The sequence below is a fragment of the Anastrepha obliqua genome, chromosome 1, assembly GCF_027943255.1.
Source record: "Anastrepha obliqua isolate idAnaObli1 chromosome 1, idAnaObli1_1.0, whole genome shotgun sequence".
NCBI lineage: Eukaryota > Metazoa > Arthropoda > Insecta > Diptera > Tephritidae > Anastrepha > Anastrepha obliqua.
Genome location: NC_072892.1, coordinates 12,260,287 through 12,332,375, shown reverse-complemented (window position 1 = coordinate 12,332,375; position 72,089 = coordinate 12,260,287). Strand labels below are relative to the sequence as shown.

Sequence of the window (72,089 nt, the reverse complement as noted above, 5' to 3'; positions counted from 1 at the left end):
GTTTTAACTTTAATAATTTTAAAAATTGCGTTGAACTTGACCTCCTGAAAAATTTGATCTGGACGTTGTTGTCCATTTTGGCTCTTTGATTTATCTGAAACACAAAAACTAAAATAAATAGTAATTAGTATGACTGTAGCAATGCTCCGTGCTAGAATAAAACAAAAAAAAATTCACAAAATGGCGCGGTTTTGAATTCGATACTCTAAAACTCGGGGTTTTTCAGTTTTTTAATAAAAAAAAAACGAAATAATTGAAATAATAATACGATTCTAGTACGGGCGATAGCCATTGATGGCGTGCCATATTAAAATCTCAGACAACTCGGTTCTATAGTTTTTTTTTGTTTTGACAACACCAGGCCGAAAAAAATCGTTTCGAGATAATTGAGTTTAAAGTTTTGAGAGTGGATATTTTTCATTGATGCCGCCGCGTGACGAATCTGACTATACTTACTAAAACGGCTGTTGAATCGAAAATACTGGGAATATCCAAAAATTTTACAGTATACTCTCAAAAGCCTATACTTTCGAAATATAAAAAACTCTATTTTCTTTGAAAATTCGAGACCGCCGGGACCCCTTAATTACATCATGACTCAATAATGCGCAACAAACAGTTTTCGCAATCACAAAAACGCCAAGTATTTTTTTGTTACGAATTTCTGTTAATTAAGACTAAGCGCTTATATTGACAGCCTTTTGGGCGTCAATAAACCCACTAAAGTTTTTTGAGAAATATTTTTTAAAACATTTGAGCTTTCAATTGTGTTATTTAAAGGCACTTTTTTGACTTTTTAAAACAAGAGGCCGATTAGCTGCGTAAAAAGAGAAGATAATGAGTTAACATATAATATTTTACAAAAATTATCCCCATAAAATTCTATCTGTACTTAACTTACCTCGCGCCATCGGCCTGTGACAATTAAAGCAATAATAAAAAATTAGCCCGAGCTTGAAGTACCCTGTATATGCATGCAATAGAGCCCACTTCATATTCTACTCACTTCTTGGTATTACTTCTCAGCTTTCGACTTGAACTTGGCATTTATAGGAGTATGCCCTTGTGCGGACAAGTTGATACATACGTTTGTATTTGTATTTGTATATATAAATGTATGTATGTAAGTACATGCATATGTGTGCAGTGGTCCTACTATTCCTATTTTTTGTCTGTTAATTTCGTAGTCTCAGTGAATTTTAAACTAACCGCAACTGGTCTGCCTCCACCAATTTCGCGAACCTATATGGATGTATATGTATATAAATAGACCCATGCAAGTACAGTATTGGACAAAATAGTAGCTCATACCATTTTTCGGAGCTTAAGTGTATTTTTGTACCGGCCAAATTCCATTTCATTAGCGAAACTTATTTAATGTCAGAAAAAAATAGTGACCAAAAATAGTAAAAAGAACTGATCAATCAAAAAATTGACTGAACCTTTGTTTGCAAAAAAAGTTTTTGTTTTATTTTTTTAAGAGTGATTGTTTCGTTTAAATTTGTGTAAGGAAAATAACTATAGTTTTGAGCCTTATGGAAACTAATAACCATAAATACTGCAGATGCACACTTTTTAATATTTTGTTTTCTTGTTCGTGTAAGAAGTTGCTAAAGTTTTGTACTAAATTGCACAGTACTGTACTAGGTTGTTCAATAAGTTTTCCAATTCGATGTGAAAAACACAATTTTGTGGTGTTTGAAATACACTTCATTATAAGTATAGTCTCCCTGAACATCAACAACTTTGTTCAAACGAGATTCCAATTTATGAGTTCTACGGTTTTTTAACGAATGTTTCTTTCAGCTGGTCTAAAAGTTACACTAATATTCAGAATTTTTTTGTTTTACCAGTTTGCAAGTAATCCACAGACAAAATTTCTTTCGCATCCCAAAAAACTGAAGCCCTTTTCTGGACTCTTGGCCGATTTCTGAACACGAACTCGTTTCAGAGCCGAAGAACCAGGTTCACACCACTCTTTAGCCACTTCTTTTAATAAAGGATCATTATAATAGATCCAAGCCTCATGCATTGTAATGAATCAATGCACAAAATCTATTTTATGCTTTCGAGAACGCTCTAAATGTGGCTGAGAAAGTCGCTTTCGAATGTGTTTTATTCGGCGCGCAAATGTAGGGATAAAAATCATATTGAGATTTTCCGTAATGGATATGCGAGTGAGTGGATCTGCTTAATTTTATTAAAACTGGAGTTTAAGGCTCCTTATACTACGGATCATTACCGCTTGGGTTGTCCTGAAATTCACGCAACGCCTGCTGAGCTCACCTGAAAAATGTATGTGCCATCCACTTCACTCAAGTTGGCTAAAGGAATTACAACACAATTTGTTTTCAGAGATCCCGCTATCTGGATCAAGCAAATGTGTTCAAAGGAAAATGTTCATGAGTAAACGGAAGTCTGGTACCATCTGACTAACTACGTGCGCACTCTTAATGAATCAATCGACTACAAGAAAAACTACTTCAAAAAGCATTCGACTATTGATGAATGACCAGTCGACTGCTTTTTACTGTCGGCATTCACTGCTGCATCACACCACAATGATCTGATAGCCAGAACTAAGGCTCTATAGAGGCATACTTTGTGAAGTCGTTTCGCTTAAAAATGTCATATCTTCGGAGTATACCAACTCAGGCACTTCACTCGCAAGCGAACAGTTAATCTTCGTTCATGACCGGCATATTGTGTGCTGCTTTCACGGCGTGAGCTGTGTACTACTTTGCCGTGAGCTACACATGAAGTTGCATGCATATTTTACGGCAATGTAATTTGCATGGATTTTGACAGGCATTTCACGTGAAACTCAAACTTTGTACTATGTAAGTATGCTTAACTTTGAACCATTTGAGAAAAAATTTATTAGATTTTCATTTCAAATATCACATTTCGACAAATGCGGTTTTCAAGGTAAGAGTGTATATGAGTAATCATTATCATTTCTGCCGAATTACTAAATTTCTGTTTGTCAATAACTTAAGGGACCCGGTGGTCTAGAAATTTCAAAAGCTCAATTTGCTGTTTTTTCGATATTTTGAAAGTATAGTATCTTAAGAATATACTGTGAAATTTTCATGTGGAAATTCCCAATATTACAGCTTCTACAGCCCATTAACTAGGTAGAGAGCGGTCCGCGCGATCCCGTACCTCAAACTTTAAACTAATTTCTCTCGAAACTACTTTTTTCGGCCTAGTATTGTCAAAAAAAAAAAAATTATTCAACCGAATCGTCTGAAATTTTATTGGTGCGCAACTAAGTTCTTGCTGTTTGGCAATAGATACAACCAGCAGTGTGTGCTAGTCGATTCTAACATAACCTAAACGCCACAAACCAACCTTAGACATATGGTAAACAAACTGCTTCGACACATTAGTAATTTTGTTTTGGTATCATATACTTTTGGTTTTGTGAAATTGTCTGATTTTGTGCCGAATAATCGACATTTGCGGGAAGTGTTGATCTTACTCTTTCATTCGAAAAAAAAAAACGGCGGATGAAACGCATCGAGAGCTACAAAAAGTTTATGGAGATGCTGCTTTAAGTGAAACAACGTGCCGAGATTGGTTCCATCGCTTGAAAGACGGTGATTTTAATGTTGACGGCTGTCCGCGTGAAGGAAGGCCAAAAACCTTCGAAGACGCTGAATTGGAGGCATTGCTCAATGAGGATCCGTGTCTAACGCAAGAAGAGCTTGATTCAGTATTAAGAGTTACTCGTCAATCCATTTCTAATCAATTTCAAGCTTTGGGAATGATTCAGAAACAGGTGACTTGGGACTTGGGTTCCTTATGAGTTAAAACCAAGGGATGTTGAACGTCGTTTTTTCGTCTGTGAACAACTGCTCCAGCGGCAAAAAAGCAAAAAAGGAAGGGTTTTCTTCATCGCATCATGACGGGTGATGAAAAATGGATTCATTGCAGCAATCCAAAAAAAAAAATGCTTCTACGTCGTCGCCTCGGCCGAATATTCACGCTGCGGAGGTTATGCTATGTATTTGGTTGGGCGAAGTTGGTGTTATTTATTATGAACTAGTAAAACCAAGCGAAATCATTACTGGGGATCCGTATCGACTTGAATTGATGCGATTGAGCCGAGCACTGAGCGAGAAGCGGCCGCCATACGCGGAGAGGCATGAAAAAGTGATTCTACAGCATGACAACGCTCGGCCTCACGTTGCCAAACTCGTTAAAACCTACTGAAATGGCAAATCCTGCCGGGCCCCACCCACCATATTCTCCAGATATTGCGCCGTCCGATTATCACCCGTTCCGATCGATGGCACATGGTCTAGATGACCTGACCAGCAGTTCCATTCATTTGAAGACATCAAAAAATAGCTTGTTCCTTGGATAGCCTCAAAAAGAAAAAGAATTTTTCCGCGACGGTACCGAAGATATGCCGCCAACGATGGGCAATACTTTCAATGATTCACTTGTAACCATTTTTTTCAGAATAAAGTTGTATTTTCATAAAAAAAAAACAGCGAGAATATGTAATTTACAACATCAGTGGCTAACGCCCGTACTAGAATCATATTATATTATTATTGGAATTATTTTGTATATTTTTTATTAAAAATTTGCAAAAACCCTGATTTTTAGAGTGTCAAATTCAAAACCGCGCCAATTTGTCAATTTTTTTTTTATTCTTCTACGGGAGGGTCAATTTTCATTTTTTAAAATTAAAATTTTTTTGTTTCATTTTTGTATGTAAAAGAAGTTAAATAAAATGCTTAAAAAATTTAAAAATCGTTTCTAATTTTTTTAATGTAAAAAAAAATCCTGAAAATACTCTAATTTTCGAGCTCTAGACCACCGGAATCCCTTAAGAAGATCTTCATCGTCTCTGCACTCGAAAAAAAATATCTGAACTGTGAGGTCAAAATTAATTCACCAAGTTCTGCTTAATTAGTCTTGAATATTTAGCACAAAACCGTGAATTAGTTTCACCAACAACGACTTCCTTTGAAATCATCTTTGAAATTTCGAACTTAATTTGTTTAATATATTGCACATAAACCCGCCTTTTCCGGTATTTTGCGTAAGGTGAAAATATATATTCTTTTTTTTTTTTTGTTTTTTGTGGTCTAAACAAACTAGTTCATCGATTGGGCAATTAAATCTGCTACATTGATTCAACATTACGTGAATTAACACAAACTTTAATTAAGTGAAATTTTCAACGCTTAATCTATACTTTATGTCTTCCAATTTCTTAAATGGTTTGGCTTTATTTTCTTCCACCTATGCCCCTAGATATACACGTTCGCCCTCTACATGCCCCACCACTAGTCTATGAGTCGTAATTCACGCCACAACCAAACTAGTAAATCTTTCTCACGCTCGCTTAAATCTCTCCACCGCAACTACGAAACAATTTCGGTCCCTTTTCACCCGTTTTCCCCATTCATCGCAATCTACACACTTACACAACGAGCATTTTGTATGGCTCCAACAATTTTCTCACTCATAAACTTTGGGTTTGAATTGATTTTGATTTGGTGGCAATTGCCGACGACATTCTCGTTGTGCTCGCCTTCGGCGCTTCGCACACACTCCTTCACCTTCACTCCATGTAGTGTTCGGGCACTGGTGTTTACTGACTGGAAAGAAGTCGCATGCAAAAGCGGCAACGTGATCGTGGCCACAAACAACAATAAGTACAGAACGACTACAATTGACGCGATATGTATGTATAGTATGTGTTAGGATTACCACTCCCGGAATTGTTAGTAAATAGTACCGACATATTCGGGATTTGTAATTTCTTACAAAGCATATGAAATGGAGACTGGAATGGAGTTCGAAAACTACTTTGCTACTTTGAACGCGTGTGGATGATAATTGAAATCTGCTTTGGATTTAACTTCTTAAGGAAATTTTTTCATGCTACATATTTTTCGTAAATTTTCTATAAATTTAATTTAAAATCCACAAAATTGATACTGAATCTTCGAAGACGGGATATGAGAAATATATTAGGGGTACTAACAGGGCATTGTCGAATTGGAAGGCGTGCAAATAGACTGGGGGTACCATATAATGACTTTTGTCGACGCTGTCAAGATATTGAAGAAGAAGAGGCTGAGGAACACCTCCTGTGTTGATGCATTGCTCTTTGCATTGCAGGATTTCTACGTTCGTATTCGCCTTTCTTAGGAGTATTGAAAAGGTATCTAAGATAGGGTTGCCGAAACTAATAAAATTCCCTGGGGCGAATGACAGCCACTCAACCTAACCTAACCTAATCAGAATGCTTAGAAAACTTCTGAGTACATAGTTTTATAGTCGATTTGATTCTAGTCCAATACAAAGTAACTTTGAAGTCTCTCAAACATCTTCAAAAGTCATTCAGATTCCCAAATTACTGTAGTATATTTCAAGCTTAAATCTATGCTGCAGCAAACGGAGCTGAATTAGCTCCTCCTCCTGAATTAACTCCTCTTAATACTCTATAGTCAACCGGCTATTAAAGCAATTATGACTCTTTGCACTAATTCGGAATGTGTTCACCAATGCAGATCCAAAACAAATGAAATCTGCGGAAACGGGAAGGTCACTATTTACTGGATACCAGGGCACAAAGGAATAGAATGAAATGAAGGAGCCGATGAGCTCGCTAAGGCAGGTATTCGCTTGCCGAGCTTGAGCACGTCAGAAAGTGTCTATCACTCGCCTTTCTGAAAATGGAATTAAATGGGGAACTAGCTCTGAAAACACAGCCCCATATCGACACTCAATCTCGTACAAAATTGCCAAAATTATGCTAAGGACTTGGTATACCAAAACTACAAAGTTTATTTTATCATTGCCTAGGAAAGACTGCAATATATTGGTTGAAGTATTGACCGGACACTGTCGCACATCACGCAGCCAAAATGGGATTAATCCAGAGCGATACGTGTAACGCAAGCAGCGAAGCGACTGCTAGGAGTACTTTGGAACACCTACTTTGCCACTGCCCTGGTCTTTGTAGGACTCTGCAAATGTGCTTAGGATCAACATAATTTTCATCCTTGAAGGCCCACTTGTATAAATATTCAAAACTCGTTCGTTGTGATACCATACAGGGGAAGGAGAAAGGAGAAAGGAGGGAAAACGAGGCCTTGGGATTAGGGAATGATGACCATGCACTTACGGTGACGCCGACGGTGGCTAAATCTTTGCCAGGCGAGAGTAGGGCAGCTGAGAAGAAGGTGTTAAGATGATTTCACCTCCTCCACAAGACAGCTTCTGCAGAACAAACTTGAGGCAATCCCACGTCTCACCGCATGGCCACATAACAGAAAATGTCCGGTTAGGGTACCCAACAAATTCGAAAGCTGTGGCTTTGTTAGCCTTAGGAGTTCCCTTGAGCCTCCCCGATCAACCCGTGGCCAGAAGGATCTCGTGACTTTGCACGTTTGCGCACTATCTCAGCGCTCGCTGAGTTGACTCGAGGTCCATCTTTCCAGAAGCAGACCACAGGTGCTAAATTCCTGGTCTTAAACCGGGATCCCGAAGTGGTAATAATGGGATCCTAAAAATCCCGCTATCGTAAAAATCGAATAAATTGTCATATCAGAATATATGTATGTACTCGTGTACTCCTGCATTTAAGATATTGCTGCAAAGCGCATTTGTGGCAGTTATTGTTGATGGATTTTTCCAACTCACTCTTTCGTTTAACCATAAAGGTGCAGAGTTGAAACATTGCAGCTAATGAAGATTTACATAGTTATTTGCTATGGATGCCACACTCTACTTAATGATTCCTGTACAATTTAGCCTAATGGAAATATACATATTTATGCACACACACACAAACACACTCCGCATTTCTTTAAATTATAAAATTTATTATTTTTTAAGAGGAATATAAAGTTTGCAATATACGAGCATGCAGACAACTATGCATACAACAACTGCTGTGGCGCAAAAGTTCGTTAACCGGATGGAATTCCAGGAATAGTCATTCTAAAAATAGCGCGCAAATTTCACATTAGGCGTTTTAAAGCGGGAAGCTTGCTTTGTTTTTTTGGATATTAATAAATTTAGTGGCGCAATGTTAATGACCGTTCCAGGGCAAAGCTAACAACAAGTTCATTTACTACTTATAATGGAAACACTTTTGCCAGATATTGGTTTATTCATTAAACGTTTAAAAAGCTTGGATTGTAAACATAAAACTTTCCGCTTTCTGTGTTCTCTGTTCTCTGTTCTGTGTTCTGTTGTGCAGCTGCTTAACGTGAGATAAAAGTTAAGTTCATGGGCTGACCATGCGCCACAGCGATCAGCAACAATACAAAAGTACTCGTACATCATACATATATCACATACAAAATTAAGTTGGGCGTGAAAATAGTACGAATAAACTATACAAAATAATTCGTGTTGAACATAAAGCAGCGAAAACGACAAATAGCAAGTCATAAGCGAGTGCAAAGAGTAAACGGAGAAGAAGAGGGGGAGGGTGAGGGAGAGGAAGTCGAGAAAGGCGAGGAAGAAGTGAATGATCTTATTCACTTATCCTCTAAACTTCGCCAATGATCTCTTTTCATCGTTTATGATCTACAACATTTATGCCCCTACAATGCACGCAAGTTGCTGATCATCGTCACTAGCAGTATTATTTTTTTTGGTTTGATCGTCTTTCTCCGATCACAGAATATTCTTGGAATTTTAATAATAAGCTACTGCTGCCGCTTTTTGTCGCCGAAGCTAACACAGGTGAGCAAAGCCGCACTTTTTATGCTGTAGGAGGTTTGTTTTAACGGGTTCTTGCGGGTTTGAGTGTTAAAGGGCAATAAAAAAATAAAAAAAACTCATCATTCTTGCAAGCTATATTGAGACATTCCATACGAAAGTTTAGGAAAAATTGTAGATATTTCTAAAGTAAGTCTTCAAGTTTATAGTCTATAAAGCGTAATTTTGATACGATTTGCCCTGAAAACTCTGATATTTCGTGTTGACACGATTCGCTTTTATCTGCAAATCATTTGGACTTTTCAATGAATCTAGATTAGGTTAGTCAATGAGCCCTTGGAGCACTCAATAAGATTTTGATTTGTGCAACATTCTAGTGTTTGGTGTCCCCCGGGCTGAATACTCGCAGAGTTATTAAGGGGATCCGGAGGTCTAGCGCACGAAAATTTCATCTATTTTCATTTATCATAGGTGTGATAGTTTGCACCAACAAACAAGCACCAAAAAGCAGGCCGTCTTATTTCTCACTAGAAATTAGCAACCACAAGAAAAAACTCAGGAGCAATAGCCTAAAGTGTTTCTAAGATATATATAAGGTATAGCTCTCTCTCTCCTTTACCCCTCCGTTAAATCATTTTTCTCTCTCGCGTAACGAAAATGCCCAAAACGTTGCATGGCCTTGAAATTTTACTCTCCGATCTCGCTCGTCCATTGACGGCTAAGAAGTTTCACTTCAAACGTCGATTTTTTGAAAATTCTGGACGTATATAACTCCTAAAGCGATAACACAAAAACAAGACAAAATGGACAGGAGTGCAGCAAAATGAAGATAACGAAAAAAAATTTGGGTGTAAAACCCCCTTTGACAATTTTATCCCGATTTTGATGTAATATCCTCATTAGGTCTTCCACCTCTTGTATACGTATTTATTTGAGAAAAATTTGCATGTGCAACGGATTTGAAATTTAGTTGCTTGGAGTAGTATTAGCAGGTAATTAGAATTGTCAAACAAAAATTAAGTAATAAAAAGAAAACATATGATGCGCTCGTTGGGAAAGCAAGTGCATGACATGTCTCAGAAGGCAAGTTCACCAAAGGGGTAATAGAATAAAAACCATCTGTATCATTTTTATTAAAAGGAGGAACGGAAAGAACCTCTAAAGGTAACAACTCCATTATTTTGATATAATTTAGTAGTCTGGCCTTTACTTTTTCACTTTCAACTTAAAACTTCATGCAACAAAACCTTTGTTGACTAGTGTAATGACTGAACTGAAAACAAAGTTAAAAAGAATAAGCAAAAAAAATATGTTTTGCGCTCGCATTTTTCACTCTATCTTCATTCTCGCCTTATTCCACTCTCTTTACGCGAGAGTCTGCTATTTATTTGGGAACCTTTAGCGAATTTAGAAACAATGTTTTGTTGTCGTTGTGGTGGCTTGGAATGCGGCCGGATCACTACCACCACTGCCACCGAGACTACCAACACCACGACCGACCAGCAGCAGCAGCAGCATCACCAATAAACACAATACCTACAGTCGCATCAGTCGATCATTAGTACAACCAACCATTGATCACAAACAAGTAATATAACAACAACAACACGCATAACAAACATAGAATCTGGCTAAGTAAGTAACTGGGCGAAATACTAGTTTGGCCCCTTTGGGCTGCGGTTTTGACTATGAAACGGGCTTAACTATGATGCTGTTTTTGATTTACTGCTGGATTCGATTGCTCGAGTGCCATGGACAATGAATAGGCACTTCGTCATAGGAAGGCAGTGGTTTGGTTTAGTTAATGGCTGTTGTTATAAATACACACTGGTGGAGGGTCGAGTACGAGTAACTGGTTAGTGGCGGAGGTGATGGTCTTGGCTTGAAGCAAAGAATACTGAAAGTGTTGTAAGCAATTCTGAAAAATTATTTATTTTTAGAAAAATATGCATTTATTAGACGAAGAATTTTAGAATATTAGAATTCACATCTCACTGGTTATGAATATGGTATATGGCTCGTATCCGCTAGTAGATAATTGCACCAAAGAAATTTAAAAATTTTAAATTTTTAATATTTATCCTTAGTGAATTATTCGCAAAATATTAACCTATATATCTTTATTAATATATAAAAAAAGTTATTAATTGCAAGAAGAGAAAAAACATAAACGAAAAAAAAATATAATGAGTTTTGAAAATCGCGTTTGTTGGAGTTGGGTTGATGAAAGGCATGAGATGGAAATTTCCATTAGGCATTTCTGACTTAGCACAGACTCTGTCGTAAAAAGTTGCCAGCTCAAACCTAGCCTACGACTACGCAAATTTCTCTATAACTGAATCCAGTTGAAGTCGCAAACAACGTCACTAAACCCAAATGTGATATTTCGACGAAGGCGCTAAGTAAAAAACACAAAAACAACAAATTCAAGCTTAAAAAATGACTTCTTCAGTGTTCCAATTCAATTTCCTTGCGTATTAAAAGTATTTTATTGAAAGTGCGATAAAATTATTTTTGCATGAAAAAGAGAGCTAAATTTACGAAGGTCGGTGCAAAACTAAAAACTACTTAATTGTTTGGGAAAAACCTTTTTTTTATTTCTCGACATAGTCTTCCTCTAGGCTCGCTCACTTCGTCTAACGCTGCCCAGGTTTGTTGATTTCTTCCGCATAATAGGATTTTTCCAATTCTGAAAAATAACCATTCGTTTCTGCAATCACCTCCTCTTGTGAATAAAATCTTTTTCCCGCATGCCATTTCTTCAAACTGAGGACCAAATATTACTACGAGGGATCCGAGATAGTTCGAGAGAATAGGGTGGGTGTGCAATGAGTTGGAACACTCTTTGGATTAATTTTGTGAACACAACTGCTGAGGCCAGGGCTGGTGCGAGAAGGAAAATCACTCGACTTACTCGTTTCAAACGAATGCCAAACACGAAGAAATAAACTGATCTGACTGAAACCTGGTGTTTTTTCTTGCAAGAGATGCTACTATCTAAACATAGCCGCTTAGCCAAACATAGCCATCTAGTATATGACCTTGCACGGAGTTTTCAAACGACCCTCATAAGAGTACTTCTAATGCAGTGGGAAACATTGAAATATCTCTTGAATCCTTTGAAAATGGATGGCAGGTAGGTAGGTGAAATGGTTGAAGTACCACTCTGGCACTCCCAAATAGCACTAAAGCGCCGTTTTCATACCATTATGAGACCTCCAACAGGCAGAGATCTACAGCCAGTCAGAGCTGTTGATATAATGGAGCAGATTGATGGGATTTAGGTTGGCGCACTACCCCAGACTGTCGAAGAAAGGAGCGCCCAGTAACCTTAGTCCTCTAGCTGCCGAATCCGGACATTTACAGAGCATATGCTCTACAGTCTCCTTCTCTGAAAGGTCCCCACAGCTTTTGCAATGGGCGTTAAATGGTGACCCTAGCTTTTCCGTGTGTGTGCCGATCATCCAGTGACCAAACATAGCTACGAGTTTGGAAATTCAATGGCGAGGAGTCCAAAGTACTTTCTGAGTTATCCGTATATTGTACTGGGCCAAAAGGTTTTCGAAATACCACATGAAGAAATTGAGCTCCATCTTTTCTGCGCTTTCCTGATATATATTTTGTGCAGTTCGCCTTTAACAACTGTCAGGGAGATACCGATGCCCAGGTAGGAGGTCTCTAAGGCCAATTCAGTTCCCTTACTGGATGGGATGGATGGCACTTTGCAAGGAAAATTTTGGGCTGTTCCACTACAATACTTTTCCAAAATCTGTGGTGTAGGCACTTATTTTTTGAGTATTTTATGTAACCCTGCGCAAATTCTGGATTTCCTAGTAATAATTTGGCTGAGTTCTCTCTCCTGTTTGTGGTGCGCGTCTTGATCTGCAAGACAGTACATATCTGCAGTACTATGGTACAGTACAGTAATTGTAATTCCGCCGGTCTACTTTGTGCCAGAACCAACTTTGTGAATCGATTAGTTTTAAGCTTATCGCGAACATGATCTTTCACAAACTTGATGAGAAATGTAGAGAAAATGACAGTGAATGAAATTTGAAACCACGAAGAGGCTATTTTTCTACAATTTAACTATTAAAGTAGGCATCATTATTCGTGGACTATGATGCAAAAGCCTATTTAAATATATTATATGATAATAGCAATGCATGGCATATGCCTCCATTTCAGATCCGGTTCTTCACACACATACATACATATGTACCTATATTCATTGTTGTTGTGATGGCTTCAAATTTAAGTCATTTATATTTGTTGTCGCCATTCCAATATATTTAATTTAATACGTTTTTAAATTTTTTCCGTTTATTTATTAAATCATCTTCATCTACAAAAGCACCGCCTTATTGAATATTTTTGTTTGCTACATACATACAAACAAACATTAGTTTTTTTCCTATTTTTTTCTTATTTAATTTATTGACCACGTGTGATAATGTGACAAGCTCAGATACGAGTACTGTTGTTGTAAATATGGCATCAAACTGTGAGACAGGTTATAATTGCAGCCATAGAGTCTGGCCTCACCACTGGCATTGTGCCCTGTTGGTGCGAGCAATCTATGAATGCTTTTTATTCATTTGCCGTCTCTATTAAAGTACGTAAAACGAAGTTGTGTTAGGTCGACAGTGAGCCATTGGAAATTCAAAAAGTATGTAGTTGTACATACAAACTGAATGTAGCCTACTTGGCTAGTTGGTAGTTCCGGAATGAAACATGCATGTTAAACTTGTCAATAGATTAGATGGTTGGGTGTTAGTGATTATAATGATTTGGATATACAGGTCACTTTGAGTTCATAACTTCATCAGAATATGTCGCTTTGAACTCTACTAAAGTCACTTCTTCTGGATACTTTCGTATGATTGAACCAACCTTGAAAAGAGGATGTCAGTTCAGCTCGCCCTCTTACATGAGGTCCATAACTTCATCAGAATATGTCACCTTGAACTTTGCTAAGGTAACTTCTTCTGGATCTTCTTGTTTGAATAAAAAACTTTCAAAAGCGGATGTCAGTTCAGCTCGCCCTCTTACGTTCACCTTGAGTCAGTATCTTTATCAGATCATGATGTCTTGAACTCTGCTAAGGTCACTTCTTCTGGATCTTGTGGATCTCGATTAAATCATCCATTGTACCATTCCTAAATATAATCCGCTCGTTTCTTCAGTAAACAGTCTTAGAAATCGCGCATGGATCTCGAGTGGTCCCTTCTTCGTTTCTTCAGGAAACCATCTTACAAATCAGGCACGAACTCTGAATGGAAACTGTCTTACAAATCAGGCTTGAACTCCGCTAAGGTCACTTCTTCTGGATCTTGTCTCTTCTAGATCTCGATTAAACCATCCATTTCTTAAGTAATATTTGTGATTGTACCAAATATAAACCACTCAATTCTTCAGTAAACTTTCTTAGAAATCGCGCATGGATCTCGAATGGTCCCTCCTTAGATAGTCAACATTATCCTGATTCCATGCTTCCAGCAACACATCGTCCGAGCTTAGGTTAATTAGCTTCATTCCGCGGATTTTCTAGATCACTTTAATCAATAATTTCCTCCATTTCCTTAATCCACTTATTCCTTAAAGTAATCTGTTAACACTTCCTAATACTTTGAAAGACTCTCATCATGCCCGTCCTTTCACATGGCGCAGCAGCTTTTCCGTTGACAACATCTGATGAAGCGTCCCTTATAGTGGTTGAAAGAAAGATTCTGCGCAAGATTCTGGACCTTTGCACATTTGCAACAGCGAGTATCGTAGGCGCTGCAACAGTGGACTGTGTGAGCTTTACGACGACATAGACATAGCGCAGCGAATAAATATCCAGCGGTTTCGTTGGCTGGATCATGTCGTCCGAATGGATACAAACGCTCCGGCTCTGAAAGTACTCGATGCGGTACCAGCTGGTGATAGCAGAGGAAGAGGAAGGCATCCCCTGCGTTGGAAAGATCAGGTGGAGAAGAACTTGGCTTCCATATCGGGTCCTTTAGGCTAAGCGTATATCGATGAATTTCATTCCTCAGATCTTTTCGCGTTAGGGCAATAAACCACAAGTATCGTCTGGTAATCTGTTCCATTTCTATAATTCATAATATATATTCCTTCAGGTAATCTGTTTTGAGGATATTTATCCTTCTGGATTGCATACCTTCATCATCACCTCGAGTTGCTTAAGTCTATTAATCTCTTTTCTCGGATCTCTCGTTCAATTTAGCCCTCAATTAAGTCCTTAAGGGGTAACACCACTGTACACGCGTAAAATAAACACGATTTTTAAAGAATTTTTTGTAGAGAAGGAAAGGGGAAACAATCACTCTGATTCGGGAAGTTATTACTTATATACTAAAATACAAAACTACAAAGTTTGATCGAAAAATTTTACAAAATGGCGGCATTGGAGACATTTTTGTAATGTGGTTTCTCTTGAAGGAGCTCCGCGGCACGCAGCACAGAGGGTGCAAATTTTAATCTGGAACAAAGAAACATTTTTTTCCTAATCTAGATAAGAATAGCTAGAGAAAAACGTAGGGAATTTAAAAAATATTTATTTTTGTGGAATTAGCAAGCATTTGAAGGAAAAAACTCTATTTTGGACAAAAAAAACGGCACTTAAATAATTATAACAATAGTTTAAATTAATCTATCAAAAATCCCCTACGCTCTTCTCTTAAGAAGGTTATTATACAGACGTAGTGAAAAACCTGATTAAAAATATTTAAAATTGTTTGAGTTATGCTGCGTGCCAATTTCAGAAAACGTGTTTTGAGAAAAACGCGTTTAAAGTTTGGAAATTTGGAGAAGTCGTTAGGTAGCAGTCACTAACGCTTGGTTAAAACCTTAAAATATTTATGAAATAGACTTCGGTAACGTATAAAACTTTTTGTTCTGTATTTTAAAAGGTTCAAAGAATTTTTTAAGCTTATAAAAAAAAAATCAATTTTTTGAAATTTCTACAGTGGTGTTACCCCTTAAGTCGATTAACTTCATTCTTCGGATCTTCTCGTTCAATTTAGCCCTCAATTTTTCAGGCAATCACGAGTTTAAGTCGATTCATCTCATTCTTCACATCTTCTCGTTCAATTTGGCCCTCAATTTTTCAGGCAATCAACTCGAGTTCCTTAAGTCTATTAATCTCATTCTTCACATCTTCTCGTTCAATTTAACTATACAATTTTCAAACAATCTGATTTAAAGATCATGAGCGGATCTCAGATATGCTCTCCTGGATTCAATACCTTCATCAGCACATAATACCCATAAAAGGTGCGCAGTATCTTACCTTTATTCCTCAAATCGGGAAGCCTCATTAAACGACTAATTTCATTTCGTAATCTGTTCCGCTTTCTTAATACTTTTATTCGTACCCTTAAACCCCCCTTAAACCCCACTCAGCTCCTTACATCATTTTTTTCGTCCCACTTTATCTTCCAAATATCTTAGAATTATGATTTTTATGTTATTTTGCAGACCTTTTCAACTTTCTTTCAATATATTTCCTTCGTTTATTATTTGCTGGTAAAAACCTCGAAAATATTAAAGGCGGCCGTAGCCCTAAATGCTTAGTAAACACTACTTCCTATCCCATCTCATCAAAATGCCAGCACTCAATGACATTTGAAGCCATTAGAGACAAATATACCCAATAAACATAGGGCGGGAAAGTGCCAGAAGCGAAACTCCAAAGTATGTAAAATCAATAGGAAGCTCAGACAGATGCTCGCAAAGGTAAATAAAAAATCTGCAAAGTCAAAATAAAACCAAGCAACAGTCGAAAAAATCAAGCAAACAAACAAAAACGCAAACGAGAAGACATCGTGAACAAAAGTAACAAAAACACTGTGGACGACAGAAAGTAGCGTTGCCACATTCCAATGCAGATGAAGAAACTGAATCGAACCAAAGCGAAACAAAACGAGACCAAAGCTAAATATACGCGCACACATACACTGGTATGGCGGCGCAACGAAACGGAACGTAATAAATGCGGCAAACGCCGATCAGCAATCAACCAAAACAAAACAACATAACACCAGCAACTAAGGAACAATAACAAAAACATTAACGATAGGAACCACAACCGCAACCGCAATAGTAGCCACAACCAACTGTTTGGTTAGTCGCTGAGCAGCCAACAGACGGACAGGAAGAAAACAATGCAATAACAATAACAATCACTAAAACACAATTGTTGGCAGCAACTTCAGATGAGTGTGAGAGTGAACAAAAAACTAAAACCACATTTAAATAAATGTGCAACCGCGAAGAAAATACCATAAGCAACAAAAACATCCGAAAAGTGGTGGTAAACAAGCCACAAAGATGATAAACAGCTTTTACGTATGTGACGGTTGGCGGACGATGTTACAACCAACAAAACAATAGCTGCTAAGCTGTGAGGCGCATGCGCAGCGGCGCGCATTCTGTGCTCTCTTTTATGTTGCGTGCGCTTACTAACATACATAAGTACCTATGAGGCCGCAACGAGAATACATATCGGCTCCGTACAAAAGAAAAAAGCGGCAATATCGGCAGCCGAGGCTTCTTGCTTATGTTACTGCCATTCATGCTTGTCGTTGGTGGAGCAACAATGTCGGCGATGTGACAAGGCTGCATTCAACGACTTTGCTCACGAGTGGCTCAATTTGCTGGTTGGTGCCTGTACTACCTTAAATCCGCAAATAGTTAAAGGTAGTGTTATTTTATGGCTCGCGTATTGCGAGACTCGTATTTGGATTGGCAAGGTTAAGGTTAAGGACCTTCAAACAACGGCAGTCTGATAGCCAGTAAAATTAAAACGAAACTCGATGCGAATTTAGTGATTATTAGATGTACTATCGAATAACAGACTGTAATTTAAGGGGTTAAGGGTAGTCCTACGCATTAAGAAATTAGTATTATGATAATTTTTTTAGAGGGATTTAATTTATTTTTACATAGTTTTTCACAAGACCAAAAAAATTATAAACTAAGTTGTCACTCCCTTCTGCAACCATCAAATCCACGGTTAGCAAACGGGTTACTCTAACCCACAAGCGAGCTTGGCAGGCTGAGAGAGGCTGCAGATAGACAAAACTGATGTTACCTGTCATGTCCGACCGACTGTCGGAGTTCCTCCTGTCACTAAGCAGAGGGGACTGTAGGAGGCTGGTTGAACTGATGACGGGCTACTTTCTATGAACAAAGCACATGGAAAAGGTGGCCATCTCAGAAAGTGCACTCTGTCTAACATGTGGAGAGGAGGATGAGACGGCGGACCACTCTCTGTGCGTCTGTCCCGCCTTCGCTCGAATCAGGCTTGAGATCTTTGGCACTCATGTGTTAAGAAGGGACCATCTTGGCTCCTTGGCAACACAAGATCTACTCAGATTTCTTCGGAGGTGGAGTAGATTTGAAGAAAATTAAAAAGGGAATCCGAGTGTAGTACAGTGGATTTCATTATGTCTGAGTGCTGCACTTGCTAGTCTGTCCCGACAAAAAAGAACCCATTACGATAGCATGGTTGGTTGGTTTGAGTGATGATTCTTCCAGAATCCAACTACCGCTTCCGCACCATTTTGTTGGCACATCCTCGTTAGCATAGCTTTGCAATATCTGCGAAATTAGAACAGTTTTTCCAAAAGTAACCTTCAAGAAAAATTAAAAAACATTGCCCGCGTCTGAACGGCAAATGAATTTTTCTAAGCAGCTTTTTCATGGCAGAAATACGATCGGCTCATTTACTCCCGAGGGGCGACCGCTATTAGAGAGATTCGAGCCCACATACATTCGAATGATAGTCTCGCACTAACTCATTCGACTACTGCGGCCGCCGTATAGTATATCCGCTATTTCCTACTCCCACTACTCTAATTTATATTCGAACAATTTGGATTTGTCGATGAGAGTACATACATATGTTAGGTTAAGTTGTAATGGTTGTCCGCAATGGGACACACTCAGGCTCATAGCCGATTTTGATACTACATAGGAAGTTGGTTTTTATCTCTTCTAAAACCAATGTGAATCGTTTAGGAACTTTAGAACATCACGGATTTCCCCCGTGTTGAGGCCTTCCAACTCATCGAAATACTGTCTACATAAAATGGTGAATCTGCGTTTGGATAGAGCAGGAAAGTGGCACATATAGTGCAATATCGTCTCTTCCTTTTTTTTATCTAGCCAGTTTCTGCAGGTCGTGTGTTCTCACGCCCATCCTTGGGGCCTGTCTGCTTATTAGACAATAGCCCATTATAACGAAAATCTGTCGCCTGAGTAAGATTATAATTATTTTGTCTCCGCAGGGATTGCGTTTCGTATCGAAAGTCAGAATTGTCAGACGATTGTGCAGATGGGTACTTTACGCCATCTTTCGTTCGCTGTTCTCACAAATTAAGTGGCTTTCGTGCCTGTAAAGGTGTGGCTTAGACTGGCAGATGGCACTTATCGCATTACGCACAATGCCGAACTGGAAGACATAGTTAAGAAAAGAACTATAATAAGATTTATTAAGTCTCAACGACTTAGATGGCTGGGACATTTGGCTAGAATGCCAAGGGAACGATCAACGCGAAGTCCACTAGATCTTCGCCAATTGGTGAAAGTAAAAGGAGCGCCCGAGGAAAAGGTGGCTAGAAGATGTGGAAGCTGATCTTAGGAAAATGCTTGAGCACTACAATTAAAATATAAGTCGACGCCGACTGCTGAATTTTGGAAATTTGGACCAGAACCGAAGTATTCTGAAAGAAATTTGTAAAAAATAAATAAAAAAAAAAAAAATCGTAAAAAAATGTGTTTAAACCTTTTGGGCAAGTCTTTTAAATACGTATTTAATTGTGGCTCGCGAAAATGTTGATACAATTAAACTATCAAGGAGCTTAACCACCGCTGCCCTATAAGTTCTGCATTTAGTGGCAACCAAACGCCTTGTATCTGTTGCGCCCAACATCAAGTGTCCCGATATACGAGTAAATCCACTTAAATATAGAGAAGATTAGTTTCCTCACTAGCTTCGAATTTACAGCTCTGGCAATGCCTTTGATTACATAAGACCTATTTAAGTTCACAAAAATATCAGTGCCACTTAAATGAATGAAGTGAATTTCGCACTGGTTTGATTAGTCTACTAATTTTCATGGTTAGGAAAAGTCAGTCAAGTAATTGCATTTCATTTTTTTTTTGTTGTGTTTTTTATTTCCGTTATAAATTACGATCTGTTACTATTAACAATAAGTAATTGGTGCTAGGGCTTGGAATTAAAATGTCCCTTCCCTTTGAAAGAGAACATTATTGTCTTTGGTTGTATTTAGTTATATTACAATTTTACTAATACTTAGTCTTCTATAATTTTATATTATTATATTTTATTTTATATTACAGTACGAGCAAGATCTGTGGGTGTTTTGCGCTTTAGTCTTCTTGGTTTAAGTTCCATTTCCGGTATCAGTCTCATCTCATGGTTTTTGTGCTCTAATAGTCGCAAGATGTGCTTACTGCTGCTTCTTTTTACTGCTTCAGTGACAGTGTCTATGCCGAGGTCGCGGTGAATGTCGTCATTTTTTATGTACCAATTTGCGTTTGTGATTGTCCTTAATTGTAATCGCCAGTACTCCTATTTAGAAAACGCCAGCTGAGTTGTTAGTCGGAGCAAGAGAGGGAGACATTGTATTTATTTATATCCATTTTATATCTTCTTTCCATTTTGGGTTGACTGCTTTGTCTAGGCGACAGCTACCTGAATCTCTGAATCGGCTCTAACTCTGTGGGCGTCTGATTCAACATCACGTCAATGCATCACTTGCAAATGACGTTAGTTCCGCTGCAGATGCTTACCTAGTGCGCAATAAGCATTCGCGACAAGTTTTGTTTTCGTCCATAGTAGTCCAGAGTCAGCGACTGTGATTGGTAATTATTTGCCGTACTTTTTCTCTACTTTGAGTTATACATTCCAATATTTTTCAAAACAAAAACAAAAAAAATTGTATCCACAGTTTAAGCTTTTTTCGTCGCCTCTGCATTCAGCTATTTCGTTTTTACCCCAATGAAAGCCATTACCTTAAAGCATATTTCTGTAATTTCCGTTAAAGTCCTAAACCGCAGGCAATCATATTTCCTCCACTTCGATTGCGTTTATACGCAATATGCGCCCTCACTCAACCGAAAAATTCCAAAAGAAAAAAATTCGAAATTCTCAACAAAAGGCCACCAGATTGTAAGGGTAAAATGTGTGTGCTCAGCTGGAAAAATGTAGCGAACTGGAGGTAAAAGTGCCTGACAGTATACCACAGCAACAATTGGGCTACAATCACATAGAATTTTGGTTTTAATATGCATGCAAAAGCAAAGCTGCCAATCAGCCAAGAAATACAAATAAAGGACAGAATATTGGCGTGATATCGTCACCACAAATATGACAACTTGGATACTTTTCCGCAACTCTCAAAATATCATCCTAAGTCCATTCCAATTAACTTAATCTAAAGTGTGAGTGTTGCCACACCTTCAATTTCTACACATGTCGAAATTCTCTAGGATAAATCGCAAAAAATATGTTCGTTTTATTGTCACACACCTACGAGTACAAACATCATCATCGTCTCCTTTGAGCTTTAATATTTGCCGGATAACTGCGCACCACCTCCCGCCTCTTTTGCTTTGCACAAGCGGTGATGCGTGCATTTCTCATATATTAGTACGCACGTTTGTATATCTAAGCAATGCGGTCCACTTGTTGAATGCTTCACATCACATTATAATTCTTTAGGGGCTGTTTGCTTTGAACCCCTTTCGGTTCGCTTAAGTCAAAAGGCAGAGGTTAAAGGTTGAAGCAACACGATGTGCGTGAAAAGATGTAGAGCACAAAGTTGGTGTAATGTGAATAGCCAGCGTTGGTGTAATGGGTATTTGTTTGTCTACATGTAACAGGCTTCTCAAATAGATTGTTATAAACTCGTCAAGTTGTCCACTGATTTTACCCTCAGAGAGGAAGCATTTTTTCATCATTAGTAGATCTGGCTAGTAGCGGATCAGCGGTTAACCTATAGGAACCACTGTTTGTGTATGCAATTTACATAAAGAGCGATGGTCCAGTCGAGAACGCTGCAGAACAGTGTTTTATGACAAGCTCGAAGAGAAAATTTTCGAACTTTCTTCTAAAACTTGGTAGAAAAGACGTTCGATTGATGGTCGGTATTATTACTGAACATAACCCATGGGGTCAGCATATGACCACCACAGAAATCGTTGAAGACCCGATTTGCCTATCTTGCTGAGAGGAGCTGGTTAGCACTGAGCATTTTCTCTGTGGGTGTCCTGCCTTTGCTAGATCAAGGCTACGTCTTTTGGGTAAAATTCCTCCTCTCAAACTGGAGAATAATTTCAGATTTGCCAAATAATCTGGAACATTTTCAAAGGACTAGCTTACTTCTCTGTAAAGGAATATTTTAAGCCCAAAAAAGCACTGGCTGAAGTCTTAGCCAAATACTCTCCGATGGGAATCTGTGTGTTCAGACTTTATCCTTAGCGCAGTCTAATCGTTTGGATCACCACAGCATCTACTCCAACCTTTACTTCTTTCACATTGAAGTGAGAGCTCCAATATTTTAATAAAATCTGAGCAGCTCTTTAGTTTTTCAACTGCTTAAGTGCGCCTCTGTACTTTACCTTGTGGATAATCATATAACGTGACATTTCCAATTTTTATGAAAAAATAGCGAACGAAATTGTGCGAGAAAATATAATCTTATAAATAAAAAAAAAAATTGGCACAATATTGTGAACAAGCGTTTTGAGCAGCAGTTTTAGCAGTTTTATTCCCTATCTCAAATTGCTTTCGCGGTTTGTTGGGTATAAAAGATATGGAAGTGTCAGACCTGGGTGTTCTTTTATAGTCCGAAACAAGTTTACCGCCATTCATCAGATTATACAGGGTACGTTTTTTGTTTCAGGTGGATTTTGGGTGACAACCATTTCGATTTGGATGGCATTCCTCAGATATAATTTGACAATAGGGAATAGTCCACAAAGTAAAAACAAAGTGCGTGTAGCGTAGTGCACATAATAGAACTGAAACTTTCAAGGCAGACAAGGAAAGAGGGAGAGACCCGAGAGAGAATGGGAGAGAGAGAGAGAGAAAGAATATGTCTAAATAAATTCACAACATTTGCAGAGAATACAAATAGACAAAATTTACAAAAAACGGAGAAGGGTCCACCGGTGTAGGTAAACGTCGGACACAAACTGTGGTAACAACGCGCACTACTCCGAACGTTAATCACCCGCACAAACGCAGCGATTCCAGGACCGCAGTAACGGCACAATACCAATAAATCCGACGCCGGAATGGATAGCACTTTATAGTATGCACAAGCACTAGCCAGGAGATAGATATAAGCGCCAAAAAGTAGGCCTCAAAAAATTGGGACCAAAAAACGCCCCAAACAGTAGGCACCAAGGAAATATAACGCCAAACAGTAGGCACCACAAATATATTTGCTACAAGTTTGCACCAACAAACAAGCGCCAAAAAGAAGGTAGTGTTATTTCTCACTAGAAATTAGCACCACAAGAAAAAACTCAGGAAAAATAGCCTAAAGTGTATGTAAGATATATTTCCTCTACGTTATATCTTTTTTCCCTCTCGCGGAACGAAAATTCCCAAAACGTTGCATGTCCTCGAAATTTTACTCTCCATTCTCGCCCGTCCATCGTGGCCTAAGAAGTTTCACTTTAAAAATTTTAAATTTTTATTTATTTAAATTATTCTTCAATTATAAATATTTTGAAACTTTTTATTTTCAAATTTGTATACAGAGAATCAAAGCAAGGCTTGGCCGACCTTTAAAGCCAATGAACTCAAGAAAAGATTGACGCAATAAGACAGGGTGTTGCTGAATGTTCGCAAGCGGGAACAATAATTGAAAGTTAGAGATGAAGTGGGTACATCAACGCAATCACAGATACTCCCGGGGAGTTTTTTTCTTGCGGATTTACTCTTACTTGAGTTAAAATTATAGAATGTGAAGCTGCCGAGGAGACGATTTTTGCCAAAATATTGGAAGTTCGAGCATCGAAGCAGCGGAATTTTGCATTTTCCGTGATGCAAATGGTATGAAAATTTAAGTTCAAATACAGTTGGACAAAAAAAGGGGAAAAGTATAAAAATTTAAAAAAAATATAGTTTTCCGAATGGAAGCAGAGGAAGAATCTGCTGAATTAGTGAGTCAGACGCAAGCACAAAAAGCTTTGAGAAGTGAAAAAAAATAAAGTTTATTAAAGTTTCCATTAGTTTTCTATCTTACAAGTTGAATATAAAATTAATAAAAAAGTTATTCTAAATTTATTAATTTTTTTTATTTATTTTTTACAAAACTACTTTCACGCGATCACAGGATTTCCGCTCTCTTGTTGCTAGTTTTTGACCTCAAAATAGTTTTTGTAACATTTTTTTCTATTTAAAAGTTCGAATTCTTATAGTTTTGTGGACCTACTTTTTCGCCAAAACAAAATTATTATTTTATTAATTTGTGACAGCAGAAAAGAAAAAATCCTGAAAATGTTTGCTTATGATAGGCCGAAAAGGAATAGGCAAAAATTTTCCGAGGAGTTTCTATTCAGAATCGGCCTGTATGCGTTTAATTAATAGTACCCTTTATTTTTGGGCTTACGAAGTTCCACCCCACCATTACTGGCCATCAATCAATTAAATTAGAATTACAAGATTTAAAGGTAGTAAAAAATAAACGTCGCTCTGGATCAAAAAGGGCACCCTGTATGCACAAATTTAATTATGTCCAATGAAACCGCACTAAGTACAATCATAAATGCCAACAAACAAACGCATGCGCACACACAGGAATGGCATATCCAATGCCCGTAAAAACTACAGCTTCCCCCACACATTCAAACATGCAAAAACAACAAAACACTGTGTAAACCATGCAATACGAGCGTGGCGCTGTAGCACTTTTTGTTTTTTTTTTTTTTTTGGTATTTCTTTGTTTTTGTTGTGCTGTTGTTGCATATTTTTCATTATCCAAAATATTTCCATGGAATTTCCCACAACGAGATGCGAATGCGAAAGTGTAGTGGCGGATGCTGACGGATGCATCGAGGTGGATGCGGATGCGGATAATGTGCATTGCTATTGCCGCACCGCGGCTGTCGTTGTTGTTGCTACTGTTAAGCTATTTTTGCTGCTACAGCTCCATATGCTTGCTGCGCGCGTACATATGCATGAGTGTGTGTGTCTGTGTGCACGAGTGTGCCTACGGAGCGTAAACTGTGCACAAACAGGAACTGCGAATGAAGGCAAAATGTGGGAAAGCCAAAAGTGCGCTAGCCTCCTAGTGCAACGAAACATATGAAAATAAGAGAAACAAAAATGCAGATATTTTTAAAGTTGCGCGCCGCCGCCGAGTCAAGCCAAATGAATGTGAATGCTTTCAAGCATTGAATTGGATTGGAGTTATGTGCATATTACATATACGTATGTATGTATGTATGTATATATGACTATATATAAATGTGTGTAAAAAGCGATGAGTGCAGTGAGGAGTGTGAGTGTGAGTGCTGCTGGTGCAGCACGCGGCTGCCTGGTGGAGGACAAAGTGCAACCGACCCATGCGAAACATGACAAACAGGAACAACAAGCTGCAGAATTATCTCAAGCAGATAAGCGTGTTCCTACACACTTATGCGTCGTGCAGTGAATATAAAAACATACATATATGTATGTATGTACATGTGTATGCATGTGTGTAGTCATGTATAGTTATTTACATACGCATATGAGGCGATTATTGTGTCTGACAAGGAATTAAGGCAGCGGCAAAGATTAAAATTGCTTTTTTCGAAATATTATGAATTGGCTTTCATTTTTCTCTGGGTCTGCGTCCAAAAAAGTCCTTTGAGGCGATCTAGAAATTGAGTCTTCTTTTTCTTTTTATAAATACGCAAGTGCCCCTAAGCCAGCACCTGCGTCACCAGTAGCGTCAGGTGGAAATCGAAGCAGCTCCTTGACATATGGGATACGACTTTTCGATTCAGTGGGTTTTGACGTGCTACGCTCGTTTTCTCCCCAGTATTCAATTCAAATGCATAACGAGCTCATGAGATAACTCTTACCAGGTCTAAACGGAGTGTAACCAGCTTCCCACCGCTCCCGAGGCTGATGCACGGGCATCAGGTGTCTGTTAGTTGGCTAAATGGCAGTCCAGACAGAAAGAAAGGAAACGCGAAAAAAGAAAATCAGTAATGGATCTCAAACGTAATAGTGTGATTACATTATATTTGGCTGAAAAATCACAACCAGAGATTGTTCGTGAGCTCGAGCACCTTAAAGTAAATAAAGTTTTTGTTTATCGCCCCATTACTCATTACACTGACACTGGTAGCATTGCGAAACGTCATGGCGGTGGTCATCGAAAGACTGCAACGCCACGTGAAATGGTTCAAAAAGTGAAGAAGCGACTTGAGCGAAATTCCCGACGAAGTGCCAATCAAATGGCGAAAGAACTGAAAATATCTGACCGTAGCATCCGCCGCATACTGAAAAATGATCTCAACTCCAAGCTTTACAAGACCGAAAAGGCATATGATCTCACACCAAAGCAGCAACAAGTCAGACTTGAGCGAGCGAAGGAGTCGCTTCGCTTGGCCGAAAGCGGTCAATTTCCGAACATTGTGTTTTCTGACGAGAAACTTTTTCAAATTGAGCAATTCGTAAACTCCCAAACTGATGTGGTTTATTTGACCGACCATTGGTGCGAGAATTTGAGTTATCGATTGGCCACCAGAAGGCAGCACCCGCCGGTGCATAGGTAATGGTTTGGGCCGCTGTTACCGCAGATGGGCGCTCTCCAATCGTTGTCATCGAGACTGGCGTGAAGGTAAATACGAAATATTATCGGGAAGGTATTCAGGAGGTAGCTTTGAAGTCGCTAAACAATACCCTTAATTTCTGTTCAAAACGCACACGCAACCTCCATGCTTGGTACAACATCTCCCTGATGTTTACTCGGCACGGTTAGGTTAAATGGCTGCCCTTGCGAGAGGTCCACTTCGACAAAAATTGAAAATATGGCCGTTGTGATACCATACAAGGGGGAGTGGAGAGGAACAGGAGAGGGGGAGGAACCAGACTGAATCCAGGGCTTGGATTAGAGGATTTGAGCATGACGAAAAACAGTGCGATTGACGTCTGTGTCAACCGCTTCAAGCTGCTGATGAATTTCACCAGATGTGTGATATTTAAATCCATAATATCCACAGGTGTCGCGCAAAAGTGAGAGCCCAGATGTTTAAACCTTAACCCGACGAGAGCAGGGCAGCTGAGAAAAAGGTGCTGAGATAATTCCACCTCGTCCTCCAGACAGCTTCTGCAGAGAGGACTTGAAGCAATGCCACCTAACAGACTGTGTCCGGAGAGAGTACCTACCAAATTCGAGAGCTGCAGCTGTGTTAGCCTCAGAAGCTCCATCGAGCGCCCCGGATCTACCGGTGACCCGAAGTATCTCGCAACTTTGCACATTTGCGCACTAGCCCAGCGCTCGCTGAGTTGACGCGAAGCCTATTTTTCCAGCAGCAGACTACATATTCTTAAGAGAATTCCAATCCTCTCATATTGCAATGAAGCCGTCTCCAGAGTCCCCTTTCTAGCCAACTCATCGGCACAGCAGTTTCCCTCTATGCCGATGTGACCGGGAACCCAAATGAGCCTAATATCGAAGTATTCCGATGCAACCCAGAAGGAAGTCAGGCATTCCCCAACTTATTTCGAACTCACAAACAACGAGCCCAAGGCCCTTATTTCCGCTTGGCTATCGGAGTAGATATTTACCCCGTTTACTGTAATGACAAAAGTGAGCATCCATTCAGCACAGCTTCCTTAATTGCGACTACTTCTGCTTGGAAAACACTACAGTGGTCCGGAAGCCAAAATTGGAGTTTGATGGGGAGCTACTCGCAGAATACTCCCCCACTAACTCTTTCGTCCAACTTCGAGCCATCCGTAAACGTATTTGCCAAGCCCTGCTGCCAAATGTTGCACCCCGCTCACTTTTGCCTTGAAGGAATATGAATGAAAAAACTGCCGCTCGGACCTAGCGAGGGTGCACAATGATCCAGCACCATGGGAATGAACTCAAAATTGTTAAGAGTGTTAGAGTGCCCGTAGCTTAAGTCTAGCTTATGGACCGAACACCTCAGTCTGATTGCGGCGCGTGTCCATGGGTGCCACACTCATCATAGCGTAGCAAACTTTAAGTACAGTTTGCTTTACCCTTTCGACTTTTCGCCAGTTACAAAGGCATGTCAAATAGTCATCCCAACATTTTGGGGAAGGTGAGAATTTGCGACAAACTCAACTCAATTCGGCAAAACAAAATTCTCGAAATACGCCTTATATAAGTAATGATACACTTACCTTAAATCAGCGAAAATTGCTGACTCGAATGGTGTTTATGTCGTAAGTATATTTTATATTTAAATAATTATTTACAGTTTTGGTGCTCCCAAAAACTTTGAATTAATTTCGTAGTCTGTTGTATTCTTTGGCTAACGAAAGTTCATAGGTACGCGCATAATTCTTTTATTTTGTTTCATATTTACCTTTTCTTAACTGCGTTTATGTTCAAAGCTGGGAAAAGTTCAGTAATCCATTTGAAATTCTATATTAAATATGTTATTTATGATCTTTAATGGTTACACTTCGCCTACGATTCCCAGCGTTCGCCACTGCACAAAAAAAAAAACCAACAAAAAACAAAAACACACCGAAGGTAGATCGCCATAACGAAAAAATAAAACGAAAATTGCGCGCTACCTACACAGATGCTTGGCAACCGCACTGTCAGGATGAGCGACGCCAGCTAAGCAAAAATTGAGAAATAACGACTATGCAAAGTTAAGAAAAATCCAACTTGAGAAAACCCAAAGGAAAAGACCCGCCAAGTCTACAGTTGTGTTGCTCTATTAATGCAATATTGACTTACTGCTATTGTTGTACCATCACTGCCGCGCATTGTTATTGCTTTGTGGCGACAGACGTGCTGCCGAAGTCATTTGCGGTAACACCGTAGCCGCTACGACCACTCGACTTGGGTAATGTTTTGTTTAATTTTGTTTTTATACCTACACACGTAAGTATACGTGTATGTGTGGTGTGTGTGTGTGTTTATATAAATGCACACAATAGTTGATGGTGGGCGTTTCATTCCGACCAGTCGTTTGGGGAAGTTAAAGAAGCTCAGTGGATGTAGTGGAAGGAGTCTCACAACAGTCGGCGGCCACCTTCGATGCTGCCAACTTCATTATCAGCGCGAAGAATCTGGTAGCAATGAATGGCAGCAACAATAACGACTATGTAGTAGTATGCAGCAATATTGTAGAGAGTGCTTGCCTAGATACCATGAATTCAACTATGCAAGGCAGCTGTGGTGCCTTGGCAAAATTACAAGCTGGGAAGTTGGTAGGTGGTGGCTGTAGGTAAGATGAAGTTGCGAACAACGGCTATGAAAGCGACGATTTGCCCATAAACATAAATTCGAATTGCGGCACTTAAGCGCCAATAGGATTAGCAAACAAAAAAAAAAAAACAGAAAAAAGGAAGCCATATCACGCGCATTTTTGTTTTTCTTGCTGCTACATAACTTTGCATATGGTTTAATTTAAAATAGAATTATGTCATGTCAGCCAGATTTGGTTGATAAGATTGGCGTCGAAATGACTGTAATATTATGTGTACATATATTTCTATTAGAATTGAGCGCATGAGCATAAGGGCATACGAAAGTTAATTTGTGTTAGTGAGATGCCGTGACATTAACGTTAATAAAGAAGCTGCACTCATAGACATATATTACATACATACATACACACATCGATGCATACATACATACATAAATACATACATACATACATAGATAAATAGATACATACATACCTACATGCACACTTAGTCTTACCCAGTCAACAAGTGGTACATCGGCAAACGCACTTCATCAGCGCCATCCAAGTGCGACAGGAAAATTCAAGAAATTTCAATACAATAAACCTTTTGGCTCCATTTTTTACGGTTATTGTTATTGTTATTATTATTGCCCATTCGCTTTTTCGTTGTTTCGCCTCTTCGCCTGTTTGCCTTTTTCTCACTTCTCACTGCAGGATACGCTTTAAGCGCTGGCATCCATGCGCATGTCTATGTGTACTATCTATTTTGCTACCTGGAACATATTTTTTGTCACCATTTTCCCCATTGGCGTCACAATGATTTCACCTACCCACTCGGGTGTCACATTTAACTACGAAAAACTCCATATTTTTGCTGTAAATTGCATTGAATGGGCGAATCAATGTTTGCCAACTCTAATGAAAAATTTAATGGTGGCACGCAAAATCTGTAATCGACCGAATAATGAAGTGTAATACCTGTTGTAATCGAATAAAACTTATGACTTCATTTTTGCCTGTCGTGACGGCGAAGGCGGATGTGCAAAGTATACGCAAGAAATCAGTAAAAGGTATAATTAATAGATGTAGTTAATGTGAATGGGAAATGTCAGTTGCCATGAAATGTATAAAGTAATGGTTATTATATATTTCGGCCAACACCGCAGGAACGAAATGACTTTTCGCAACTAATGGTCATCACCCGTGTTTATTTTATGCTTTCACCACCAATTTATGGTCAAATTAAGTATTTATTGATTTTTGTTTTTTTTTTTTGCTTTTTGGAAAAAGGAATTTGTAATTTGATATTATTGGATTTGGCTTTCCAATGGCACTTAAACAAGTTGCTACTTAGGCACGTCTATGCTTCACTCTATTAGAAATCAACTTTCGGGAAACTTTCGAACTTTCTACTGATAAATAAAGGACCCTTTAAAAGATGCATCTAGATGTTGTTTTAAAATGAAAGATCTAAACATTCGCTTCTTTCAGGTTTCACTATTTTTATTCAATTCGCGTCTCTTATCTGGGTGCTAGGGCATAGAAACATAGAAGGAAATGAAATGGCCGTTGAGCTTGCCAGGAAACTATCGACAGCACCGATTTCAGTTGTCCTCATCTCATAAATTTATTTTTGTTTTTTGTTTTTTTGCCGGTGAGGTTGGGTTTAAAATGCCTTCGCACCATATAGTAACCGTCGCTACTACGTGTGTGGTGATGCTACTAAAAATATCCGTCCTCTACTCTTGGATTTTTCCCTCCACCCCGGGACTGATTCCACATTGCTTCGAGGCAAAGGTCCAAGACGGCGTCCTAGGAAGGACACTTACTTACTCACCTTGCGTCCAGGGTCATGCTTCCTTTTTCGGATAATATCCTCCAAAATTTGAGACGGCATTCCATTTTTCTTCGTCTATCATCATTTTCTCGATTATTTCTTAAGGTGTAAATACACCAATTGCTTGTTGCAGAGCTTTTCTCTCTATGTTCCACCACTCGCATTTAAAGAAGGTGTGCTCCGCATTATCATACTCAGTATCTCCATATATGCAGTTAGGTAGGCTTACTTTGCCCATTCGCCACAAATAAATAATATACTTGCGAAAGGACCCATGTCCTCACAAAACTTGTGTGAGCTAATAGTTAACCTCACCGTGCCTTCTTTCTACCCACTTTTTTAGAACGGGTATTAGTCTCGCTGTCCATCTACCGTACCGTTCAGAGTTCCATCTTGCCTGCGTTTGAATTCTAATATCGGAGAAGCGTGGTACTGGGATTCCTGTGATTTTTGCCCCCATCTCCATTTGCGCTCTTGTGCTAGAATATCTACATATAGGGATGGTTCCGCTGATAACTAAAACCGCTGCTTCAGATACTGTTCTGTATGAAGAAGTCACTCTGAGGGAGCAGTTGCGTTGTACAGATTGTAGGGTTTACCGCCGACATTGCATCTTTAGCGAATCTGCCCATATTTGGCATCCGTATAAGAGAATCGAGTTCGTCGTGTCCATTAAAAGTTTTTGCCTGTTCTGCGTTGGTCCACCAAGGTTTGCCATGAGCCTACTTAACATGCCGCTTACTTTGGCAGCTCTTGTAGCAGCATGATTTATGTGCGCCCAGTATGTTAGCCTTGTGTCTAATTGCACTCCTAGGTATTTGACCACTCTTTTTGTCGATAAAGGGGCATCGAGTACTTGTATATCTACTTCTAATGGGATACGTCTGTTGGTTAGAAGGAATAGCTCTGTTTTCTCTGTGGCCAGCTTCAATCCATGGTCCTCTAGCTATGTCTGAACTCGGATCATCACCTGATTTACCTTCCTTTTGGTTTCGTCAGTATTTCGAGCGATTATTACATACCACTAAATGCACATCCTCAGGCATCTCTATTTGTAGGATTTCATCGTAGCTTATATTCCAAAGTTTAGTTGCAAGTATTGATCCTTGGGCCGCACCTGCTGTTATTTGTTTAGTTTTGCATCCTTCTCGCGTTTCGTATAAGAGCACGCGATTGCTTAGACAGCTACGAATAATCTTTAATAGATTATTCGAGATCGTCCATCTCAGATATCGATGCCCCCTTTTCTTTCTTAAAAAAACGCCAGAGAGTGCTATCTCAACAAAACTTTGCTCTCACCACGGCAAAAACAGATCACTTGAAGTGCTAGGGTCCACCGCCATTCAATATCCAAACTCATACCGGTGGTCACCGGTCACTGGGTGATCGGAACTCACGCGGAGAAGCTTGGACTTCCGTACAACTCCCATTGCAAAAGCTATAGAGCAAGAGACTTATGAACACTTTCTTTGAAATGTACGAGTCTGATGGCTAGGCGCTTGCAGTTCGTTAGTGTGCCTGTCGGAGATAGCCTGTGACAATTTCTATCTTCCACTATATCGAAAAATAATTTTTTTTTATTATAATATGCATGGATGGAACAGTTGCGTTGGTTCAGCTGAAGGACAGTAAATAAAAGAGGCCATTCAAATGAGTTTAGTGGGCTAAAGTTAAGGTAGTTCATGCTTCCCGCAAATACATTTTTACTGCGGGTTCTATTTATGGGCCACGAAGTTTTGTCGGAAGGTCAGACCATATGGCTCCCTGCTTCTTTTTCTAGTTGATCAAGTCAAAATACCATTACGGAAACTCGTTTTAACAGCCAAAAATAAGGAATGGAAAAAACCAAGACGGCTCTGCTGGCTATATGGCTATAACCGGAAATGTTTCGAGAGCTGGAACGAACGCTGGCATACTTGTAAAAGCGTTGTAGTTGTTGGGGCAGAGCAAGAACTCCGTTCTGCTGTTTCTTGTGCCTCTTTGCAGAGTCTACAGGAATCGTTTCCTATCGCACCTATCTTTTTCATGTGGTAATTAAGTTTACAGTGTCCTGTTAGTAGTTCAGTGAAAAGTTGTATGTTCATTCTGCTTAGGTTAAGGATTGCTTCTGCCTTTATCCGCTCCGGATCTATGAGTTTTTTCGATTGCCGCATGCCGGATTGGGCTCTCCAGTAATCGATTAGGCCAGAAAAGCACTTTTGAAGCTGTTATTTATCCCGCAGAAAGGTTCACGACCTATGAAGGGAGTGTTGGCTCCTTTTTCGCTAAAGTTTCCGCAATTTCATACCTTTCGGGTCCCTCATTTTCCGGAACCCACATCAACGTAACAAAGTTTTCTGATGTTAGGATGTTGAGGATTTTAAAACATTCCCTGACCAACCTTGATTGCGATGAGAAGCTATCCAATGATTTTCCAGCTGCTTGACTGTCAGAGAGAATGTTAATATTGGCCCCGCGCGTGCCGCTTCGTAGACATTCTCTGGCACACAGCTCTAAGGCGAGGAGCGCCGCCTGGAAAATGGAAGTGGTTTTTCCCATTGCAATTGTTTTTTTTTTTGAAATGTGGTCTGACAATTCCAGTCCCGGCACTACCGTCTTCCCTTTTGGACCAATCAGTAAACCACACCTGTGCGCCCTGTTTTAAGAATATTTCATTGTTTCTCCACGATGAGCGGTCATTAATGACCACTTTGATTTTCTTGGAGAATTCTAGTTTCCTTTCCATCTTGTCGTGAACTGTCAGACACCGAGAGTTCAGGATTGAACCCAGAATCCTTACAAGTCCTGTAAGATTGTTTTCCTTAAGATGGAATAGATTAGGAAGCCTTAGAGCTGCACTGATTGCCGTCCCTTTGGCTACAAGATAGAGTTGAATGAGTCCAGTGATCATTCCTAAAGCCGCTGTTGGGCAGGTTCGCATTGCTCCGGTTACACTCAGACAGACTTTTCTATATACCCTGTTAAGTGTTATCTGAGTCTTAGTTTGGTCTACTTTTGGCCACCATACCGGAGAGGCATAGGTGATCATTGGCACTATTATTGTTTTAAAAGACCATGCCATCATCTTTGCCCGCAGACCCCATGTTTTACTCTCAAGGTTACTTCTGATAGGTTACTACTACCTAAATTATCATCTCTCAAAAATTCCCATAGGGAATGAGGCAGAGTGCAGACTCTGTCTGATGGATGACGAAACCACGAGGACATCTTGAGCAAACAATATTGCCCTGGCAAAGATAGGACTACACATTTTTCATCGTGATGAAATGACAAGAATTTGGCTTTTACCCCATTCCCAGCTTCAGCCAGAGAATATATAGGTTAAATAGAATCTGAAGGAATACATTTATGGTAGTAGTGACACTAAATAGGTTTAGTATTTTTGTTTTTTTTTGTGGGGAAGGTAAAGTTTAAAATGCCTTCGCACTTACAACGACCGTCGTATACTGCGTCGTGTGGTGTGGCCATTAAAAAGATCCCTCCTCTCGTTCTGGGGAGACACACTTTTAGGCCGAACTGTCGGCAATTGGGCATTATCTTACCCAGTGCAACGCTGCTGAGTCTATTACTCGCAATATATCGCAAGTCACTACCTAACTAATTACCTTTTTTGGTATTTATTGTTTTAAATAAATTTTAATTGCGTAACTATTACCCAGTTAGTGAGGAATAACACGAGCCATTGAGTATACAATAAATAATGAGATAAAAACAAGAAGCATTGTAAAAAAATTCAAGTATGTAGAAAATAACAACCAATTGATTTATAACTGCCGCCATTCTGCACGTTCTCATCAAATTTTGTGACGCTGTTTTGGCAAAATGGGAAAGTTTTTTGTTTTTTGTTTAGCTCATGCTGATTCTGCGGACCTTTGATGGTAGCAGAGGAGATGAGAGCCTCCTCTGCGTTGGACAAATTAGGACGAGAAGGACTTGGTTTCACTTTTTTGGTGTATCTAAATTTTTTGGAGTTTTATAACCTATTCAATTTTAGTATAGGTAGGTAGGTAGGTAAAATGGTTGAAGTGCCGGTCTGGCACTCCTCAAGTAGCACTAAAGCGCCGTTTTGATACCATTATGAGACCTCCAACAGGCATATATCTACAGCCAACCAGAGCTGTTGATATAATGGAGCAGACAGATGGGAGCACTGTCTCAGACTGTCGAAGAAAGGAGCACCCAGTGACCTCAATCGTCTAGTTGCCAAACCCGGACATTGACAGAGAAAGTGCTCAACAGTCTCCTTCTCTGAAAGGTCCCCACAGCTTCTGCAATGAGGGTTAAATTTTTACCCTAGATTTTCCGCGTGTGTGCCGATCATCCAGTGACCGGTAAACACAGCTACGACTTAGGAAATTGAATCGCGAGGAATCCAAAGGATTTTCTGAGTCCTCCGTTTATCGTATTGGGCCCAAAGGGTTTTTGAAATAGCACATGAAGAAATGGAGCTCCATCATTTCTACGCTTTCCTGAGAAATAATTTGTGCAGTTCCCCTTTAACAACTGTCATTGGGATGCCGATGACCGGGTAGGAGGATTCTGTGTCCAATTCAGCCCCCCTTTCTGGCAAGCTCATCAGCAATTTCATTTCCCCTCTATGTTCCTATGTCCTGGAATCCAGATCAGAGAAATGTTACCTGCACACCCAAGAGATTTGATCTCCTCCTTACAGAAGTTTGCTAATTTCGTTCTGCACCATGGCGTTGCCAGAGCCTTAATCGCGGCCTGACTATCGGAGAAAATGTTAATATCTCCCTCGTTCCCGCGTTTCCTAAGCATTTTGCATGCCTGAAGGATCGCGAAGACTTCTGCTTGGAAAACACTAGAAGTATTCGGCAGTTTAAAGGAGATATATAAATTGGCTGATTTAGAGAAAATCTCTGCTCCGACTCTCGATTCCATCTTGGAACTGTCAGTGAATCCAGAGGTGCAAGCTTTGGTGTAGATTTTCCCCTCGATCCAATCCTGCCTATTTCAAAAGATTGCCTTACCACGACAGTCAGATTCTAGTTTGCGGATAGAGAGATTTGTTCGGAGAAGTTCGAAGAAATACGGTGTTAACTGCCCGAAAATGCTACCATGCCCCTTGAGAGATTGCCTCCAGAGGCCAATCTCCTTTAACCTGATTGCACTTTGAGCTGCGATGGAAATGACGGAAAAGTCGATGGGAAGTAAATGCAAAAGGGCATTCAGAGCAGCACTGGGGCAAGTTTTACATGCCCTTCCGAAGAGCGAATTTTAGTATAATGAAATGCAAGTTGGAGAATTCTACAAAATATTGTACAGTTGGTTTTTGATAATATTTTTCACTGACGGTAGTAGCCATTTTCTGCCATATAAAACGAACTCACTCTGTATATATGCAGAGTTTACTGCCAACCTCGTACACAATCATTTGTTTTTGTTCGTAGTCATCACGTGAAGTCGCGTTCCTCATGTGCGTAGTGGAAATTTTTTATTTATTTGCAACATGAGTAGAAAAATGGTTCACAATTGGCAAATTCGTGTAATTCTGAACCATAAATTTATTTGACAAGTTCGGGTTAACAACATTTGTGTAGGCGCCTACTCGTACAATAGAATGCCATTGTGTGATTTTGTTACTCATTTAGTTATTAAAAGTGGTTCGCTTTCACTGTCATGTGCATTGCAATTAACGCAAAGGGCATTAAACGATATTATACCAGGAAGCATTTTGATTAATTGAAGTGGGGTAATTTTCTAAATTCCGAACAAAATACTATAAGCGAAGCAAATACACAAGTAACTGTAGAGAAATAAGAGCCGAAATGTGAAATAAAGCAACTATATAGTAAGTGGTCGAATTACTCGTTGCTAGTAAAAAGGCATGTGACTAAGGCAGCGGCGGTGGCCGGAAAAATAGACAGCAAACTACCAACACCTATAGTATTTTGCAGCGGCAAAATACCGGACAAGGCCGTTAAATAGCTCATAAAAGGCGCCTAATCACGCTGACTTTCATGTGCTTTTCGTCACATGGATATACCTATACATACATATGTATGTGGTATGTACATACCTGTGTGCGTATGTATGTATGCATGAATTGTGAGTGAAAATACGATAAATAAGTCATAACGAATTCGCATAGATATGTAAGTAAATTTATTTACAAGTTCAATGCACTTTACAGTTGACACGCGAAAAACAGAAACAAAAGCAACGCATGCGGGACAGACATGCGGAAATATTCAAAGTAGCTGAAATCGCTCAAAGTACTCAATTGGTTGACACAACTGTCGCTAAAAAGTATTTTGCTTTATTTGTATTTACAATTTTTCATTTTTTTTTTATTTTTTTGGTTTATTTGCATTAACAATTTTTTATTTTTTCTTCGCTTTTTTATTTTATTTTTTTTTTGCTTTATTTGCATTTACAATTTTTTATATTTTTTTCGCTTTTTTTTGCTTTCTGCCAAAGTGTGTAGAATTTATGCATTTAAACAGTTCAGCGACGTAATTTATAAATTCAGGCAATGAAAGTAGAAAAACAAAAACCCTTCTCAATAAATAAAAATTTCAGGCCTCTTTGATATATCGTCAAATGATTAAAAGAACGATGTGTAGCAAAGTCATGAGCAAAATATTCTATAAAAAGCGACAAGCGATAATCACTGTACGAATTAGTAAAATTATATAATAATTACTATCACAAATACCCCGCAGTGAAAAGCTAAACTACTAAGCCACAGGTCGGGAGTAGTTATTTTATGGAGGAAGTCCTACTAGTTCGCGAGGGACTAGAATTGTACCAGATGTGAAATGATCAATAAGATCTGTGTGCAAGAATATTATCTTCTAGTTTTTTGATTTTCCTTTTTCACTCCACTCGGGAGCATAGGGCCTCGACAAGACTCAGTCTTGCGTTGGTTTCATTAATTCATTTGCTTTCTGACAGGGTAGGTGATTAGTATACCACTACCAGTCCTAAATACCCACCTGTCGTTGCTTAGGAACAACGCCTTCTTAGTGCTTTCGAACGCCATCTGTATTTCACATTTTTCTGGCAGAAGGATCGCACAGATGGTTGAGGACTTCGCTAAATTTGATGTGTCTGCGCTATTACCACGATTGCCCGCTTCCTTTTGCTGACACCACTGATGCAATGTGTAACTGTGTAATGTTTCTTTGTTTTAGCACCCACAATGCAAGTAATGCGCTGATTTTTGTGCGGGAGTAAGGATTGGAATGATGAGGTTGTTAGGGTTAAGGAATGATTTTTTTTTTTTGAATAGAAACTAGTAAAGTAGTTAAGCTAGGAAAAGTGCGAGAACCGTGCTTTACGTAGGATTCGAACCCACAACCTCTGGGATGGCAGGCTAGTGACTTACGCTAGACTACCGAGGCCGCTTCTATTACGAGTATAATACATTTTTTTTTTCGTTTTACTTAAAAGAGCAATAATTATATGTAAGTAGTTATTCCACTGTTTTTGTTTTGGAAGCAGGTTGAAATCGAAATGTCTGACTCATCTCAGAGGTGCTGTCACACCAGTGGTTGGTGGGGCACGCTCCTATTACTGGGACCACACAAGTATAACTTCTGGATGGAGCCGCGTTTATGTCTGAAGACACAACAGGTACCTTCGTCCAGGTTCCTCTCCTGCATTCATATTCATTTTTGTGGGTGAGGTAGGGTTCAAATGCCTTCGCACTTACAGCGACCGTCGTCAACTGCGTCGTGTGATGTAGCCACTAAAGCGATGCCTTCTGTCCTTTTTGTGAGACACCCTTCCCGGAACTGCTTTCTATTCACCCACGTCTGAGTCCACCATATTTCTAGCGAGCTTTCATGCTATAGGCTCGTCTTCTTGTGTCTCTATCTCTGCGGCGTCGTTTCGTTGTATTGTTTCGAGGTCAATATTTTTTTTTCGGTGTATTTCATAGTCCCAATTACTCGCACTGTTGTAGTTGTTGTTGTAGCAGCATAAACATTCCATGTACGCTGAGTAACTGCGAAAGGTGATAGTCGGTGTCTCCATGGTAGTCACTCCACTCGAAGATATAAAACGCGGATACCAGGCTCATCGGCTTTTTCCATAAAACCTTACTTTAATGTACAATTTTTTGTAAATAGTAGAGTTATAAGGTGCTTATATTATATGCTATAGGTGTGATATTATAACGGGTGTTTTTTTAGAGCATGGGAACTTAAAAGGAAAATACAAAACTGAAATTTTGTTGGAATGAATTTTTTTTATGTTAATATGATAAATAATTTCAAGGGATTTATTATTTAGATTCCATTCGAACACTCCAATTTCTGACTACTTTTTCTAATAAATTTGTTCGCATGGCGTCAATGGTGGCTTGAATATTGCAATAAATCAATTATTAAGTGCGCTGTATGCCAAGTTTCGCCATTTGGTGGGAACCAAATGTCGTCGATGTTTAATTGATTAGCGCGCGCCATTCACTCTAACGGCAGCTTTTTTCTCATTTCGAAAAAAGTAAGGACCGATAATGCCGATTGTGCTCTATGAACTTCGCGAACACGCGAACAGATTTATTTATTTTTTTCAATTTGGAAGCGTTGTTCTGGCGTTAAACGATTTATGATGACTTGACAAACCTTACTGAAGAGATATGTCAACACAGTTTACCATTCTTAGCTAAGTCAAAATCCTAGTTATCGATATCGCTTGTTCTCATGCAAATAAAAAAAACACCCTATACATAAAAAATGTTTGCTGCTTTTTTAAATAAACCTAGAGACAATCACCCAAATTTTAGCTGGGAATTCGTTCTTAACCCGAAAAGTTAGAAGAAAAACGCAGATGTAAAATCTTAGCAACGAGAAACAACTAGCGGGTTTTGATAATAAAGATTTTATTAGCGAAAATTAGCTGCTGTTAAACGCTACTGTTCAGGAAATAGAAAAATAAGTAGCCTACTAACTATATTTATCGTTTTTCACGCGCTCTTAAATTCGTGGTGCGCATTTTACTGCTGTTCGTTCCACAACGTTCGATATCCCCACAAACAGCCCACAAAACATTTCCCTACTCAAAAACAGAGGTTAATTCAAAACACATTGGACCGTAGCTGTCCTTCCATGTGCCACAAAGCTAAATTGAATAATATGGCAAATGTTAGTTGTAAATAAATTGTAAAAATTATTGTTATTCCTTGAAATATATAATTTTTTTATATTTTTTGCAAAAAACTGCCACTGTCGCATATCGCTCTAGATCCCCCTTTTGAAATAAACATCGAGCTGCATGTTTGAGAAGAAGAAAGAAATTAATTTTTCTTGCCAATATCTGTTCATTTTTTTTGAGAACACTAATTATAATTTATTGCATTTTGCTTCCTTAGAAACCCATCGTAAATAATGCTAGTTTACAAATTACGTTAAAGTTTTGCATATCATTAACACTCGTAAAAAATATGAATTTTATGCGCTCAGCACACCTGTGCCATCCATACCTGCGGGGAAAACGTGAACTAAAGCAATCAATTTCTGGTTTAGAACTACAACTACAACGACAATTATGAGACATTTTGCCGTTTATATTGCGAGTAAAAAATGTAAGCTCGGGAATGGATAGATCGAATTTGACAGAATCTTCACTGATAAGTAGACGCATTTTCTCAGTAAGTTACTTACTATTTTCTACGTTCAAATTATTACTCTTTAGAGAACGTCGTTGTCGGAATTTAAAAAAAAATCGCAGTTTTGGGCCCATTCGTAGTATATTCAAAATATGAGTGAAAGCAAGTGCTTTTACAATGATTCCCGGACTAGGCGGTGCTAGGATCAAATTGTTTTCCAAAAGCGTATTATAGGTATATCTGGCCCGTTTTTTTTGAGATACCGAATACAGGTTTTTTAGAATAAACTTTCTACGATTTTAGACAGATACTACCAATTGTTGGAAGAGGATTTAGGAGGCATATTAAAGCATCACTTTTTGTAGAAGTGGAGTGTATGGGGGTTCTGCTAAAATTTCGGGTAGACACGTGTTTTGAGAAAGTAATGAAGTGCAATAATTAACCCCTTGGGCACGGATTTTTTGAGAAAATATTTTCTGGTGCTTGGAGTAGTAAGTAAAAGCAGTAAATTTGACGTAAAAATTAATTTATTTCTTAAGTATTAGTGACATGGGTAATATTAAGATGATTCCAGGTAAATAAAAAAAATGACTCCAGGTAAAAAAAAAACAATAAATTAATATTGTAAAAGCAAAGCACATCATCCGCTCTGTCATGTATGAGAAACACACAGAAGTAATTGAGACACCGACCGAACAAGTTGTCCCGCGGATTCCAATATTTACACATACACTACATACATATGTATACCAGAATTATACAGTTTCACTTTTAATAAATATCATACGTTAAATACATAACACTGGCGACGAGGATGGGATGTGTACAATAGTATAATACATAATATAATATAATAAAAACAACATACACATATACTATATGTACATACGTATTGCGCGTAAGTCACTCGAAAGGTGAAACAAAGCATAACGACAAAACCTACCGACGCACAACAACAAGGACATATTGAATGTGCAGGAACCGTTTGCAAATACAAAAATGCACTGACATTCACACAACCTTGTGTTAAGTCGCCTTATTCGCAAAGAATATTTTGAAGTCATAAAAATTGGATCAGAAAAAGTCGCAAGTCAGCTCTCGTTGAGAGCACATGGATCGTAACGGCAAACAAATAAAAGGTAGCGGTGATTCGCATTCCTCAACTGATAGCAGCACATTCACTGTGAAGACGGAACGAGTATTTTTGCAAGAGGTCAAACGAGTCAACATGGCTGGAGTTGGGAATTTGGAACCATTTGATTTAAATCATCCAAATAAATGGGCAACGTATATGGCGCGTTTCGATTTGTTCCTTCTGGCCAATGATGTACAAGAGGAAGGTCGTCAAAAGGCAGCATTCCTCACATTGGCCGGGGCGCCACTCTACGACCTCTTGGCGTCATTGGCGTCACCAAAGCAGGTTAGTAATCTGAATCTTCCCGATATCAAAACGATTCTAACCAACCATTTTTCACCACGTCCATCCGAAATTGCGGCCTATTATCATTTTCACAAACGTGATCAATATCCGGACGAGTCTGTCAGTAATTACATCGCAGCATTGCGCACATTGGCAGTGGACTGCAACTTCGGTACGGCGCTCGACCGCATGCTTCGCGACCGTTTTGTGTGTGGCATGAAGGACGAAGGACTGCAGAAAAGCTTACTGGCGGAAAAGGATCTAACAGTGCAAAGGGTTATCGAACGTGCACTTTCGAATGAGGCAGCAGCCATCAGTGCTATGGCTATGAAGCACCCCAGCGAACCAGTTAATGTTGTCAACGACAATCGTTTTCGTACACGAACAAAAAACGCCGTCAACAGAAACCAGCAGCTGTCATGCAATGGTTGTGGTGGATCACACCCTCGTAAGCAGTGTCCATAACGTGAATCACTTTGCAACGCATGCGGAGTGAAGGGGCATCTGCAGCGAGCCTGCCGCAGCGCGTCAAATGTCAATTCACACAGAGCGTCTTTATCCAACTCAACAAATGCTCGTTCAGGTTCAATGCGGAAAAAATCATCTCGTCGAGAGAATGTCAATCAGATCACGCCCTTGGTCAATCAGAAGAAGTCGATCTCAGTTACGATTAATGGCAGCATATGTATTTTTGAAGTGGATTCTGGGTCGCCTGTGACCATCATGACGGAATCTACGTTCAATAGCGTCTGGTCCAACAGAAGGCCAGATCTTTCCAAGTGTGATTTGGATCTTAGCGATTACCAACGCAACCACATCCCAGTCAAGGGGATCATCGATGTGTCAATTTATTACAACCGCCGTAAAATTGACAACTTGCCGCTAATCATCGCAAACAGTGGTGGCTCTAATCTTGTTGGTTGTAACTGGTTCGATGCACTGGGCATACGTATAGAAGGAGTTTTTGCCGTCAACAGTGGTCTCAGCATCAAAGCCATTCTGATGAAATACGATCATTTATTCTCAACAGATCTTGGTCGCTACACAGGACCACCAGTGTCTTTACAAATCGATTCGGCGGTGCCGCCCGTGAGACTGCCTCCACGCCGTATACCCTTCGCCATTAAGGGCCTCGTGGAAGAAGAAATCGATCGCTTATGTTGTCAAGGTATTTTGGAGCCTGTGGAATACTCCGATTGGGCAACGCCAATAGTGCCCGTGGTAAAGAAAGATGGTTCCATCCGTATATGCGGTGACTACAAATCGACGCTGAATAAGGCAATTAAGCCACACTGTCATCAAATTCCAGCCGTTAGCACGCTTTTGGCTTCGATTGAAGGTGGATCGATTTATGCAAAAATTGATTTGGCACAGGCATACCAACAGCTCGTGGTTGATGAGCGTTCGTCACTCCTGCAAACCGTGTCAACGCATAAAGGCGCATTCAAGGTAACCAGGCTGCAGTTTGGCATCTCATCAGCACCCGGTATATTCCAAAGCTGCATCGAAAACGTTTTGCAAAACATTCCTGGCGTCTTGCCGTACTTTGATGACATCGTGGTCATGGGTAAATCGGAAGATTAGCTCGCAAACAGACTGGAACAAATATTTATACGTTTCGACAAGGCCGGACTACGTTTGCGCAAAGACAAGTGCCAATTTAGTGTGCCATCTATCGAATTTTTGGGGTTTAAACTGGACAATCTCGGTATACGACCCTCACATGACAAGATCAAGGCCATTCATGAAGCACCATCGCCAAAGGACAAGAAGCAACTCCAAGCGTTTCTGGGCTTACTCAACTTTTATCACGCCTTTTTACCCAACAAAGCAACAATCGCTGAGCCGCTTCACCGCTTGCTCGACAAAAGTGCTCGATGGACTTGGAAAGAGCAACACGAAACAGCTTTCAATACGCTTAAAAGGCTGATCGCATCAGATAATGTGCTTATCCATTACAATGAGAACTTGCCGTTAGTGCTCACTTGTGACGCATCGCCGTACGGACTTGGAGCAGTTCTCAGCCACAGGTTAGCAGACGGGTCGGAGAAACCCATTGCATTCTACTCAAAGACGCTGTCGAAGGCAGAACGAAATTACGCACAGATAGATAGGGAAGCAGTCGCCCTCGTCTCTGGAGTGAAGAAATTCCACAACTACTTAATATATATGGCAGATTCTTTACGCTTGTCACCGATCACCGTCCACTCTTGGGAATTTTCACCACAACAAAACCGGTCCCCAACGTAATTTCGAACACAATGCTTCGTCGATCAATTTTTCTCAGCGCGTACAACTTCAATTTGGTACACCGCGCTGGTCTTAGAATGGGCAATGCAGACTTTTTGAGCCGTTGTCCAATGCTGTCTGAAGCAGAGTCTACGACGACCGAAGACATTCTCATGGTAGAAATATCGGCAAAACCAGTTGTCAGCGCGCAGCTGATTGCCTCTCAAACTTCTAAGGATCCGGAGCTCTCCAAAGTTTTCAACTGGGTGTTAAGGGGGTGGCCCAGCAAAATCAACCGCTCCGATAAGCTGTATCAATACTTTTGCCGTCGAACTGAACTCAGTGCAAATAGAGGATGTCTAGTTTGGGGAAACCGCGCTGTAATCCCGTCTACACTTCGAGGGTCTATTTTGAAAACTCTTCATGCACCACATCCTGGCATCGTCAAAATGAAGGCCGTTGCTCGAAGTTATGTTTGGTGGCCGAACATCGATGCGGAAATCGAACTCGTTGTGAAGAAATGCAGTTCATGTCAACAAAATCGCAACGATCAACCCCAAACAACAACGCACCACTGGGAATCTGCAAAACGTCCATGGTCCCGCCTGCATGTGGATTTCGCAGGTCCTTTTCGAGGCAAATTATTCTTCATACTCATCGACTCCTACTCTAAGTGGCTTGAAGTGGCCGTCGTTAATTCAACTTCTTCAGCGGCCGCTATTAAGGTGTTACGCCAAATATTCGCCACGCATGGGCTACCTGATGAGCTCATGTCAGACAACGGAACAGCTTTCACATCTGAGGAGTTTAAGGACTTTATGAAGAACAATCTAATTCGACATATCCGTTCTGCACCGTTCCATCCTTCTACAAACGGGCAGGCGGAGCGCATGGTTCAAAGTACCAAAAATTATTTGAAGAAAGCAGAGCCTGGCATAAACATCGATCTCAGCCTGGCTAGATACTTGTTCAACCAACACACCACCCCGCACTCAACAACGAACCGCTCGCCTGCAGAACTACTGTTCAATCGTGAACTGAAAACTTATTTCGACAAAATTCAACCTCACGAAATAGGTTACGGTAAGGTCACCGACCCTGTCAGTACTAAACCTTTTATTTCAGGCAGTCCAGTATGGGTTCGTAATCATTCGACGGGCCCGAGATGGATCGAGGGCCTGGTGGAAAATCAGACTGGGCCTATATCTTATGAGGCTCGGTTGAACGACTCTAGGGTCATCAAACGACATCAGGACCAGCTTCGTAGTCGGGTGGCATCAGAAGATTCCGACTGCGAAATACTGTCAACCGAAGACGTCGAAGCCAGCACAATCCAATCATCTGAGGAAGTTGATTCAAGTACTTCTGGTCACGTCGTGGAGACTCAATCGCCAGGGCCATCAACGAATCTACAGCCTGTCGCCTCGTCATCGCCAACACCGGAAGAACCGCGCAGATCGAAGCGCGACCGACAGGCCCCACAATTCTACTCCGCCTCTGGGTGTTAAGGGGTGTCATGTATGAGAAACACACAGAAGTAATTGAGACACCGACCGAACAAGTTGTCCCGCGGATTCCAATATTTACACATACACTACATACATATGTATACCAGAATTATACAGTTTCACTTTTAATAAATATCATACGTTAAATACATAACACGCTCCTAAGGCCAATAAGTGCATGAAGTGTCCCACACGTAAACTCTACGCAAGGGGTTAAGAAATAAGACCTTCAAATTGTTTGGTCTCTCCTTTTGTAAAATCTAGAACTTTATAATTCATTGAACTTAGCACTGGTGCGGAACTAGCGAAAGAGGTATGATATACACAGCCTGCGAAAAAAAAAAATATAGCAGCTCAATGGTTTGAAAACTTCACTATTTTGTAATTTAATTTTTTATTTTGTAATTTAATTTAATTTTTTTAGAAAAATATGTTTCATCCTATTGAAAGATCAAATATGTCCATTCAAGTTTCAAGCCTCGTATTAGATTAAAAAATTTTTTATTAAAATTTCAAAACATTTGTTTTTTTAATTTTCAAACACAATTAAAAAAATATTTGGATAGCAGTTTTATGGTACACTAAGAGCTTAAAATTCTGGTTGATTTTTGAAATTTTTTTCGCTAATGGCGTTGCCTATTTTCTCCATATACTTTGTGGATAACACAAAATTTGTTTTTATATGGAGATGAGAAAAGATGAAGATGTGAAGAATATCAAACACATCCAAGGTTTAAGCTTTGTATACGATTTATGAAAGAACAAGAATTTTTCATCAAAATTTCAAAACAATTTGTGTTCTTTTAGTTTGGATACGCAGTTTTATAGTCCACTAAGTGGCTCAATATATTTTTTTAATTTTTGTCATTTTTTCGCTGTGTTGCCTATTTTCTCCATGTTCTTCGAGGATAACACCGAATGTGTTGCTTTATGCAGAAAATGCGCATCACCGTCAAGGGAAAAAATTATAAAAAATCACTAAGTGTCTTAACATTTTTGCTAATTTTTGGCATTTTTTTCGCTGTGTTGCCTATTTTCTCCATATTCTTTGTGGATAACACAAAATGATGTGTTGCTTTATGGAGAAAATGCGCATCACCGTCAAGGGAAAAAATTATAAAAAATCACTAAGTGTCTTAACATTTTTGCTAATTTTTGTCATTTTTTTCGCTCCATATTCTTTGTGGATAACACAAAATGATGTGTTGCTTTATGGAGAAAATGCGCAACACCGTCGAGGGAAAAGATTATAAAAAATCACTAAGTTGCTTAATATTTTTTTTAATTTTTCGCATTTTTTTCGCTGTGTTGCCTATTTTCTCCACATTCTTCCAGGATAACACCGAATGTCTTGCTTTATGCAGAAAATGCGCAACACCGTCAAAAGAAAAAATTATAAAAAATCACTAAGTGTCTTAACATTTTTGCTAATTTTTGGTATTTTTTCGCTGTGTTGCCTATTTTGTTATTATTCTTTGTAGATAACACAAAATATGTTGCTTTATGGAGAAAATGCGCAACACCGTCAAGGAAAAAAATTATAAAAAATCACTAAGAGGCTAAATATTTTTGTTAATTTTTTTATTTCTCCATATTCTTTGGGGACAACACAAAATGTGTTGCTTTATGGAGAAAAAGCGCAACACTGTCAAGGGCAAAAATTATAAAAAATCACTAAGACGCTCAATATTTTTGTTAATTTTTGCCATTTTTGCAGTGTTGCCTATTTTCTCCATATTCTTTGTGGACAACAAAAAATGTGTTGCTTTAGGAAGAAAATACGCACGTCACGGGAGTATTCGCCAGCTGAAATCTGCGCGATAATTTCCCACATATTCACACACTCGTCAAATCTGTCGTTGTTCAGACGGCAACGAGGCGACATTGTGCTAATTTGTTTCGTAAACAAACCGTTTCATAACCCCAGCTACACCAGCCTAACCACTAATGCGGTTAAATTCGCAGAGAGCCGGCTAACGATCTCATATTGGCCACATGATAAACATCTTTTCATCATGACGGCAGCTGATTTCTGCCCGCTCATTTCGCCCGCTAGCGCAATCGGTCGTTGTTCAGACGACAATGGAGTAGGATGAGGGTAGACTACGTTGATTTTTTCGTATATCAGCAACACAATCTCAGTTTTTCTTTGCAAACACATCCCCTGTTTCGTCAGCCTATCAGCTGATACTGTCAAATTCGCTGAGAGCCGGCTTGCGGCTTGCGGCTGATATTGGCCAGACCTCTGAAATCTTTTCGCCTAGCGTACTAGTGTGGTTCCCTGCAGGGTCAGTACAGATGGACATACATACATACATACATACATACATACATACATACTTGTACATACATATACATATGTATGCAGTTAATCAAGCAGCAAACTATCAATTCGTGTAGAAAAATATTTCAGAATGAGTGACGTCATTATGTCTCCATTATTCAACCAATTTTTCGAGGTATTTTATTAATGCAGTATTCTTATAAATATTCACGTTTTTCCCCATTTTTTGCGATAAACCGGTCGCGGTTTCTTTATGAGTATAATTTGCGTATTTCGAATTTTTTTTTTCTGAATTCTATTGCAACCACAACTGAAAAAAACTGAGTTTTATAAAGCGCTCAAGAATTTTTTTAGCTGTTTTTCATGCGAACTTTTTAGGTTTGCAACTTTTTTTGCGAAGTAAATGTGTAAATAAAAATTTTGGCTTTGATTTGTTACTTGATTTGTTTCAAGTGCAATAAAAAGTTTGTGATTTGCTTCGTTTTTGTGGTGTACGATTTTTTTTTAACTTAATTGATTATTTTTCAATTTCGCGCGTTTTTGTATGTGGAGAGAAAATTGCTGTTAAAAGTAAAAATTTGTATTGCTAATTTGTATTAAATATGTATGTAGGTATATATGTATGTCTAACTGTATGTTTTGACACTCCCGCTGCTTTGCTTTGTCACATTCACGCATTTCATCATTTAATTTATTTGTATATTCATGAACAAATTATATTTTCTGGATTTGACTTTTTGATGAGTTTCGGGCTACTTTTTTGTACGTGGTTATGATTTGTGTTGGTGCTTAAGAAGTTGAACAACATTCTTTTGATGACAAAAACGATTTTTTTTTATATTTTTGCTAAGAATATTCATGCAAAGTTAATACTGCGTTTTGGCTACTGGCGCTTCATGTGGTATTTTTTTTTAGTAAATTTTTTTTTTTAATTTAGCGCCCTTACCCAACCAGTTGTCCTTAAATGGCATTCACCGCAAAACGGCTGAATGAACGCTGCTTAAAAATTCTTATAAATTTTATTTAAATGTACGATTTCAGTCGCACATTACCCGCAATAAATTGAAAAGCAGGATGAAAACAGCATACGCCAATACAAACTGCTGGCTCGCTGATCTGGCCAGCACTCCAGTTAGCTTTAACGCCTTTGCAAATCTGTGGGCGGCAACAGGTGGGCCGTTGGGGAATAAGTGGGCGCCAAGAGGCGTCAATTTGATTTCTTTATTAACGCCATGGGACAATACACACACATACACATGCATGTTTGAGTGTGTGTACGCGACTCTGTATGAACGTTAACTGCTGTCAAGGTGATTCCGCTGGCTGTTTTTATCAAAATAACTGCGGACATAATCATACGTGGGCACATATGTACATACATACAGGCACACATTTGTACAAATAGAAATGTACGTACATATGTGCATTTTAAAGTACCATCTGAAGTATGCGTGCATGTGTGTATGTGCGTGTGTATATACACACATATTTGCAATGCTGGCGCCACAGCTAGCAAAACAAGTCGCAGCAAATAATTACAAAGAAAAATAATATTTAAAAACAAAACAATGATAACACCAACCTTTGTACACATTGACATACACACGCACACAAGTACAATCGTACATACGCAAGTCATATGTGCCATTATCAAACAGTTGTACAGCATTAAATAAAAAATGTTTATTATCGCATGACGTCACAAACTGCGGGCGTTCGTACAATAGCTTCAAAATATGAAATATTTGACAAGCAACTCAAGTAAAATTATTTGCCATGTTAAAATAGAATTGTCTGAGAATTTCAAATTTACAGTTATGTACATACATATGTACATACAGTTGCGGTCAAAACTATAACACCCAGAAATAAAAATTGTAAGCAATTATTTTTTTTTTGGTATATTTCGTTTTAATAAAACAGCACGGTAATGGTTGTACGGGTTAGGCTAATGCCTTTATGCACTGCGACCAGATCGAACTAATGTGCACCCCTAATTACTTAATTATAATTATTTAGTATACCGAGGAATCGAACGAGCTTCTTAGGAGGGAGCAATTGTAGGTCTTCCTCCCCTAGTAGGTACGAGCTCAGGCTTCTGTGTCTCCTGTGGCCTAATGCCTGACAGTTAGTGATTAAGTGTTCCATAGACTCCAATTAATCACAGCAGTACCTACATGAGCTTGTACTAGACTTCTGTGTTAAAGTGTTTCTTACTGGCAAAGTGGCCTGTAAGTACTCCACAGAGTAATCTGTGTCCCTTTTTATCTAAGATTAGAGCAGATTTTGCTTGTTGCCATTGAAGTTCGAAAACTTGTTGGAGTGATTAAGTCCGCTTGTGCCATTCCAGTGTTCCTTGATTTCAGTTTGGCTCCATTTTTTGGTTTTATATTTTTTTTGTGAAAACTGAAAAAAGGAGGTTAGTCCAATAAATAGCCCTTCTTCCCCTTTTTGGCATAAGAGTCTGCCTTCTTGTTTCCTTCGGTCCCTCATGTCCTGATACCCAAATCAGGAAACCTGATTATGAGTGGCCAGTGTTTTGAGTGCATTGTTACACTCTATTAGGACTTTTTACTTGAATGTGAAGCTATTCAAGGCTTTGAGAGACGATTGGCTGTCCGAAAGTATTTTAATTTTTACTTTCTCGAATCCTCTTCTGGATATGATTTCCACTATTTCCATTATCGCGAAGAGCTCCGCAGGGAAAGTTGTTAGTGTTAGTGTTAGGGATTTGTGTGCTCTGGGCCTCACTTTTCCTGCTCCTACTCCTTGGAGCGTTTTGGAACTATCTGTGTGCCATTTTTATGAGTCATCGTTCATCCATGTTGGGTGGAGCGTTAATACTTACCAATAGCTGGGACCAATTTTTTTTATTTGAGGAGTTCAACCCAAAATAGTGCGTAGTAGTCCAAAATTCAATGGGCAAAACTAAATCATCCCCTATTTGTGCAAACAAATACGTTCTTATGCTAACATTTTGTAGAAAATCGCTTAGTTTGGTTGACTGCAGCTTATATTTTGGTATTGAAGGTATTAAGGGACTCCCGGTGGTCTACAGCACGAAAATTTTGGGTATTTTCAGGAATTTTTTTTTACAATAAAAATATGAAAAACGATATTTAAATTTTTTAGGCTCTTTATTTAACTTCTTTTACATACAAAAATGATGTTCTTTTTTAATTTTAATAATTTAAAAAATGGCTCTGATTTTGACCCTCTCGAAAACTTGGACCTGGTCGGTGTAGTCCATTTTGGCTCTTCTATTTATCTGAAACACAAAAGCCTAAAAACTTACTAATCAGTATGACTGTAGCTATGTACCGTACTAGAATAAAAAAAAATAAAAATTTGACGAAATGGCGCGGTTTTGAATTTGATACTCTAAAAATCGGATTTTTTTTCAGTTTTTTAATAAAAAAAATACGAAATAATATTATGACTCTATTACGGGCTATAGCCATTGATGTTGTGAACTTATATTAAAACAACATATACAAATTTCAGACGATTTGGTTAAATAACTTTTTTTTGTATTTTGATAACACCAGACCGAAAAAAGTCGTTTCGAGATAAATGAGTTTAAAGTTTGAGGTACAGAAGCGTGTGCACCGCTCTCTATCTAGTTAATGGGCTGTAGAAGCTATAATATTGAAAATTTCCGCATGAAAATTTCACAGTATATTCTCAAGGTACTATACTTTCGAAATATCGAAAAAACAGAAAATCGATTTTTTGAAATTTCTAGACCACCGGTTCTCCTTAAGTTATCTTGTGATATGCCTTCCCATGCTCCTTTTACAGCTTCAAACAGTTCGTCCTTTGAGCTACAGTTTTCCCTATCAATTTATATATTAACAATATCTCATAAGTTCTCAAGAGAGTTGAAGTCAGCTAGCTGAGCTGTTCACTTTAAAACTCTATACCATTACGTTACAACCAAGTTTTACAATGGTCAACCGTGTGTTTAGTATCGTTGTCCTGTTGGAACCTCTATCTTGATGGCATCTCCTCTTCAGCTTTTGGTAGCAACACGTTTTGTAAAATGTTGGTGTACATGAATCTGTCCTTCTTCTTTTTCCTCTTTGATAGCGTAACGCGAGGTGCGTCAAAGCTTCCTTCAAAATGCTCCTCCAAAGTAGTCTATCTTGAGCTGTTGCTTCGTAGTTACGTATTCCCTACTTCTTAAGATCGTATTCCTCTGCGTTTATCCAACGGTTTCTCGTTGCTCGGTCTGCCTTTGGCCTTCACGCCCATTAGCTTTCCTCAGTAGGCTTTCTTCACGGTACAGCCAGCAGTCATACATAACCTAACCATCTTATGCGCTGCGCCTTAAGAAAACATACAGCTGTCTTGTTCTGAGTTACATAGATCGTTCAGTTCAGAGTTAAATCGACCTTTGTAGTTGCCATCTTCCATTCTTATTGAGCCAAAGATCTTTCTTAAAATGTTTCTTTCTCTGCACGCAGTCATCAACCTTAAGAGTTCATACCTCACAACCTTACATTGGGATTGGTTGAATAAAGGTCTTGTACATAGTTAACTTTGTAGCTTTAGGCAAAAATCGGGACTTGAAAAAGTTAAAATGGGTGTAATAGGCTTTGTCGGTGGCGTTGATGGTCCTTAATTCCTATTATTCGATGAATTGGTCCGATCCTTTGTCGAGAAAAATATCCCCCTACCATTGTGTTGCAACCACTGCATTTGGTAGTTGCAATGCAATTATTGGGGTTGAGTCTATGCCCATTCACTCCTCTCACATGTCTGACACCATCGGAATCCACTTCGATTCATTCAAAAATCTGTAATACCATTTTTGGCCGTTCAATCAAAGAGAGGTTTCGCAAATTCTAGTCTGATCCTTCTATTGTTTGTTGAAATGAATGACTTCTTAGCCGGCCACTGAACAACCCTTCTTTAACCGCTCGCCTTCTAATTGCTCGTTCACTAACTGACAAACATAAACTTTTTTCAGTTTGGTTAGAAAAAAACTGCTGGATTCTTTTGAATGTGTCTTTTTATTCAAAGGTCATTCTACCGGTTATATCATTACCACTTTGTTGCTATTTTCTTATTAACCACAATACGACTGAGCTGTTGATCGAATATTTGCCCTAATTTTGTGTCGTTTAATCATTGATGATCTCATTGTTTTGAAAAAATCAGCAATGCACTAGGGAGATGGTATAGTTTTGGTCAATACTCTATATACATAAGTACAGTCTGTCTTATAAGAGCGTAGTCATTGATATGTAAGTGAAAATTATTTTATTGATACTAAAGTTCTCATATGAATGCAATAATAGCGTCAAAGTCCAAACTACATCAACAACGTTTATGGATTGCCATCTTCGTGGCATGTTTTCTCTATGACTTTTAACCCCAAATATCTCAAATGTTTCGATTCTGTTATTACAAGTTGTATTGCCCGCTTTGCGAAATTTCATCTTGATTTGTGCAAAAAAAAAAAATCAAAAATGTTTCAATTGAATTGCCAGCGTATGCTTGTGACATCAATTCAAGTTACGCCGATATTTCCAGTTACGCGTTCGCACAAACAAATTTCTTTATCAAAAGATATGTCTTATCCGCACATAAAACCATTGCCCAATGGAGGCCACGCTGGTATGTAGAGTTTGGGTAGGTGTTGTCTCGTGCTTCCTGGGAGTGTGAAAGTATTGTCATGTGCCTTAGGTTAGGTTTGGTTCGACTTGGTTGATCCTCTAGATCGCACATAGACCATAGTGATACCAAGTGTTAGTATGGAGAGTTTATTTTATAATTTTTCTTTAATACACAGTTTGGGTAATTTAAGTAGGCTGCTAATTTTTTGATCTGCCACACTTTCTAATGCTGAAAGTGATGCAGAATCTAAGCAGTTTATTCGTGTTTTGTTAAGTGCAGGGCAGTGGCAGAGTAGGTGTGCCACAGATCCTCTCGCGTTGACTTCGATGCGTATTGTGCATACATCGTTTTGCACTAAATCCAGTTTGGACGCATACGATGAAGTTAGACAATGGCCCGTCCGTATCCTCACCACAAGTTTACACTCTTTCCTATCAAGAGATGAAATATAGTTTGTAGACCTGATGTTGTGATTGCGTAGCATGATTTTCGCGATTCTGCATGAGCTGGTTCTTTCCCACCTAGAAATCGCTTCTTGAATCATTGCTGCATCTATAACTAGTCGTTGTTTGCAGAGAGATGGTTGTATTCCGGGCGTGCTATCTACTGGAAAATTAGAGCCTGCTTTGACGACGGAGTTCGACGGAGTGTTCTCTATGGCTAAGTCTGCTGCTCTCGTTGCCGTATAGATCTCAGCTTGGAAAACCCTGCAGTAGTCGAATAATTTGTATGACTGTTTATATTCTAATTTCGATCAGAATACTGCGGTTCCAACACCCTTTTCCATTTTGAACCCGTCTGTGTATATGTTAAAAGTGTAGTGCGTTGAAAGTTGTCCCTTCCGCCATCCGTCCCATCCGTCCTATCCGTCCTTTTCTAATACCTTCTTAGGTTCGCTGTTGAATTAGCTTGAAGAACAACGAAGTCCGAGTTAGCGTTTAAACCTCTGCATATACAGGTACTTGTCCTGCTGTCAGTAGCCTAAGTATGCACTTCTTTGCAGAACTGCAAAGTGTGTCTTTAGTTTAAAGGATATTGATAGTACAAACTATAATTATGCCTAAAAATACGCTAAATAAATATAATTTTTATTTATATTATGTTTTCTTTCTTTACAGGTAAATTAGAAGCTAATACGAAATAAAGGAATTTAAGGTAATTCTTGTTTTGTTCTAGTCACGCACTAGACTTAGTGTTTAAAAATGAATGCGAGTATGCTAAAATTTTTCGGTTGCCCAATAAACTGATCTAGCGCACATTACAAGCTGGTAAAACTGGTTCAGTGGCGTAAATTGAAATCTTAACCCTTTACTACATGAACAAATAAAGCGCTGAAGAAAAAATTTGTTTCACGGCGGAAAGAGGTTTATTTAACTATCAAGAAGATTAAAGAAAAATTATAAAAAAAATTAATATTATATTTTGTTTGCTTCACGGCACCATAAGTGCTAGAGTACAGAAGATAGTTGAAAAGTGGAAAAATTATTATACGACGAGAAAGATGAGTATTGAAGGTAACGAAAAGGCAGATGAACTGGCAAGAAATGAACTGCCATGAATAACGCTCTTGCAGAATCGGTATTCACACCATTAGGTGCAGTCAAGAGTGCAAGTTCCCTAAAATACCTCCGAATCGCGGATTGTAGATGGAGAGACCAGACGAAATGCAAAATTAGCAGGACGTTATGGCTCACCTACAACTTCAAACAATCGTCAACATTGTTAAACATGAAACGACGGGGCGCCTGTAGACTGACGGCAGTCATAACTGGTTTTTGGTCTATCGGAGAACAAGCAGCCAAAATGGGTATCCCACACAATACATACTGTCACAGTTTCAAACAACCGGAGAAAAAGGAGACAATCTTCCACTTCCTCTGGAAGCGCAGATTGTTAACCCTGCACAAACCGCTTTTCGCGAGTCTCTAACGACTGTCTGGCTTAGATGTCAACAACCGCATAAGGTTCTCAAACCGCACAGACTGGATATAGTCATGCTGTAAATAACCGTTAAACAAGTTGGTAACGAGGATGTGGCAACAAAATGGTGCGGAAGGGCTAGTTGGATTCTGGATGAATCACCACTCTAACCAAGTGAGAATAAAGAGTTGAGTGAAACCAAGGCAGTCTTTAGTCGAAGTTATCCCAGTTTCACAGCATTGCATGTTAAGCCCCATCCCTTTTAGCACCGATAGTAGAGTCAGCTTATGCCCATATCCCAACGCTTTCATAACATATCGAGAAATAATATCAGGGAAAAAATGTCTAAAAAAACAATCTATTTGCCTAAAACGATATTTGTTGTTTTGATATTTAGATAGAACCACCTTTTTTTTAGTACTTTTGAATTTCTATCATTGATGCTTCTGTGAAACATTACCAAAATTGCCGATAACTCTTGAGAAAAAATTTTTTCGGGCGAACAAAAAAATACGTGTCTCATTATTTTGACCAGAGAGCAACATATTTGAGTTACATCGAAATCGAAGAACATGACCCGAATAGCCCGGTTGAATTGAAATGGAAAGCATCAATCATTTTTGAACAATTTTGTCTTTGAAATCAATAAAAACTAATTTCACACAAAAGAGTTATGGTGTTTTGAATAAGAAACACTTCATATCGTTCACCCTGTATAGTAGAGTAATCATAAATAATAGGCTGTTGAATACATCTTAAAGCGGGGTTTCGTCGAATCGCCTGGTCTTATTTGCCCTGTGCATTCTGATGTCGGCATGCAAATCGTTAGAGCTGAAAATATAGCCTGCTGTGAAAAGTTTTTAAATTACTCTTTTTGTCAACTCTTTAGGAACTTTTTAGCCAAAGTCTTCCCGTATGCTTTCAACCCATTAACAGCATCACTTTTATTGCTGTTTTTCCGCTTAAAACTGTATTTTAATACAGACTCAGTTGCCTACCACGGCAATCATTCCTATAATTTCTTTCGCTGAGATATAGAAATTCCAATGAAATCAGATTTTTCTTTTTTGAAAAAAGTAACAGATAACAATGATCCGAAAATCGATTGGCTATCGCTGGCTGACATATATCGGTCGACATTGGCGTCCCAGAAGTGATCAAGTGGCTGGAACATTTTCTACAAATTTATGTATTATTTATATGCGGCGCATGAGTTTCAAAGTTCAAAATTATTTACTCAAGAAGTGGAATAAGTTTAGAATAAATACAAATTTATTTATAGAAATAATAGTTACGTGTCTGCATAACTCTTTCTAGCTCAAATGGCCTATTTCATTCGCATTGTTGCTGTGGTTGCAGCAAAACAGCACATTTGGTAATAAAACAGTGAGCCACAGATTCGCTCCCACTGAGTTATGACTTCTGAGAAGCATGGTTTGTATTCGAAGGAAAATAATTGGATTCGTATTCATAAACCATCCACCTATAACACTAATGTGAAATTGTATAATTTATCCGCTTTCACGAAGAAAAGCTCTCTTGAATACAACGAAACACTCTAGTAGCAGTTCCAACATTGGCTTACCAAATGTCGCTGAGGGGTTGAAATGCAGGAAAAACTTTGCTTCTTAGCTGCAATGACTAGGCCTAAGCTTTATGTAGCAGCGGAGAATTCTGTTAAAGCATTCTCACACCGATATGCTTGCATAATGCGCAACAAACTTTCTCAATCGATAACTGCATTAGTCTTGACGATACAGTCAAAAGACGTCCACGGACCTTCCACAGCACTAAAGTGGAGTAGCAGAGTGGAATATGCTTGGATGCTATCTCCGCATGAAAGCCACAGCCTTTTTCGAGAAGCCTGTAGTATGGGGAGCTATCCTAATTTCAATCCCTTTTCAGCAAGAGTAGCCTGATATCAATAATCTTTTACGCCTTACCAAAAGCTCAGAATGGTTCACTATGGAAGGGGCGGCTCATAACATATCCATTTCGTGGTCTAAGTGGCATCGTTGTCTCTATATGCGATGCGTCTGCCACACCTAACCTAACCTAACCTAAAAGTAGCCTGCAAGTAGCAAAAGGCCAGGATGTTTGTCTAAAAAAGTAACTTGGCGTATGCTCTGCCTAGCCAGTAAACCAGACGCTCTGTCTTGTCTCCCATATGATAAGGGAGTATTAACTACCAGCTGCAGAGGTGGTCGAGAAATCCGTTACTATCAACGATCCTAAGAAATGTTAACCTACTTAAGGCAATAGGCATTTCTGAATCAAGCAAGCAAGCCCCGTGTAGTTCTTGTCTTCACAAGTTGAAGGTGCGAACACTTGCCGAGCATCGCATTTACATAGGCCAACACTTGACGAGCAAAGTGCTCGGAACTCACTGAGGCTCTCAAAATTGAATATACGACCTCTTATGGGAATATGTATAGAGGGAACACTGGTTTAAATGCCACATGGCTGCCACGTTTGGAGTCCCGAATAATGATTTCTGTCAGAGCTGTGGAGATAGTGAAGAATTAGAGTCTATAAATCAACCTGTGCATTTGAGTCATACTTTGAAGAATATGCGTATCGATTTATGAACTATCAATCCCTAGAGAAACAGATAGATTAGGTCACCGACTGTACTGTACTGTTTGAATTTGCTAATAGGTCGAGCACCGTATTAGGTCTATGCTGCCATCAAGTGAAGTATTTCATATTCCATATGTATTTCCCAAGTATCCCATATGGACTAATTTTGTTTAGAAAATAAAGTTGTTAACGAAAATAATTTGAATAGATTTCACTTAAAAATTGTTTCCAGAAAAGAAAAAATAGTTGGTAATGGTACATAATTTGATTAGATTTCACTTAAAAATTGTTTTCAAGTATTCATTACGAAATGCGGTAAGGAAGTCAAGCATCGGTAACGCAGAGGGTGGAAAGTTTGAAGTAGGGTTTGGAAGAAGAGCAGAGCAACTTTTTATCAGCCGTAAATATAAATTTGGCAACTATGCCATTAGAAGCCGACATACACTCATAGACAATGATACAAATGTGGGACATTTTGATATTTTACTTTTCTTAATTTCGAATCTCTTAATTTTTCTAAAAGTTTTTCCTAATAGCCTTCGCCCCTCGGCAGGCAATGGCAATACTCGGAGTGAATTTCTGTCATGAAAACCATGAAAAAGATCCTCATAAAAACCATTTGCCGTGCGGATTCGGTTTAAAACTGTAGGTCCCTCCAACAACGTCAAGACTCACTACACAAATAGGAGTGAAATTTCTTCCAAATTCACAAAAAGGGTGCAAGCGCTAATTGTTATTATTTTTTTAATTTTTCTATAAAAGTTTTATTTATTTTACAACACAAAGTTCTTAGAGTTTTAACCAAAAATTATGAAAACTCACAAAAATTTCATACTTTTTACTCAGAATTTCTAGAATAATTTTGTTAAACAGTTTTATGCATACGTCACTCAACTTGAAGTGCAAATTGCAAGTGGCTACAAAATACCCTAGATTTTTAACAATTTTTTTACTTGCATTTTCTTCCATACAAAGTGCGCCAAACAATTTTTTTATATGAAGAAAATGCGCAACAACGTCAGGGTAAAAATTATTAAAAACCAACCGAATTTCTAACAACTTAAAACTTGCACTTTGATATAATAAAATTTAATAAGCCTACCCAACATTTTTTCCAAGAATCCTAATTAAAAACTGCGGTGTTGAGAAATATTGATAAATTTTGTAGAATTTTTCTAATTTTTTTGTAATTTGTATATTTCTAAGACAAAGAGCTGAGCTCGTACAAAAAACAAGTAATGAGTATTCACAAAAAATAGAAGAAATAGTAAAAACTGGTCAAAATGTCGAGCACTTTATTATTAGATGCCCCAACCTGCTCTCGAAAGTCTTCCTGGTGTAATCACCTGCTGCCACAGCCAGACTACTTCAAGACACCCAATATAAAACGGGTGGTTAAGTTTTAAGGGCCGGTGTTGATTTTGAATAAAATAAATTTTTTTTAGGAAATTATTGTCATTTCTCTTTATTATGATAATATTGGTGTGCTTCAAAAGAGCCATTGTTTCGTTAGCTGTGTGCCAAGTGGCACCGTCCTGTTGAAACCACGTATCGTCCACATCCATAGCTTCCAATTCGCTAAAGTTCATTATCATCTCACGATAGCGAACACTATTCACAGTAACTGCCTGACTGGCGTCATTTTGGAAAAAATACGGCCCAATGATGCCGCTGGTCCATAAACCGCACCAAACAGTCACTCTTTGTGGGTGCATTGGTTTCTCGGCAATCACTCTGGGATTATCATTCGCCCAAATGCTTATTGATGAATCAACTGAGGTGAAAATGTGCCTTATCATTGAAGATGAATCTCTTCACGAAGTGCGCGATATGCATTTTCATTTGAACGCCCGTTTTCATAATAAGCCTGAATAATTTTAACGCATAGCTCGATTGTGTATCTTTCCATGGTTCAAATTGAGTTAGTCTGAAATTGAAAAATGTCAAATGAAATGCAGAAAAAACTAGACGTTTAGGTGTGGTTCACATTCAACATCGGCCCTTGAAATTTAACCACCCTTTAGAGATTAAAACTGTTTTATCGAAGCTATTCGACAATCTTGAGCACATATTCTTGAGTATTCCAAATCAAGGAGCCGATTAACGCAGTCTAGCTGCTCCCAAAGAAAGCAAATTATGCAGGATTAGCGTCCAGCGCGCTTACCAGCTTTACAGTCATGTCTATGCATGTTCAAAAGTAAAGGATTTTAAATAAGCCCAAACTTTTTTTAATCTTAAACGAATTTCTAAAATATTTATTGGCTTGTTCGTTTTTTTTTTGTTTAAGAATTTATTGCATAGGAAATTTCAAATGGCAGCCGAAACCTGTTCATTGCTACAGCTGCGCGTGCATTTTTTTTTTTTGCAGCAAAGTAAATCATTTCACTGCCCAACTAACTACCAGTAATATAAATGACAATAAATTGAAGACAAATTTAAACTCCATAAATCGCGGCAGGGTAATAAAACAAATGCCATAATTCAAAATACAATAAATGCAAAAACAAAAAAACAAAAAACTGACAATCAATTCTAAGCTACAAACTCGCAACGCCAAAAGCGTTTTCAAGCATGAATGACGGAATTAATGAATGAACCAATAAGCCAGTGAGTCAGTGAGTCGACCTGTGTGTATGTGTCGTTGTCGCTGTTGGCTATTCTATGCGGCATGTAGGCTAGGAAACGTGTTAGCGTAAAACTATGCCAAAAATGTCCAACAAAGCGCAATGCGACGACCACAAGCATCAGACCCTTGAGTTATTAAATAAATGAATGACTTCAGAATGCTTGCTGTGGCTGAGAATTCAATGAATGTACGCCAACGAATGAGGTAATAGATGTGTAAACAAACTGCAATTATGGTTATGGCAGAGGTGAACTCCGTTGTGCGGTTGTGGTTGGGTGTGTGTGTGGGGGTAGCCACTTAAATATAATACAGTGAAATCCAAAAATGGACAGGCATATCGAAAAAGTGATGGAGATGGCGAGGAACGTTGAAGACTTGCGGCAGCAACAGCAAAACATGGAAATCAAAGAGAATTTGCTCTACCAAAATAGCTAGCACACACACATGTGTATGTTCATGCTTTGGTGTAAAGTTTCGAAAAAAAAAACCAAAGAAAACTAAAACAAAAGTGAAATACAAATAAAAATACGACGCCGGTCGCGCAAATGTCCAACTTCCGGTGTAAACAAATCGACTAATCAAGAAATCGGCAGCAAAAATAAAACGCACCAATTAGTTAACTACCAGAGTGGTCAGCTATCGCACAACGCCGACAACAACAATGTATGCCAAATGTAGTTTTTGGAACAAAACACAAAAACAACACACATTAAAAGCAAGCCATATGACTATTATTTCCGCCTACGCGACTCACAAGTCAAATGAGTTGCCAGCGTTCGAGCGGAAGAAGTGGAAAAACAACAAACACACAATTCGCCCGCTGTAGTAGCAATAACGGAAGCTTAATCGGCGACGAAAAAAATTCTAAGCATGAGACACACTCTTAGTTTCAATTGCCGAATGGCCGTTGCAGCAAAAAAGTTACGTATACGCTAAGGTTCGCAGTAGGTCGAGTGTGCGAGCAGAGTTGCGGCGAGACGAGACGAGGCGAGGCGAGGCGAGAGTAGCATTTTCCATACGAAAATTTGCATTGTTGGTGTTGTATGCCCACATACATGCTAATCGTTAGTTCATTCATTCACTAGTACACTAACTCATTCATGCATTCGTTCTTTCATACAAATCTACAATTATTTTAATTGATGTTTACGTTTACGGCAACAACAACAGCAGCAGCAACAGCAACTACTCTAGTGGCTGTTACAAGTGTAGCAATTGACAAGTGTTTAATTTTACTACAGGGGACTAAGTAATGCGACCGAATTTGTATGTGCGTGTGTGTGCCACTGTGGAGGTACCATTCATTACAACCCAGCACAAAATGATTACAACTTTCGAACAAACATTAAACGACATCCATCGAGAAACACTCCCCACATTCCTAAACCCTCGCCCACTGAATGCTGTTATCGGAGTTCAACCACCACCTACTGCAGGCGAAGAGCTTCAGCCGAATCCCTCTGCGATTCATTAAGTTGCGCATGATGATTATACAGGAATCCAGTGATAAGTTTTGAGCGATTAGTAGGCGTGATGAAGCGCATAAATAACGAGTTTCCACGCTTTTTAGTTCGCCGTCCGATCGGCCCAAAATAGTCCAGTCCCAGTCTCAGTCTAAGTCTCAGTTTAAGTCACAGTCCCGTGCTTCATCTGGTAATGATGACAATTAACGACCAGCTGCGCAAAAATTTGTGTCTATAAAGCAGTATAATCGGTCTTCTGATGTTAGAGGGTAAGACGCCCTTGCACACGAAATAGTCCGACGTCGTCCAGGTATGGTGAGAGTTATTTTTATATGCTGTCATTTGGAATGACTTTACCAATTTCGATACTGTTGCGTTTTGAAGCAAATGATTCCGATTGAATGTGTAAACATAATAGGTGTTCTGCGGCTTCCAGTTCAACTGCAGTGAGTCTATATTCCCGATGTTTTATATTCCCGTTTACTAAAGCAATTTATGAATCAAAGCAGCCACGCTACTGCTCCTTTTAATCTAAGTAAATATATCCTTTCCATCCTTACTCCCATGACTGCTAAAACAAGTAAAATCAGTAGCATTGCGTCAGTGGCGCCAGCAAAAGGAAGCCGGCAATCTCGGTAATAGCGGAGACACACTAAATTTAGCGACGACCTCAACCATCTGTGCGATCCTTCAGCCGGGAAAATGAGAAACACAGATGGCGCTCCTAGCAGTAAAAAGGCTTTGTTCCTAAGCAACGACAGGTGGGCACTCCCACTACTTAGGACTGGTAACGGCAGGCTAGTCACCTACCCTGTCAGAAATCAAAATATATTAATGAAACCAACGCAAGACTGAGTCTTGTTGAGCGCCTATGCCCCCGAGAGGAGTGAGCAAGGAAAACACAATTTGTGAAACAAATTCTTCATCTACTTCTACGAAGATTTTGCTGATGTTTTCTTAAGCAGGTCACGTCTCTCCGTCGCGGCTCACAAAATTCGGTCGTTGAAGCCAGTGAGATTTTGGTGAGAAGTCAACGTTCCCATCGCTTTTTGACGCATCATTGGCTGCATTGTCTTTCATTGGTTGCCATCGTCATTCGAGAACTTCAATCACACCCACGATTTGTAGCGGTGATGTTCGCTTTCAATCCATTACAAGACATTTCTAGAGTCGCTCCATAAGCAGCATCGTTCAGAAGGCGTATTTCAATTTCCATAACGACAGAGGTCTTCATATATCGATAATCGATAACGAAATAAAAGATAGCAAAGAAAAAAATTGCAGACCTATCCGGACTCTCTTGCTATTACTCTCCCACCCGCTGTCGGCATATCACAACTACAAGAAAGAGATCTCCCTGCGTTAGTTGGAAATACGTAGACAAAAACAAGGATTCCTATTAAGCTGCTGGGGAGTAATATCCTACAGCGAGACAAATATTTACTCTAATATCCAAGAAACAATCAGAGCTCTATGTTCACTGATAGTAAAACTTCATTTTCCAAATAGTAGCCAGATACTTAACCAATTAGAAACAGTAGTTGGAATAAGCCGAGCTGAAAGTCCATGATAGAAGCCTCAGATTGGCTTAATATGTCTTTAGTGTTGTTAGAAAACTTAAAAACGACTATAGAAGAAGTGATAAGCTTCAAGCTTGTAACTCTAGATTGGTGGTTCTCTCAGATATTGCAGCGGTTTTCGGTAAAGCGCCACTACATTCTACCTCTTTAACTTGTATTTTCAGCACTTTTTGTCCCTAATTACTGCGATTCCAGGCAGTTGGCACAGGCGATATCAATCTGGAAAATAATTACTTGGAGGCGGTGAGAGACCAGGATGCCCCAGAAAGTATCAAAAAAGTGCGACGTTTCTTTAAAAATAATAAGAAATCGTGTCTGAAAACCATTAAAATGGAAAACTCTGCATTGCATTTCGGCCGAATATTGAGAGTTTTGCAGTTTGTCATTTTTTCACGATAATATGGCATCTCACCAGACAAGAGCTCTAAACGAATTTTTGACAAACAGGCAAATCTTCCATTGCACATTTTTATATGGAAGAAAAGTTCTTAACCGTAAGCCAAAAAAAAATGTTCCGAAATCAAAGCGATTTGATTACAGCGCTTCAAACTTTCACTTTAATATTAAAATTGAATTAAATTCCAAACAATAAAATTAAAAAATAAAATAAAATAAAAACGTCAAATTTTCACTTTAATATTAAAATTAAATTAAATTTAAAGTAATAAAATTAAAAAAAAAAACAATAAAATAAAAACTGCAAACTTTCACTTTAATATTAAAATTAAATTAAATTCAAAGTAATAAAATTAAAAAATAAAAAAAATAAAAACGTCAAATTTTCACTTTAATATTAAAATTAAATTAAATTCAAAGCAATAAAATTAAAAAAAAAATAAAAACTTCAAAATTTCACTTTAATATTAAAATTAAATTCAAATTAATTAAATTAAAAAAATAATAATAAAAACTTCGAAGTTTCACTTTAATATTAAAATTAAATTAAATTCAAAGTCAATACAATTAAAAAAAAATTAAACAAAAACTTAAAACTTTCTCTTTAATGTTAAAATTAAATAAAATTCAAAGCAATAAAATTAAAAAAAAAAAATAAAAATAAGAACTCCAAACGTTTTAAAATTAAATTAAATTCAAAAGTAAAATTAAATTAAAAAAATTAAAAAGTAAAAACAAAAATAAAATAAAAACTTCAAACTTTCACTTTAATATTAAAATTAAACTAAATTCAAATTAATTAACCTAAAAAAAAATGAAAACTTCGAACTTGCACTTTAATATTAAAATTAAATTAAATTCAAAGTCAATAAAATTAAAAAAAAATTAAACAAAAACTTCAAACTTTCTCTTTAATGTTAAAATTAAATTAAATTCAAAGTAATAAAATTAAAAAAATAATAATAATAAAACTTCAAACTTTCATTCTAATATTAAAATTAAATTAAATTCAAAGTAATAAAATTCAAAAACAAAAAAAACTTCAAACTTTCACTTTAATATTAAAATTAAATTAAATTGAAACTAATAAAATTTAAAAAAAATAAATAAATAAAAACTTCAAACTTTCCCTTTAACATTGTATTAAAATTAAATTAAATTCACAGTAATAAAGTTAAAAAATAAAATAAAAATTCTTAAAATTACATAGACTATAAAACTGCATACTCAAAATTTTTTTTTTAATTTAAATTTTTATGAAATTTTCTGAATTTTGTACAGAGTTATATTTCAATTTCATTCAATTCAATTTATTTGTGTATGTTAAGAAATGAACAATATTTTTATTGAAAACTGGTTACAATTAAAAAAAAAGAATAAAAAATTAAATGTCAAAATTTATAAACGTAGCGAGGGTTTTTTCTGAAAAAAAATTGTCTTCTTAAAAAACTATCATCATTAGTAAGCGAGTATATTTTAACAAATTGAGCCGTCCTAATCCCAATACTCATATTTGAACTTTTGGAATATCAAATATCAAACATACTACTTAGTTTATCTTGGTCACCTACCCACTGACCTACTCACCAACTTACTCAGTACTCAAGTTACGGCTGTTAAACCAATCGACTTTGACTGCTTAAACAATATTTTTACAAATATCTAACCGTAAAATAATGGCACGGAAACGAAGCAAAATATACCAATGCACCTTCGCCTTCTCCCACTTCTCAACAACAGACACTCATTTTCGAACTTAGTGGGTGGCTACTGGTACATATGCGAGTACATCTGTCGAAGGCTAATTTTATTCACACGCTGCCTCATTTGTTTACAACTCAGTGTCTATATCGTGGGCGGGTATTTTCATTCGAAAGAAAGGTGACACTATTAATTTATAAATGTACAGTTGATTACCTGGTAAATAGAAGTAGTAGCAAACAAAGCTCTAAAATTAGTGCTGCTATTTTTGTGGCTCAAACTAATCAACAATTTGCCACTTGTGGGTGGCATCATTAAACGGCTATTTATAAGTCGAAGTGAATGCTTATTATTTTCAGCAAGTGTGATAACCTCGCCATCAGCCTTAATTTATGACTTATTATTGTGGTAATTATGTGGAAAAAATGTACACACATACTAGGTTGTTCAAGAAGTATTGCGGTTCGATAAGAAAAACACAATTTTATAGTTTGAAATGCACTTTATTATGCAGTACAGTCACCCTGAGCATCAATACACTTGTTCCAATGAGCTTCCAATTTATGAACTCCATCTTTGAAGCAAGAAACTGGAAGCGCTGTAAAATACGCTGTTTTGACTACATCATTTGATGAAAAACGCTTTCCACGTATGAATATCTTTAAGTTTGGAAGCCACTAGGGGCCAAATCTAGGGAATGCGGTGGGTGCTCCAACAATTCGAATTCTAATTCATTGATTGTAGGCATTGTCAAAAAGCTCTTTTGACTCGGTTCATTGTCTCGATAAAAAAAAGTTGTTTTCTTTTGCAAACTTAATCTTTTTTTAAGAATTTTTTCCTTCAGCTGGTCTATATAGAAGCTTACAATAATATTCAGAATTTATTGTTTTACCAATTTACAAGTATTCAACAAACGAAATTCCTTTTGCATCCCAAAAAACTGAAACTAACACCTTCTTGGCCGATTTCTAGACACGAACTCGTTTTGGAGCCGAAGAACCACTCTTTAGCTTTTTACTTTGATTTAGATCCTTGGTGATAGACCCAAGCCTCATGCATAGTAATGAATCGATGCACAAAATCTACTTTATCCTTTCGAAAACGCTCTAAATATTGCAGAGAAAGTCACATTCGAATGTGTTTTTATTCCATTGTTGACTAACGCGGCAATCAGTGTGTACACTGCTTGCTGAAACCCAATATATATATATATATAACTCGCGCGTACACCTTTTCTGGGTGTTTGGCCGAGCTCCTCCTCCTATGTATGGTGTGCGTCTTGATGTTGTTCCATAAATGGAGGGACCTACAGTTTCAAGCCGATTCCGAGCGGCAGATATTTTTATGAGGAGCTTTTTCATGGCAGAAATACACTCGGAGGTTTGTCATTGCCTGCCGAGGGGTGACCGCTATTAGAAAAAACTTTTCCTGCATTTTGGTCTTTCACCGAGATTCGAACCCACGTTCTCTCTCTGAAATCCAAGTGGTAGTCACGCACCAACCCATTCGGCTACGGCGGCCCAATACTTCAGTCAAAATATTGCTTACACTGTCCAATGAGATGTCTAGGGCTTCTGCTAAATCTCTTTCAGCCACTCAACGATTTACCCATACGATATTTTGCATTTTTTCTACGATTTCTGGTGTTGTTGCCGTTTTTGGACGTCCTTGATGTGTATCGTCTTCAAGGCTTGTACGGTCACATTTAAATTCTCAAACCATCTTTTACTACACCAATTGAGGGCGAAAAGTCCTTATACACTTTCAATATTCGTTCATAAATTTCTTTTGCTTACCTGGACATTGGGAATGGAATCTTGGGTTTAAAAACTTCTACGCATATAGATGGTATTTCCGTAATTTTTCTCAAAAGCTGTCCAACTATTATTCCTATCAAGCTAATTTTCAACAAATCTTTATATTCTGCAGTTTTTAGGAACGATTGGAAAATCACAACTACTACCCCAAATTCAAGAAATCGCAGAAAAGATGGAGCTCCATATCTTCATGTGCTATTTTGAACTCAGAAAGTCCCTTGAACTCCTCACCATTCAATTTCCAAACTCTTAGGTGTGTTTACCGGTCATTGGACGATCGGCACTCACGCGGAAAACCGAGGTAAATGGTAATTTAACCCCCCTTGCAGAAGAAGGGTACCTTTCAGAGAAGGTGATTGTTGAGCACTTTCTCTGTAAATATCCGGGTTTGGCAACTAGACGACTAAGGTCACTGCGCGCTTCTTTCTTCGACAGTCTGGAGCAGTGCGCCAAATTAAATCCAATCAATATTCTCCATTATATCAACAGCTCTGGCTGGCTGTAGATATCTGCCTGTTGGGGGTCTCATAATGGTGTGAAAATGGCGCTTCAGTGCCACTTGAGGAGTGTCAGACTGGCCCTTCAACCATTTCATCTACCTACCTACCCCAAATTTCAGATGATGGGATCTCAAATTCTAATCCGCTTAATTTTTCGATATCAAGCAATAAGTTTTATGAATTTCTGATTAAAACTGAAACTTTAATTATGTTTTAGATTTGAAATGAAGGAAATAAACGAAATTTATGGAAGACCTCGTTCATATCAGTAGTTGTATGCCGGTCGACCATGTTTATAAAGTCTAAAGTTTCGAACCACGTTGTGCTCCAGTAGTGAATTCTACCCTTCTAGAAATTCCGCAGAAATAAAATAGCGTAATAAAATAACAGCTCAATATTAGAGAAATTCAAACCGACAATAGCCAGCAGCACAGGAAAAGCTGAAGTTCGAATAAGAAACGACCTTTTTTGTGTGCAATTTTTGGCCTAAATAAATGTTTTCTGCCCTCACTTTTTGGTTACTTCCATTTAACTCTTTGAATGCCAGCGATACTCAAATAATTCAACAAGATTGAGAGTCCCAAATTAGACATTAAATCACGTATTCCGCAAGAATTTAATTTTGCAAAAGTTTACCGTTATTTCTTCAACTGTTACAAAGAAATTTCACACTTGTATTTATACAAAGCAAACAACACAGTGCAACAAAACGAAAAAAAATTTAACTACTAGGTTCTCATAGTATTTTTCTGATAGATTATGGAAAATAAGAATACGCGTATTTTAGCAAATGTTTCTATCGGCAATTTTTTTTCTCGCAGTTCGGGAGATATTTATGTATTCTGTACGATTTTTGATTAACTCCGTCCGGAGTTACTTGCCTTCCATCGCATGCGTGCCCAGGTGAGGTATCGTGGAATGACCAGTGGATATGCAGGGTAGATGAGATAAATAAAATACAACCCGTGGACCAAAACAAGCACACACCTGCTTGGAAATGCAGATAGACAGACATCCTATCACCAAGTTTAGGTAGGCGGACTAACAACCTACCTTTCTGAAACTCCTATTGCTAACGCATTGTATAGTATATACAATACAAGTATATTACCTCGGATAAATAATCTGATCAATCAACGACGATCTTTGGCTATCGTTTTAGGACGATGATTAGGAGAAATGCTGTACTCCCGCAAGGGAGCAAAGGTTGTGGTCGACCAAAAAACATTTGGAGATGGTCGATGCTGCGCGAACTAGCAGATACCGACATCGCATGGGACGGTGCAAAAACAACAGCACAGAATCGTGTACGATGGAAGAGTCTTGTCGAGGCCCTATGCACCCTATGAACAAGGAAAAAAACGAAAAAAGAAGAACTAAGTGAAATCATTCTAAGCTATTTTTAATATTCGTAAATCTTATTTGGAAATGTATCTCATAACCACCTGTAAATTGAGCTATAGAACTTGCAAATCCGCTTAGATTTTTTTGGTTCATAAGCATTAATTTTGTTGCAAGGTGTTACAAAATCGGTCTTATTCCCGTACGGACATTAGGGTGGCAAATATTTTCTTTTTTTCAAATCGCTTCTGAGTAACCGAAATGACCCGGATTTATATGTATGAGGCGTGTTTTTAAAGTAAGTACCGTTTTGACATAAAAAAACAAGTAAATTTTTTTCCAAAAATAATTCATTCACTTGAAAGGTCATACTTTACTCTACTTTTCTACATAATTCCCATTACTATTGAGGCATTTATCGTATCTTGGGACCAGCTTTTGCATGCCATCATCAAAGAAGATTATCGCCTGATTAGACAACCACTGCTTCACAGTCGTTATCACTTTGTCATCATCGGAATGGCGCTGCCCCGCCAAATGCTTCTTCAAGTGCATAAACAGATGGTAGTCGCTCGGCGCTAGAACGGGACTGTATGGAGGGTGGTCCAATTGTTTCCAGCCAAAAGAAGTGATAAGGTCTTGTGTTCGATTTGCTGTGTGTGGCGCAGTTTTTGTAAAGTCGCAAAGTAGGCTGATGCATTGATCGTGTCGCCGCGAGTCAAAAAATCGATCAAAAACACACCATTTCTGTCCCAAAACACAGTGCACATGATTTTCTGAGCAGAAAAAGTTTGTTTGAATTTCACTTTCCTAGGGTATGATGAATGCCGTCATTCCATTGATTGCTGCTTCGATTCCGGTGTAACGTAGGCTGCCCATGTTTCATCGCCTGTGACAGTGTGAGAAAGTCATCCCCCTCGCTACTGTATCGTTCGAGAAAACTCAATGCACTGCCCAATCTTTTGATTTTGTGCTCATCAGTCAACTTTTTGGCACCCAGCGTGAACACAATTTCCGATAATTTAATCGTTCATAAAGAACACTTCTTGAGAGAGCAGGAAAGTTTTCAGCTAACGACGAAATCGTGAATCGTCTGTTCTCTTTCACTTTACAGTCTACTTTTTGAATCAGTTCATCGGTAATGACTGAAGGTCTCCCACTTCGTTCCTCATCATGAATGTTTGTGCGGCCATCTTAAAAGTCCCCAACCCATTTCCGCACCATTCCATCACTCATAATGTTTTCAACATACACTTCACTGCTGTGGTGATTAATGTCAACTGATTGATGACGTTGTTCAACACCAGCAGCGCCGTCAGAATTGGGAAGGACCTCTCCGAGCCGTTTGATACCAAACGAGGTTTCAGACAGGGTGACTCGCTGTCGTGTGACTTCTTTAACCTGATGTTGGAGAGCATCGTACGAGCCGCAGAACTTAATCGCTCAGGCACAATTTTTTATAAGAGCGTACAATTGCTGGCGTATGCCGATGATATTGACATCATCGGCCTTAACAACCGCGCTGTTAGTTCTGCCTTCTCCAAACTGGATAAAGAGGCAAAGCGAGTGGGTCTGGTGGTGAACGAGGACAAAACGAAGTACCTCCTGTCTTCAAACTAACAGTCGGCGCACTCGCGTATCGGCGCCCACGTCACTGTAGACAGTTATAATTTCGAGGTTGTAAAAGACTTCGTCTATTTAGGAACCAGCATTAACACCGATAACAATGTCAGTTTGAAATCCAACGTAGAATCTCTCTTGCGAACAAGTGCTACTTTGGACTAAGTAGGCAACTGAGCAGTAAAGTCCTCTCTCGACGAACAAAACTAACACTTTACAAGACTCTCATCATGCCCGTCCTAACGTATGGCGCAGAAGCTTGGACGATGACAACATCCGATGAAGCGACACTTGGAGTGCTCGAGAGAAAGATTCTGCGTAAGATTTTTGGACCTTTGCACGTTGGCAACGGCGAATATCGCAGACGATGGAACGATGAGCTGTATGAGCTTTACGACGACATAGACATAGCGCAGCGAATAAAGATCCAGCGGCTACGTTGGCTGGGTCATGTCGTCCGAATGGATACAAACGCTCCGGCTTTGAAAGTATTCGATGCGGTACCAGCTGATGGTAGCATATGAAGAGGGCGGCCGCCTCTGCGTTGGAAAGATCAGGTGGAGAAGGACTTGGTTTCACTTGGTGTGTCCAACTGGCGCCGGTTAGCACGAGAAAGAAACGACTGGCGCGCTTTGTTAAATTCGGCCAAAATCGCGTAAGCGGTTATAGCGCCAATTAAGAAGAAGAAGAGATTTGAAGCCTTGAGCACAGAGACACCGTATTACAGCACGCACTTCACTGTCGGCGGGACTCTCAATAGGTGGAGGCGTGATTTTAAGCAAACAGATGTAGACACGATCGAATGGTTGGGTAATGGCGCCTGTGGGTAGGCGTAGTCTTGTAGGCGAAATCTTTTTTTGCTTCATTAATGCTGCATAGCACTTTTGCAGTGACATTATAAAACCTCTAAAACGTTCAACAGCAAT

The 72,089-nt window shown here is 38.7% G+C and overlaps 3 protein-coding genes across 3 annotated transcripts; all 3 read left to right on the top strand.

Annotated features, from left to right (window-relative positions):
- Positions 1-41,667: 41,667 nt before the first annotated feature.
- On the top strand, positions 41,668-42,441 carry LOC129236109 (uncharacterized). Its single transcript, XM_054870316.1, has one exon. The coding sequence runs from the start codon at positions 41,668-41,670 to the stop codon at positions 42,439-42,441; it is 774 nt and encodes a 257-aa protein (XP_054726291.1).
- Positions 42,442-42,564: 123 nt separating this feature from the next.
- On the top strand, positions 42,565-43,560 carry LOC129236105 (uncharacterized protein K02A2.6-like). Its single transcript, XM_054870312.1, has one exon. It carries the CDS (start codon positions 42,565-42,567, stop codon positions 43,558-43,560), a length of 996 nt encoding a protein of 331 aa, XP_054726287.1.
- Positions 43,561-44,654: 1,094 nt separating this feature from the next.
- LOC129236102 (uncharacterized protein K02A2.6-like) lies at positions 44,655-45,713 on the top strand. Its single transcript, XM_054870308.1, has one exon. It carries the CDS (start codon positions 44,655-44,657, stop codon positions 45,711-45,713), a length of 1,059 nt encoding a protein of 352 aa, XP_054726283.1.
- The last annotated feature ends 26,376 nt before the right edge of the window (positions 45,714-72,089 follow it).

Coding starts and splice junctions, on each gene's coding strand:
- LOC129236105 (XM_054870312.1), top strand. CDS start 42,565: ATGCGGAAAAAATCATCTCGTCGAGAGAATGTCAATCAGATCACGCCC.
- LOC129236109 (XM_054870316.1), top strand. CDS start 41,668: ATGGATCGTAACGGCAAACAAATAAAAGGTAGCGGTGATTCGCATTCC.
- LOC129236102 (XM_054870308.1), top strand. CDS start 44,655: ATGAAGGCCGTTGCTCGAAGTTATGTTTGGTGGCCGAACATCGATGCG.